This window comes from Mobula birostris, unplaced genomic scaffold, assembly GCF_030028105.1.
Source record: "Mobula birostris isolate sMobBir1 unplaced genomic scaffold, sMobBir1.hap1 scaffold_1561, whole genome shotgun sequence".
In the NCBI taxonomy this organism is placed as follows: domain Eukaryota; kingdom Metazoa; phylum Chordata; class Chondrichthyes; order Myliobatiformes; family Myliobatidae; genus Mobula; species Mobula birostris.
The window spans coordinates 8007-80095 of NW_027274602.1; the positions used below are offsets into that span (position 1 = coordinate 8007).

General features: G+C 40.0%; 1 protein-coding gene across 1 annotated transcript; it reads left to right on the forward strand.

Moving 5' to 3' along the window:
- The first annotated feature begins 32275 nt into the window (after positions 1-32275).
- On the forward strand, positions 32276-49952 carry LOC140192502 (myosin-4). Its single transcript, XM_072250087.1, has 39 exons — positions 32276-32479; positions 32653-32796; positions 33925-34081; positions 34172-34199; positions 34291-34399; positions 34493-34585; positions 34745-34808; positions 34911-35009; positions 35353-35456; positions 35740-35878; positions 36249-36367; positions 37323-37472; positions 37570-37740; positions 37839-38139; positions 38240-38313; positions 38463-38550; positions 38694-38811; positions 38921-39044; positions 39343-39479; positions 39579-39834; positions 39925-40167; positions 40262-40438; positions 40530-40675; positions 41002-41092; positions 41199-41588; positions 41695-41821; positions 41901-42019; positions 42116-42312; positions 42411-42594; positions 43249-43414; positions 43633-43757; positions 45472-45780; positions 46023-46226; positions 46721-46846; positions 46959-47129; positions 47225-47329; positions 47973-48068; positions 49665-49799; positions 49938-49952. The coding sequence occupies exons 1-39, from the start codon at positions 32276-32278 to the stop codon at positions 49950-49952; spliced, it is 5805 nt and encodes a 1934-aa protein (XP_072106188.1).
- The last annotated feature ends 22137 nt before the right edge of the window (positions 49953-72089 follow it).

Sequence of the window (72089 nt, forward strand, 5' to 3'; positions counted from 1 at the left end):
CTAACTATTCAGTTCCCTATTACTACTGCCCTCCCCTTCCTTTCCCTACCCTTCTGAGCTCCAGGGCCGGACTCTGTGCCAGGTAAGCTGTCTCCCACCCCCCAACAGTACTCACAGGAGTACTTATTGTCAAGGGGCAAAGCCCCTGGGGTACTCTCCAATACCTGGCCCTTCCCCTTCCCCTTCCTAACCGTGACCCACTTGTCATCCTCCCGTGGCCTCGGTGTGACCACCAGCCTGTAACTCCTCTCTATCAACTCCTCACTCTCCCTGACCAGACGAAGGTCATCGAGCTGCAGCTCCAGTTCCCTAACACGGTCCTTTAGGAGCTGCAGCTCGGCGCATCTGGCACAGATGTGGATGTCTGGGAGGCTGGGAGACTCCAGGACCTCCCACATGCGACACCGAGAACAAGCTGCCCTCACACTCATACTTCCTCCCTTTCCTCAAATAGCAGGAAAAATTGAAAACCAAACTTTCGTCGCCTCGCCTGTTTCCGCCTAAGCCCGTTGAGCCAAAGCCCTTAGGCCTTCACTCTGCTCCCAGCTCACTCTGCAGCCCACAAAATGATGCTGCCCGCTGTATAAGGCTGTGTTCCTTTAAAACTTCCATGCTACACTACCTGACGTCACACGCCTGCGCAGTCCTGCCTCTCTTAACTCCGATGAAAAAACAAAAAATTCAAAATAGCTTCCGTTGCACTCCAGCTCCGATTCTCAGATTTCCTTCTCCGAAAGAGTAGACTATTTTCTAAATGGAGAGAAAATTCAAAAATCTGAGGCACAAGGATTTGGGGGTTCATGTGCAGGATTTTCTGAAGGTTAATTTCTAGTTTGAGTCTGTGGTGAGGAAGTCAAATGTGATGTTAGCATTCAATTCAAGAGGACTAGAATATAAACACAAGGATGTAATGCTGAGGATTTATAAAGCACTGGTGAGGCCTTACTTGGCACATTATGAGCAGCTTTGGGCTCCATATCTTAGAAAAGATGTGTTGACACTGGAGTGGTTACAAAATAGATTCACGAAAATCATTCCAGGTTTGAATGGCTTTTTATATGAAGAACATTTGATGACTCTGAGTCTGAATTCACTAGAATTCAGAAGAATGAGGGGGTTTAATTGAAATGTATCAAACAGTGAAAAGTCTTGATAAGGGAGATGTGGAGAGGACATTTCCTATTGTAGGAGACCTGAGGACCAGAGGACACAGTCTCAGAACAGAGGGTATCCTTTTAGAACAGAGATGACGAGAAATTTCTTCAGCCAGAGAGGGTGGATCTGTGGAATTTGTTGTCACAGGCAGCTGTACAAGCGAAGTCTTTATAAATATTTAAGGCAGAGGTAGATAGACACTTGATTGGTCAAGGCATGAAGGGATAATGGGAGAAGGCAGGAAATTGGGGCAGAGAAATAATGGATCAACCATGATGAAATGGCAGAGCAGAAACAATGGACCAACCAGCCTCACTCCCTTCCTATATCTTATGGTCTTAACAATGTTATTCCCATGCCACTCCTAGAATCATAGAAAAACTACAGCACAATACAGGCCATTTGGCCCACACTGCTGTGCTGAACATGTACTTACTTCAGAAATTACCTCGGGTTACCCATAGTGCTCCATTTTTCAAAGCTTCATGACCCTATCCAGAAGTTTCTTAAAAGACCCTACTGTATCCACCTCCACTACAGTCGCCGGCAGCACATTCCATGCACTCACTGCTCTGTGTAAAAAAATTAACCCCTGACATCGCCTCTCGACCTCCTTCCAAGCACCTTAAGGCTGTGCCCTCTCGTGTCAGCCCCAGGAAAAAGCCTCTGACTATCCACAAGATCAATGCCTCTCATCATCTTATACACCTCTGTCAGGTTATCTCTCATCCTCCGTTGTTCAAGGAGAAAAGGCCAAGTTCACTCAACCTATTCTCATAAGGCATGCTCCCCAATCCAGGCAACATCCTCGTAAATCTCCTCTGCACCCTTTCTATAGTTCTACACTGTAGTGAAGCGACCAGAAATGAGCATAGTACTCCAAGTAGGGTCTGACCAGTGTCCTATATAGCTGTAGCATCACTTCTTGGCTCCTGAACTGCATCCCTCGGTTGATGCCTTCTTAACCACACAGTCAACCTGCGCAGCAGCTCTGAGTGTCATATGGACACGGACCCCAAGATCCCTCTGAGCCTCCACACTACCAAGAGTCTTACCATTAATACTATATTCTGCCATCATATTTTATCTACCAAAATGAACCACTTCACACTTATCTGGGTTGAACTCCCTCTGCCACTTGTCAGCCCAGTTTTGCATCCTATCGATGTCCTGCTGTAACCTCTGACAGTCCTCCACAACATCCCCAACCTTCCTACAAGGAAGAAGTTCACATACCACGCAAGCACGGTTTGCAATAAAGTTGATTTGAATATTCCGCATGCTGGTATCCTGGTGTGCTCTGCACGATCCCGTTTTAGAATGTCAAAGGCATGGAATATTGAGCTCCCAGTCATACTCTCCAATCACATTTTTTAATAGCTAACAATCACAATCATTCATATCTATTTGTGCCGCAATCTCATCAGCATGTTAAGAATGCCACAGGCATTCATTAAAGTCTTTTTAGTTTAATGTACGTAGCTACAAGAATTTAAAAAAAACATCCATGGAACGATCTGTGAGGAGATCAATAACTCTTGACCTAAATCTGTGCTCTGCACACAAAAAAATAGATAACCGAAATACAAAGTAGTATTGCTGATTACACAGCTTCGCTACAGGAACAAAGGTTGGATTAGGGCAGGGATACGACTGACATTAAACAGTCTATATATTTGCACAGAAAGCAAAATCAATTAATTATCTTTAATGCATAATGTGATTTGAAATACAGCAGCTTCATTTCAAAGTCCAAGTCAATAGTCAAAGTTGAGTTTACTGTCACATGCACAAGTGCAATGAAGAACTTCCAGCAACAACGCAGGTATGTAGCGTTGGTTGGAAAATGCATAGTCCAGCACTTTGACAGTAGAAATAAATGAGCAGATTATTTTCTAAATGGGAAGAAAATCCAAAAATCTGAGATGCAAAGGGACTTGCTAAATTTAACTAGTAGGGTGAGTTGGTGGTAAGGAAGGGAAATTCAATGTTAGCATTCATTTCAAGAGGTCTAGAATACAAAAGCAGGAATGTGATGCTGAGGCTTTGTAAGGCACTGGTGAGGCTTCACCTTGAGCAATGTTAACAGTTTTAGGCTCCAATCTAACATATACTGGCATTGGAGAGGGTTCAGAGGAGGTTCACAAGGATGATTTCGGGAATGAAAGGGTATTCATTTGAGGGACATTTGATTGCTCTGGGTCTGGAATGCTGGAATTTAGAAGGATGAGGGGGGATCTCATTGAAACCTTTCAAATGTCGAAAGGCCTAGAAAGAGTAGATGTGAAAAGGATGTTTCCTGTGGTGGGAGAGCCTAGGACAAGAGGGCACAGCCTCAGAATAGAGAGCCAACCATTTAAAACAGAGATGTGGAGAAATTTCTTTAGCCAGAGGGTGGTGAATTTGTGGAATTTGTTACCACTTGCTGCTGTGGAAGGCAGGTCATTGGGTGCATTTAAGGCAGAGCTTGATAGATTCTTGATTGAACATGGCATCAAAGTTTATAGGGAGAAGGCCGGGAATGGGGTTGAGGAGGGGAAAAAAGGATCAGCCATGATTGAATGGCGGAGCAGACTCGATGGGCCAAATGACCAAATTCTGCTTCTATGCCTTGTGGTCTTATGGTTTTATACAATCAGCAGTCACAAGAAAAACAAAAAGGGCAATTAGTTACATAAAATTCTGTGCATGAAATGAATCCCAGTCACTTGTAGTCATGAGATTATGAAGTGTGGTTTAAGGTAATTATATAACCATCTACATCTGACCCAGCTGGTACAAGAAATGTACAAGAAATTACATTGGTCCTATTGCACTGATTATGGCACAGTAGAAAACCTGCTAATAAAAATTAATCTGATGGGCAATTATATATTTCATTGACAGTCTTTCATTTCATTGCACTTGCCTTTCCAATAAGGCAGAAATACTTTACGTGTGGTATTTATATTTAAATATTACATTACATAGTTACTGGATATCACGAGCTTAAAGTGGATATCACGAGCTTAAAGTGGAGTTATATTTCAGCCTGCAAAGTAAATAAGGGCTGCCAATCTTGACTCTGATCCTAATATTTGCATCATCTGCATTTTTGAGGCATATATAACATTACCATACAAGACATATTTATAGATTTTGCAATGCATGCATTTACTTCATAAACATGTGTTAGTACTTTTATGAAACTATGGGACAAATTAAAATACTTGAGGCAAAATGATTGTCTGGTAGTATTCTTGCCTCCGAATCAGATAGTTGGGAGTTAATAAAAATATATTTTTAATTGAAAGATCTATCATGCCTTACTTTCTTTCACTAAGCAACATCCCATGAGCAAGAAGATCTCTGTAAGAAAATGTGACAACCTTTACAGCTGATATGATTTTTTACTGCGTAAAATAATGTAATTAAAAATTAGAGCTGTAGTTAGTCATCAGTATAAACAGAGTTCAGCATTAGTCAGTTTAATTACTTGATATTTACTCAGGGAACTATCTTTCTCTAGGAATGAATGGTGCATTAAATTAACTTGTTAATTTCCTATTTCAACCTCTTCACAGCAGCAATAGCTCTATACATCTACGCTTTAATATTCCATTGAGTGTCTGAGATTAATCAGGAGAAAAAACAAGTTTTTGATAATTAATCAAGTCAATTGATACAATATACCATGCATAAATATTCACATAATCACCAGTCATAGAATTGTGGGGAGAAAAATCAAGGAAAAAGCTCATTCAGCCCACTCACTTCACACAAACCATTAAGTATCCATTGTCATATATTTCAATTTTCCTCCATTCCCATCAATTTACCCCGTATTCTGCCATCAACATCCAAGTCCTCAGCTCAGTAAAAGTGGCTATGCAAGTGGATAGTATGGTAAAGAAGGCACATGGCATGCTTGCTTTCATTTGTCAGGACATTGAGTACACAAGTTAGGAAGTCATGTTGCAGCTATATAAATCTTTGGATAGGCTGTATTTGGAGTATTGTATTAATTTCTGTTTACCCCATTACAGAAAGGATGTGGAGGCTTTGGAAAGTGTGCGGAAGTCCAACTTCTCTTAATAACTTAGAATCACAATCAGAATCAGGTTTATTATCTCTGATATATGTCATGGAATTCGCTATTATGAGGCAGCAATACAGTTTTAGACACAAAGTTATTCTTACTTACAAGTAAAAGTAAATAGATAGATAGAGTGAAAGTGGAATAGTGAGGAGAAATTTGATGGCGGAAGGAAATTGCTGGGAAGTTGATTGGTGAAAGAGATACAGGGCTGGTGAAGGGGGATTCCGGTAGTGAGGATAGAAGGTCATGGAAGAAAGAAAATGGGGAGGGAGCACCAGAGGGAGGAGATGGGCAGGCAAGGAGATACGATGAGAGAGGAAAAAGGAGATGGGGACTGCTGAACGAGAGGGCGGGGGGGGCATTACCGTAAGTTTGAGAAATCGATGTTCATGCCATCAGGTTGAAGGATACCTACACAGAATATAAGGTGTTGTTCCTCCAGTCTGAGTGTGGCCTCATCACAACAGTACAGGAAGCCATTGATTGACATATTAGAAAGGGATTGGGAAGTGGAATTAAATTGGTTGGTCACTGGGAGATCCTGCTCTTCTGGCGGATGGAGCATAGGTGCTTGGTGAAACGGACTCCCAATCTACACTGGGTCTCACAGATATACAGGAGACCACATCGGGAGGCACATAGCTCATGTTATATCATGTCTTCAAGATTCATGGTTCCCCCCATGACATCATCTCTGATCATGTCCCCAGTTTGTCTCTAGGTTTTGGAAGGCCTTTTGTGAGCTCATTAAGGCCTCTGCCAGTCTTTCTGTTGGGTTCCATCCATAGACCAATGGACAAACAGAGGGTCACCCAGGACCTAGAGAGAACACTCAGATGTCGAGCCTCGATGAACCATACGACCTGGAGTGACAACCTGATCTGGATTGAGCTTGTGCACTACACACTTCAACATTCATCTATCAGGATATCCCCTTTCGAATGCCAATTTGGGTACCGTTCTCCATTGTACCTGGAATAAGCAGCAGAAGTGGGGGTTCCATCAGTAGACCAACTGGTCCAGAGGTGTCACCAGAAATGGATTAAGATGAGAGAGACATCGTTGGACAATTCACTTTAACAACAAGACTAAGCCAATGACTGGAGGAGAGAGGAACCAACATTTTTTCCCAGTCAGCAGGTCTGGCACTCAACTAGAGATGTTCCCAAGTAGTTGAATCCATAAAATTGGCCCCTTGTTGACATAGAATTACAGAAAACCTACAGCACAAAACAGGCCCTTCGGCCCACAATGCTGTGACGAACATGTACTTTCTATAGAAATTACCTAGGGTTACCCATAGCCCTCTATTTTTCAAATTTTTCTAAGTTCCATGTTACATTGGTCCTGCAATGCATCAACCCAGTTACCTATCCTTTCCAGCTCCTGAGCACTCTGCTGATAACCTCACATTCCATGTCCCACCTAAGCCCTTGAGTGCCAGCCCCTTGTCTCCAGTTCCTAAACCTCCTCAGTCTCCCAGAACTGGTGAGGGACAACCCACCTACACAATTCAGTGACTTTTGGACACCTGCATTGTTCAAAGTAAAAGACAGTACCTTGTGGATTGGAAGGGATATGGTCTGGAAGAAAGCGGTACCTTGTGGATTGGAAGGGATATGGTCCAGGGGAAAGCAGGATTCCTTCACAGGACATCTTGGACCCTACCTTGATAGGGGACTTTCATCAGCACCATCCTGATCGCCCTGGGCCATCAGGAGCCAGCCGTAGGAGAGATGGTTCTATCATGGTCACAAATGAACAGCAGCAGGCATCCAAGTTTCAGCTCTCCCATTTCCCAGAGCATGGTTAGCTGCAGCTGTCGTTTCAAGACTCAGACTGCCAATTACTGCCTGCCACATTCCTTCATGGAAACTCTATACGTAATGGCCTTGTGCTGAATGCTCAGTGCTCAATGATAAGAATTCCATTTGTAGTACTAAGCTATCTCCAACGGGATCCCACCATCAAGCACATCTTTCCCTCCCCCACTTACTGCTCTCTGCAAGAGTCGCTCCCTACGTGACTCCCTTGTCCATTCGTCTCTCTCCACTGATCTTCCTTCTGGCACTTTTTCTTGCAAGCAGAACAACTCCTACGCCTGCCCTAGACCTCCTCCTTCACTACCATTCAAGGCCGCAAACAGTCCTTCCAGGTGAGGTGACACTTCACCTGTGAGTCTGTTAGGATCATGCACTGTGTCTGGTGTTCCCGGTGTGGCCTCCTGTGTGCCTGTCAGACCGGATATCGCTTCCCCGAGCACTTACAATCCATCCACCAGAAAAAGTGGGATCTCCCAGTGGCCACCCATTTTAATTCCACTTCCCATTCCCATTCTGAAACATCTGTCCATAGCCTCCTTCACTGTCGTGATTAGGCCCAATTCAGGTTGGAGAAATGACACTGTAATCCATCTGGGTAGCCTCCAAACTCATGGCATGAACAAAGATTTCTCGAACTTCTGGTAATGCCCACCACCTCTTTCACCATTCCCCATCTCCTTATCCCTCTCTCACCTTATCTTCATGTCCACCCATTGCCTCCCTTGTGCTCTTCCCCCCACTTTTCTTTCTTCCTATGGCCTTCAATCCTCTTTTATCAGACTCCCCCTTCTCCAGCTGTGTATCTCTTTCACCAATCAACTTCCTAGCTCTTTACTTCATCCCTCCTCCTTCAGGTCTCACCTATCACCTTGTGTTTCTCTCTCCCCTCCCCTCTACATTGAATGTACTCTTTTCCATAGATGCTGTCTGGCCTGCTGAGTTCCTCTAGCATTTTGCGTGTGTGGCTTGCATTTCAAGCATCTGCAGGTTTTCTCTTGCTTGTGATTCTAGTATTACTGTTTGTGCTTTTGCCTTTGGACTTAATTTGCATTGTCTTGTTATATCAAGTCTAAGTCTGAGTCTATTCTGTACCTGACTCTGGACTTGGGTGCACCACCATCCATAGCTCTCTTGTTACAGCACATACTTATAGAACAGAGATGAGGAGGCATTTCTTTAACCAGAGTCAAGCATGGTGAATTTGTTGAGTTCAATGCCACGGACGGGTGTGGAGGCCAAGACATTGGGTAGTTTTAAAGTAGAGGTTGACATGTTCTTGATTAGTAATGATGTCAGAGGTTATGGGGAGAAGGCAGGAGAATGGAGTTGAGAGGGATAATAAATCAGCCATGATTGAATGGTGGAGTAGACTCGACAGACTGAATGGCCAAACTCTATACATTTGTCTTGTGGTCTATGTGGACTTAAGCAGTTATAGGGAGGTGTTGGGAGACAAGGGTTTTATATCTTGGAATGTAGATTAACAGTAACAATATAGAAGTGTAAAACATTATGAGCAACAGAGGCAGGGTGAATATGCATAAATCTTTTCCCAGTGAATGGGAACAAAAATATTAGAGGGCATCCTGCAGGTTTATGGTAAGGGGGAAAGATTTAAAAGGGAACTGAGGAAAAACATGTTCACACGGAGAATGCTGCATATGTGGAACAGGCTGCTGCAGAAAGTAGTTAAGATCAATACTTAAAAGAGATTTAGATAGGAAAGATTTACAGAGATATGGGACCAAACACGGGCAAAAGAGACTAACTTAAGTGGAAACTTTGTTCGGCTTGGACAAATTGGGCTGAATGGTCTGTTTCTCTATGAACCTATGACAATGTTGTTCACATAGTTAGTAAGTTTGTCACTGATAGCAAAATTGCTGATGTAATCAACGGAAAGAAGGTTATCTGAGATCACAGCAGGATCTAGTGGGCCAAGGAATGGCAAATATAATTTAACTCGGGCATGTGAGAGACATTGCATTTTGGTAAGATAGACAGTGGCAGAACTTACATAGTAAATAACAAGCCTCTGGATAGTGTTTGAGGGCATTTGGCACAATTGCCTTCATCAGTCATTGAGCACAGGCATTGGGATATCATGTTACTACTGTATAAGTTAGCAGTGAGGCCACACTTGCAGGTTTGTGTAGAGCTGTCCAGCAATATGACAGACATCATTAAGCTGGTAAGGGTGCAGAAATGATTTGTGAGGATGAGACTTGGACTGGAGGGCTTGAGATGGAATGAAAAGGTGGCTGGGCTTGGACAAATTTTCCCTGGAGAATAGGAGGGTTAGGGCTGACATAAAGTTATATAAAATCATGTAATGCATAGGTTAAGTAAATGCTCACAGTCTTTATTCCAGGGAAGTGGAGTCTAAACCAGAGGAGATGCAAGACAGACTGCAGATGTTGGAAATGACAAAATGGTGAAGGAACTCAACAGTTAAGACAGCATTGAAAGAAAGAAATGAACTGTCAACTTTTCAGGCTGAGACTCTTCATCAGGGAAAAGGACTGAAAGAGGCTGAGGCGGAACCTTACTGAGAAACATAGACTGAAGTGATAGTAGGAAACCTTTCTGCATAAGAAAGGAGTGAAATTCCAGAGGGCAGAGGTTTAGAGTGAGGGGTAAGAGCTTAAGAGGGAAAAGAGAATTTAGAAGAATTTTTCACCCAAAGGTGGTTGGAATCTGGAATGTACCGTTTGAGAGGATGGTGGAAACACACACCTTCACCACATTTAAGAAGCAGCTAGATAAGCACTGGAATTTACAGTGCATATTATGCTACAGATCAAGTGCTGGTGAATGGAATTACTAAATGTATTCTTGATGATTGGCATGGACAAGATGGGCTGAAGGACTTTTTTCTATGACTGTATGCCTGAGGTATTTTTAAATGTTGCTGTTGATCTCCCGACATTTACTTAGGTATGTGTTGTCCATAAAATACTGGACAAACCCTAACCAGCTAATTACTGTACCATCTGTTCACACTCAGCCATCACTTCACTGAAGAAGGTTGTCAGCAGTGCTGTCAAGAGGTGTTTACTCACCATTGGGCAAACAGAAAATTTCAACCTCCATACCAGAACCAACGACAGCCCTGCTTTAAACCTCAAACATCAGCATGTACAAGTCCACTTGCATGCACATGTTCAGAGAACAATCTCCCAGTATTCATTTACTTGTTCCTTGAAGAATATGAAAGAATGGGTCTGACACTTAACATCTGTTATCATTTCAGAGGATCTCCCCTGGGCCTAGCACGTCTGTGCAATTACAAAGAAAGCATGGCAGCACCTCTACTTCTCTAGGAGTTGGTGAACATTCAGCATGACAACTAAAACTTTGACAAGCTTTCAGCACTTCTACATGGAGCACTATTGCAAGAAAGCAGTACCCATCTTCAAGGACCCCTTCCATCCAGGCCATGCTCTCTTCTCACTGCTGCAGTCAGGAAGAAGATACAGGAGCCTCAGGACTCACAATACCAGGTTCTGATCAGGCTCTTGAAACAGAGAGGATAATTTCATTCAACTCCACTCACCCCATCAGAGCTGTTACCACAATCTATAGATTCAGTTTCAAGGACTTTTCATTTCATGTTTTCGATATTTATTGCTTATATATTATATTTTTAATTTTTTCTCAGGTTCAGCTGGTAAAACCTGAGGTGCAGGCATACACAAACACAATCACTTCTCAATTGCTAGGAACATTCGGACTATTCAAGTGGTGTTTAACATTGTGGCCTTCTTGAGATTTACATAAATATTGCTGTGTGGGCATAATTGTTTAATGCTATTGTATAGTGACTTTGGGGTGATAGCAGCTGTGGATATTACTATCAGAACAATGTATATCCTGTTCATGTTCCATAATCTTTCAATCTCTTCTTTTAATTTAGCATATTTCTGGTGTTTTTCAGTTATTGATTTCTGTATGTCATGTATGTTCGAAATGGCAATATCTTCTAAGTAAGTTGTTCTTGCTTGTTTATCCTATAATATTATATCTGGACAGTTATTATGGATTGACCTATCTACAGTATGATAATGAATCGTTTGTAATGTAATTTGTAGGACTCCAACTCTAAAACTGAATCAGGCTTCTATTTATAGTAAGATATGGTGTCTTTTACAGGTTTGTATTTTCAAGCAAGATTTTGGTGAATGATGTTTTCCACGGGATTGTACCTATGCTAAGTAATAAGATTGAGTTAAGTTACTGCAGGATCCTGTAGTGTGTTGGATCATTTTTTATTTCCCTTTGCATTTTCTGTATTTATCGTCTTAAATTCGTTGGCCTTTAATTATGTATATTTGATTTTTTTTTTGTGTTACCCACCTGGTTCTGTATTGCCACGAGGAATACAGTGGACTTCATCACTGAGCCAGGTGTTCAGTGCTTACTTGTTGATATCTAGTCTGCTCAGATCATGGGGATGTCTTCCATAGATGAAAGTAATTCTTCTATAGTGATAATTTCTTCATTTTTCTGAGCTTAGCAGTGTGAACTTCTTTATTTATATTATTTTTATTTTCTTTATTTATTTTCTCTTTCGTATTTGCAGTTTGTTGCCCTTTGCACATTGGTTGTTTGTCCATCCTGTTGGGTGTGGTCTTTCATTGACCCTATTGTGTTTCTTGGTATTTACTGTGCATGTCCACAAATACACAAATCTCAGGGTTGTAGATGGTGACATATATGTACTTTTATAATCATTTTACATTGAACTTTTGAATATTCTACACTCAGGTTCTTCACCAGCTTGCCCTTGCTGTATATAGCGCAGTGCCCTCTAAATAACTTCACTAGAATTTGAGCATGGAAAATGGGGACCATTTCTCAAATCTTGGAAGCCACTGCTTAAATTAAGGAATAGGTGATGAAATTCACCACTGCCGGGACAATCTTTGGCTGTTTAAAGAGCCTTTATCTCAAACTTAGCAGAAATCTCGAGGTCCACGCTGCAACAGTGATCCTTGCCTTTCTGCATGCTTCTGATACATGGACTATATACAACAGTCATCTAAAAGCACAGAAGCAGGTTGACTCTGTGGTTAAGAAAGCATACGGTGCATTTGTCTTCATCAACTGTGGGATTGAGTTGAGGAGCCGTGAGGTAATGCTACAGCTATATAGGACTTTGGTCAGACCCCACTTGGAATACTGTGCTCAGTACTGGTCACCTCACTACAGGAAGGATGTGGAAACTATAGAAAGGGTGCAGAGGAGATTTACAAGGATGTTGCCTGGATTGGGATCATGCCTTATGAGAATAGCTTGACTGAACTCGGCCTTTTCTCCTTGGAGCGGCGGAGGCTGAGAGGTGGCCTGATAGAGATGTGCAAGATGATGAGAGGCATTGATTGTGTGGATAGTCAGAGGCTTTTTCCCAGGGTGTAATGGCTAGCACGGGAGGGAACAGTTTTAAGGTGCTTGGAAGTAGGTACAGATATATCGGGGTAAGTTTTTTTACGCAGAGAGTGGTGAGTGCATGGAATGGGCTGCCATGAGACTGGAGAGTGGTGGAGGCGGATACGATAGGCTCTTTAAGAGACTCCTGGACAGGTACATGGAGCTTAGAAAAATAGAGGGGCTATGGGTAACCCTGTGTAATTTCTAAAGAAAGTACATGTTCGGCACAGCACTGTGGGCCAAAGGGCCCATACTGTGCTGTAGGTTTTCTAAGTTTCTATGAGAAATATCAACACCATCTCATTGTGAGATGAATAAATTCTTACTTAGGATAAGTAACATGTCAGCATCCTCTTATACTTCAACATCTCCTCCAACATATACAGAACAGCTGTTCACATTTCTGACATCAGACTCTTGAAACAGTTAGTTTCCTCCAGGATTTATCACAGTTTGGCAGGTGGCACAGGAATCAATTCAAGGATTGTTTTTAAAGCCTCTTTGGAAAAAATGTATCTCTTGAAAGGAAAAAGAGAGAATTGAAAGACATTAATCTGGAGTAAATAGGAGCTCACAGGCTGTGGAAAGAGTGTACCACCACCCAAAATACCCATTCAACCACCCTGTCAAGCAGCTTCTACTTCTGTGGCAGTGTCTGCAGTTCCAATGTCAGTTCTATCAGCTACTTCATAACTCATAGAACTAGATCAAACAAGTCACTCTAGACAGTAAGGCAGAGTAAAATTCAGACCTTAATACAGCCATAGTCCAATCACAGTTAATGGTGCCGAACAGTGAGAGCATCTGCCCTTAACAACATTTCAGTACAGGTTTCCCCTGCCACCTGAAGGTAGAGCGTTCCTATGAAACGGTTCGTAAGCCGGAATGTTGTAAACGGAAGAAGCAATTACCATTTATTTATATGGGAAAATTTTGTGAGCGTTCGCAGACCCAAAAATAACCTACCAAATCATGCCAAATAACACATAAAACCTAAAATAACAGTAACATATAGTAAAAGCAGGAATGGTATGATAAAGACACAGCTTATATAAAGTAGAAATACTTTTCCACAATCATTGCCTGAACTGCTCTCCATAGTGAAAATCTCACGCAAGCACCGTCGGCAAAAACATGGCGCAAGTGCTGTCGGCAAAAACACGGTGCAAGCACTCTCCACTAACCTTTAAGCTATGAAGCTGCCAAATCACACTGAATAACACGTAAAAATACATAGCCGATATAAAGTAGAAATAATGCATGTACAGTGTAGTATCACTTACCGGAATTGGGAAAGTGCAGAGCACACTGATGATGGCAGTTCATCTTCTCCTATGACTGCCCGCCTCGATCTCGAAGGTCAAGGTTCGTCGTCTGCTGTGGCTGACGTGGAAGGCTTGCTTGACTGCTGAGCCTCGTGCATTTTTAGATCATACAGTTCTTTGTAAGCACTCAAACCATGCTGCAAATATCCCCTAAACCGACGTACCCTTACAAAATTAAAGTCGTACTTTATCATTACTCATTCGATTTCGATTGTTATCCTTTCCTCTTCCAATTGCATCAGCTCTTCCTCTATCAGTTCTTGGTCATGGGATGCCAAAACATCAACATCATCTTCATCAGCTTCCACAAGCCAAACTCACATTGTCCTTACTTCGTTCACCACGATCAAAATGCTTAATTATGTCTAGTTTTACGCTAAGTGTAACACCCTTACAGCTCTTTCAGGCTTTTCCAATATCATAGAACTCATCTTGCAAACAGCTGCTCACAGACACGTATTTAAGCAATGCGGGCGAGAATGCAGTTCCGAATCCAGGGGAGAGTGGCTGCTCGGGGCGCGCGCTGATTTTTATCGCGCGCTGCCTTTCTTCGTAACAGTGAAAACACCTTCTGTTAGCGAAAACAGGGAACTAATGTAGGTCTTTCGTAACAGTGAGGTTTCGTAAAGCGAACATTCGTAAAGCGGGGGACACCTACTTACCTAAGCCCACCCTTAAGAATTCTTGGTAAACCTGAAATTATTGAAAATCAAGAACAAAATTCCTTTCTGGCTGCAGTCATACCTTAAATAATTATGATTTGCTGTTGGAGGCCAGTCATTACGACTCGAGGATACTGCTGACAGATCCTTACAAAATGAAACAATCCTTGCCAGCACCCAGCGAGACCTGGAAAACATAGATATGAACTGTTGAGTGAGAAGTAGCAATTGTCTAAGTTCCAGACAGAGGTAATTTCTAACAACCTTCCCTTGACATTCAGTAGCATTATCATTGATAAGACTCCAGTATGATACCCTGAGTCAGCACTGATAAAATTCATAAATATTATGGCAGTAAGAACAGATCAGAGACTGCAGGGAGAGACTCATCACTCACTCTCCAGTTCCAAACCATCTGCAAGACACAGTTAGCTATGTACCAATATGCAAACTTATCATCAGTTCACTGCACTTCATTAGTAGCAAATGCTTCCCCCACACCCCATGCATTCACTCCCTCAATCTTCTATGCAACTTGGCTACAGTGTTCCATCAATAATTGGCTGAAGCTTGCGGTCTGTTTCAATTCAATTTTATCAACTCTTCATTGTAGTTTTTTTCAATGAGCTCACTATGATGTGCGGTTCTGTCATCCAGTAACAATAAGAAGTGCTACAGAAAACAAAGTAAATAAAATTTATTCCTTTTACTGATCTATTTGAAAAATCATTGGTCAGCAGTGCAAGTTCAAATATCAGATATGTGAGTATTTAATTCAATCTCAAATCATTTACTAAGCCAAAATAGAAAGAAAATGAATGACACTTAAGAGACAGAAATATTAATTGTGTATGTTTTTAAATTTCCAGTGAGATACACAGTCTGAATGAATTGGTCTCTACACATGCAAAAAAAAACTTCCAGTGCCAGAAATGCTGCTGGACAGTGATTAGGACATATTATGCCATAGAAATATTTCTGGCAGCTTTAACTGAAGCTAAGTTCAGCAGCTTCATGCTGCTCCATGTAACTCAATGCCAAATCTCTGAGATACCATTGTAAATCAAGCAAGTCAATTCTGCATTTACGTGAGTGTGAACAACCACTGGATAATGTCCAATTTACACACTAATGTCTTAGATGTTTCATCCACAATTATCTAATTTAGATAATTAGAATAAAATATTCAGAAGAATTAGTTCAAAACTCACCGTGGCAGTGAGGGATTTTAAATTCAGGTTATTTCCACTAAGATGGCAGCGTGCTTGGACATAGCAGCTTCTATGGAGCCAACCTAAGACGTAATTGTCTTTCTTAAACAGTTTTTTTAATATCACAAGATACTGCTGGGCATTAAGAATGTAAAGTACTGCTGGTCTAACCCATCAGTGAGTTGCTCATTGGCAGAGAAGCTGAAGGAGCTAGACGAGGCAGATCGTGCTGTTGCCTGCATCAAAGGAGTTGGTGCGCAAAGACTTTCTGCTGCCTAACAACGCGTGATTGTCTTAAGTCATTTCTCTTGCGATTGCAAGACCCTGTTGAAATGCTGCAAGTCTGATTCCCTGATTTATTGGCAGGCAGTAGGGGCAGACAGCAGGGAGCTGAGTGGTGTCGGTTGTGATGAGGACTAGGCCTCAAGACGCAGTGTCGCTACTTACAGACATCCAGGAGAGAGGCACTGCAGTTGGTGCACTCCACTGGAGCGTTAGGGGTGGTGTGGTGCAGTGTCCAAGCTGGAGTCAGTGCTGCCCCCAGTGTTCACTCAGCAGAAGACAAGCTGTGTTATATTCTGCTGCAGACTGTTGCAACATTTGTGGACTCAGGGTCTTGGACTTTTTTTGTGTGACTGTATTTTACTGATATCTTACATTTGCTTGCAATCTTATTTGTGCTAAATGTGCCTTGTGCTGTGTATGACCATTGGTACTGTTTTGCATCTTGGTCCTGGAGTAACACTGTTTCGTTTGGCTGTATTCATGGGTATTCATGTGTGGTTGAATGAAAATTAAACTTGTAACTTGAAATTAAATAACCTCAAAGTTTAAGTTATAAATTCTTTCAGCTTCACTATTGGCATTTAGGGAGAGAAATCTGCTTTGCTTTGACATATCTATGGATTAGGTTCTGATCTAAGCCAGGATAATAAGGACTCTAAAAAGAGATTTAAATGATGTTGGGAATCACTGGAGGTAGGATGTGGTGTACAAATCAGTGTTGTTATGTATTAAAATAAAACAAGCCAAAAATAGCGATTATGGTTGACGGCAAATAGATCATGACTTGTAGGGAAGTGAATTATCAGTCATTGGCATTAATTAGAATTGCTTTAAACACAAATCCAAAAAACGGTCAGAACAAAACACACACACACAGTGATACAAAAGAGTCTAAACTTGTTTCCTCTAAAATCCATTTGCAGTTGTGGATACAAGAAGTTCAAAATTAGGACTAAATATTTCAGGGTAACACATTTAAAAGGCAGATGTAAAAAGTTAATGATGTTTGGGTGTAGTATGGGGATGGTTAGGTAGTGGAGGGGACAGTGCTGGTGTCATCTGGAAGCTCTAGCTGTCTTGAAGCAGATTCACGACCAAGAATGTGGATAAGTCCTTTCCACTTACAGATGGTGCTTGACCAGCTGAGATCCTCCAGCAGTTTGTTTCTTGCCAGTATTAATTTGAAGGACAGGGTAATGTAATCAATCGCCCTGGAAATTGATTCACACTTGAAAATCAATGTGCCCTGAACATAAAGGCTATCAGTCAACACCTTGCAGTCAATTAAGTAGTGTTGTCCAAACTGCTTGGTTTGTTCGAAACTCCAGAATTATCAGCACTTGCGAAGAGACTTTCGTTTTCTCTCAAGAAACCATCAGGACTGCTTTGGCAAGAACAACCAGGAAATCCAGGAGCTAATATTTTGAATCTGAAGCACCATTATGTCTCAAGATGGTAACCTTACATGGATCCAAGATCTCACTTCCCTCAGGTGGCAGGAGTAGAACATAGTAGAAGACCCTAGAGATTCTAGAATCATAAGTATCCACAAAAAAGATGACAATACTGATTACGGTAGTTACAAAGGAATTTCCCTGCTGCTTGACCCCAGCAAAAAATATCACAGAATTTTTCTGGAAATTCATCCTACCAATAGCTAACTACCTTATTCTAGAGGGAAAACCTAGATTCCAACCATATACCAGTACAAAAAATACCACACAACAAATTCAACAGCCACAATTCATTATCTTTTAGACTCCACAAAAGCCTTTGGCTCCATCCACTGCAAGGATTTATGGAAAACCTTCTCAAATTTTAATGTCCAGAAGAATATGACAATCTATTGCCTTCATGAAAACCACAATCCTCACAAATAAATCTACCAGAAACCCAGGAATTTTATTAATGTACCAAACCTCAGACTTCCTCATCCCTGTACTTTAAAGGATAGGCAGAAACCTGCAAGATCTCCCCCTTACAGCCAAGTCATCCCACTCTCAGCCATTAGATGATACATCCAGTGAGTACATACTTGGATACCAATCACCAAACTATTGTAAACAACTTCATGATGCCTTCACACTCAACATGAAGAAGGCAAAAGCTCACCTGCTTTATTGCATGAGTTCTATAAAATCATGAACAAACATTGGACATTTGGAAAAAACATAATAGATATCACTAAGATATTAAATATTTTGAAGGAATCCTCACAGTTGAAAACACACAAAATTTCAAAAATTCTGATGGGAATGAGGTAGCAGGAAATAAAGGACTGGGTTTGAGGAACTTAATCAATACTAGGAATGAAAAAAAAGGTAAGGAAATAAATAAGGAGTTCTTCACTTGAGTTGAAGAAAAGAATTGAAGTTTTAGCAGAGAGGTCATTCTGGGAATAGCCATTGTGTGAGTGGACCAATATAAGAATCTCAGGTCTAAAGGTTTGGCGCGAATTGCTTCAGCAAGGAGGCACACGTGCATAACAGGTACGGATTTTTCTTTTAGCAGTTAACTATAAGGATACCAAATTACAACTAATTAAACAAAATAGAGATGCAGTATCAGGTTATGTGGTGTGATATGGAAGCTGCTGGACCCAATTATTGTTCATGACTGCATCTGCAGCGGGTGTTGGATGCTCAAGGAGCTCAGGCTCAAAGTTGAAGATCTGGAATATGTGATTCAAACACGGCAAAGCAAGGAGAGAGTTAACTGAACATTCAAGTTCAAGAGGCAGTCACACTCATTAAATTAACTACTTCAAATTTGGTCTGCAGCCAAGAACAAGGGGCTGTGACTGTAGGTGAGGCAGGCAGAGGGATCCAAGAGGTAGTGCTGGAGGAAGCTCAGCCTTTACCTTGCCCAACAGGTCAGAGATTGATGCTCCCTATGAGACCATAAGACATAGCAACAGAATTAGGCTATTCAACCGATCAAGTCTACTCCAACATAGCTGATTTGTTAACCCTCTTACCCACTCTCCTGTTTCTCCCTGTAACCTTTGGTGCCCTTACTGATCAAGAACCTATAAAACTAACTTGAAAAGAAGTGGTCCCAACTCCAACCCCTATAAATGGCAACCAAACAGAAAAGGTCCCCTTTATTTCCATTCTTTACTGCCTACCAGTCTGGAACTGTTCTATCCATGCTAGTATCTTTCCTGTAATAGAATGGGCTCTTATCTTGCTTAGCAGCTTCATGCATGGCACCTTGCCCAAGGTCTTCTGAAAATCCAAGTAAACAACATCCACTGACTCTCCTTTGTCCTTCCTGCCTGTTACTTCCTTAAAGAATTCCAGCAATCCTCAATTGTGAGGATGAGAGTGTTGACTAAAGGAAGGATGAGCAACCAAACTGTGGCACTGTGGTTCAAAGAGCAATTTAAGAAGGGGAGGGAAAAGAGATAAAGTAGTAACTGGGGTTTGTATAGTCAGGGGAATAGACACAATTCTCTGTTGCAAAGATCGAGAGTCCTGCAGGCTGTATTGTCAGCCTGCAGCCTGGGTATGGGTGATCTCACTGAACTACAGAGGAGTTTTGAGTAGCAAGGGAAAGTTCCAGTTGTCCTGGTCAATGTGGGTAATGACGACATAGCAGGAAAAGGCTTCTGCTGAGGGAATCTGAGCATCTAGGGATTAAAATAAAATACGGAATCAAGAAGGAAATAATCTCTGGATAGTTACCTAAGTCACATGCAAATTGTCATGGGGTCAATAAGTTTCGAAAGCTGAATTCATGGCTCAGAAACTGGTGTGGGGAAAATGGGTTTGAACTCATGAGGCATTGGCAGTACTATTGGGGAAGGAGGAAGCTGTTCTGATGGAATGGGCTCCAACTAAATCATGCTGTGACCAGGGTCCAGCAAATCACATAAATAAGACTATGGATGGAGTCTAAGCTAAATAGCAGGGGATAAGTTCAACAGCTTGGAAAAGCAAAGATAAAGTAAAAGGGAAGGAAAGTGCATGAGAGATTTCAAAAGTCTCCAGAATAAAAAGTAAGACAAAAATTTTAGAAACAGTTAAGAATTTAACTTCAGGCAACATTGGGGTCAAAATTGAAAAGAAGTATGGTGAATACTGAATTGAAGGTGTTATATTTGAATATAAGTAGCATACAGAATAAGCTAGATGACTTTGTATCACAGTTAGAAATTGGCAGCTAACGAAGTTGTGCGCATTACAGTCATCAGTATAAGAATATTACAGCAGGGGGCTTAACATCCAAAGACACACAAGGTATCGAAAGTACCAGCTGATTTTCAGAGATGGGGAAGCGTTGCTGGCAAAAAAAGTAATAAAATCTTTAGAAAGAAGTGACATAGGATCAGAAGATGCAGAATCCTTATGGGTAAAGTTAAGAAACTGCAAGCTTAAAAAGATGCTGATGGGAGTTATATATAGGCCTCCAAACAGTAGTCAGCATGTGGGGTACAAATTACAACAGGAGATAGAAAACAGTGTAAAAAGGACAATGTGATGATCGTCATGGGGGAATTTCAATATGCAGCTACATTTTGAAAATCAAGTTGGTGGTGGATCCCAAGAGAGGGAATTTGTACAATGTCTATGAGATGGCTTTTTAGAGCAGTGTGTGGTTGAGCCCACGAGGGAAAAGGCAATGCTGAGCTGGGTGTTGTGCATTGAAGCAGATTTCATTCCGGAACTTAAGGTAAAGGATCCTTTAGGAGGCAGTGATTATAAAATGATAGAATTCACCCTGCTGTTTGAAAGGAAGAAGATGAGATCAAACACATCAGTTTTACAAAGGTGTTGCAGTAATTACAGAGGCATGAGAGGTACTGACCAAAGTTGATTGGAAGAGGACGCTAGTAAAACAACAATGGCTGGCATTTCAGGGAGTAATTAATAAAATGTAGGATTGCATCATCCCAAAGAAGAAGCATTCTAAAGAGAGAATAAGGTAACCATTGCTGACAAAGAAGTCAATGGTAACATAAACAAAAAGGGAAGGCATATAACAAAATTTAGTGGGAAGCTTGAGAATTGGGCACTTTAAAAAAAGCAACAGAAGGCACCAAAAAAACCAAGAAGAAACAATGAAATGTGAAGGTAAACTAGCCAATAATATAAAAGAGAAATTCATATACACTACATCTACTGCTCTACCTTCATCAATGTGTTTAGTCTACTACTACTACTACGATATCGACTCAGGCCTAGGGGGCCAGCGTCGGGCACGACGAGGGACTCTCCACTTCTCCCTCTCCCTCATCAGTGTGTTCAGTTCATCTACACTAGCCGCGCTGCTGTCTTCAAGGAGTGAGTTGACCGTAGTCTTGGGAGTGCATCCAGGGTTCATTCTCCCAAGCCAGGGCTCCCATATGATGACTAGGCTGGCAGGTAGCTCAGGGTGGCGTAGACAGTGCCCCGCTAGTTGCAGTCTTCTTGCCTCGATTTTAGTGGTGAGCATCAGTAAGTCGTTATAGAACTCGACATTCGTTATGTGCTGTTGCCAACTCACGTCAAGAGCCATCCGGAGCATTCGTGTATAGCAACCATCTAGAGACCTTCGCATAGTCTTGGTGAGTGTCCACGTTGCACATCCGTACGTGAGAATGGACTCTATGGCTGTTATGAAAATCCTCTTTTTAAGCCCTCTGGTCAGGTTCGACTTCCAGATTTCCTTCATGTCGTTCATAGCCGTCCACGCCAGCACCTTCCATATCTTTATGTCCTTCTCCAAACTCATTATTCTTGACCCGAGGTACTTGTAGTCAAAGACTTTCTTAATGGTATCATTCTTTACTGTCTTGAGAACACCTTCATTGCAGTTAAACACCATGTACTTTGTCTTTTTAGCGTTTAGGTGAAGTCCAACTTTATTGCACTCAATTTCCACTTTTGCCAGTAGCTGCTGTGCTTCCTCCATCTGGTCAGAGATCAGGACTATGTCATCTGCAAAATCGAGATCTGTGAGTGTAACTGGCCTGACTCTTTTGGTTTGTTCTGGTTTTATGGTAAAACCAAGCTTGTCATGATCTTTGGTGTGTTTAGTCACATCCTCAAAAAATTCAATCAGGCTCGTAAGGCCCGACCTGCCTTTGACAAAGCCATGCTGACTATTCCTAATCATATTATGCCTCTCCAAATGTTCATAAATCCTGCCTCTCAGGATCTTCTCCATCAACTTACCAACCACTGATGTAAGGCTCAATGGTCTATAATTTCCTGGGCTATCTCTACTCCCTTTCTTGAATAAGGGAACAACATCCGCAACCCTCCAATCCTCCAGAACCTCTCTCGCCCCACTGATGATCCAAAGATCATTGCCAGAGGCTCAGCAATCTCTTCCCTCGCCTCCCACAGTAACCTGGGGTACATTTCGTCCAGTCCCTTTGCTAGAAGGAAGAAAGGCAAAGACTATTTTGAAAATGGGCAGTGGATTCAGAAACCAGAGGTGTAAAGGGATTTGCGAACCCTAGTGCTGGATCCCCTCGAAATTAAGTTGCAGGTTGAGTCAATAGTGAGGAAGGCAAATTCAATGTTAGCATTCATTTTGGGAAGATTATAGGTTAAAAGCAAGGATGTAATGCTGAGGCTTTATAGTGGATTGGTCAGACCACATTTGGTGTACTCTGAGCAGTTTTGGGTCTCATTTCAAAGAATGGATGTGCTGGCACTAGAGAGGACCCAGAGGATGCTTATGAGAATGATCCAAGAATGAAAGCATTAACATATGCAGACTGTTTGGTTCTCCTTGGCCTGAACTCACTGGAGTTTGGAAGGATGAGGTGGGGATCTCACTGAATGTTGAACGGCTTAGACAGAGTGGATATGGAGAGGATGTTTCCATTATTGGGGGAGTTTAGAACTAGAGTGCACAGCCTTTGAATAGAAGGATGTCTCTTGAGAATGAGATGAGAAGGAATTTCTTCAGCCAGAGGACACCGAATCTATGGAATTCATTGGCAACTATGGAAGACAAGTCATGATCAGCCATGATGGAATGGTGGAGCAGACTCAATGGGCTGAAAGGCTTAAATCTGCTCTCATATCTTGTGGTCTTATAAAGAGCCCAGCAGGTTTGGATCTACATTCCAAAATTGGTAGATGTTGGTGCAGAATGCTTGGAGACTGTTATGGTACTCTTCAAAAACTCCAGATTCTGAAATATTCTCCTTAGATTTGTAAGTTCTTAAATTAAATTTAAAGAAGAAGAGGGAAAATTAAGGTCTAAGTACCATTTAAAGCAACACCAAATGTCAAGGAAATGCTAGAACCGGTTATTAAGAATGTGGAATAGGTTTCATGGAGTTGATGCAATGAATTAGCAGACATAAAGGATTGGTTAAAGACCAGAAACTAGAACAGAAATAAACCAGAACTTTTCTGTTTACGTTGTTGTTACCTTTGGGTAGGGGTCAGTGGTGGACCTTATCTACAGAAATGGCTATCATGAAAGGTCAGAGAATTATTTAGCTATGTTTGTTGAAGATATTAAAGTTGATGGAAAAGAAACCTGGAGCAGACTCAATGCAGAGTTTACAGAAGGATTTAGGAAGATGAGTGAGAAAGAAGATAACACATGGAATCTAATGTGGAAGATGAGGAATAATTCATTTTGAATGAAGAGTAACAAAACAGATTTTTTAAATCAATGAAAATCAGGAAGCATTACTATTGCATGAGATCTGGAAAGCAAAACACAAACCACAGAAAAAAATATGGGTACATACAGCAGTCATGAGGGGAAATGGTATGTTGGCTTTTGCTGCCAGGATTTAGTGTACCAGAGGACAGAACATTTGGTAGTCTTTCTAGTCTTATTTTAAGGGACGATTTTAAGGCTTATATTAGAGGACAAATTATTTCTTTTACCGCAAGTGTTAAGAAAAAAGCTAATAAGGAGAGAATTGAATTAGCCAATCAGTTGAAACAATTAGACCAAAAATATGCTTTGGCTCCAGATCCTGCTTTATATAAAAGATGTGTTGAAATTAAAACTAAATACAATCTGCTTTTAACTTATCCAATTGAAACTCAACTTCTAAAAGATAAAAGTCAGTTTTATGTTCATGGAGATAAAATGGGTAAACTATTGGCTAATCAATTAAAGACCTTTATAGTTAAACGCAAAATTAAAGAAATTTGTAAAGCTAATGCTAATAAAACATCTGATCATTTAGAAATAAACGATACTTTTAGAGAATTCTATTCTAAACTGACCCTCCAAAAGATAATACTGTAATGAATAATTTCTTTGATTGATTAAACATTCCTACACTTTCTGATGATAATCAAAAATTGCTGGATCAACCCACTTCTTATGAGGAAGTTGCCGAGGTTGTTCACACTTTGCACTCGGGGAAGGCTCCGGGTCCTGATGGATTTTCTGGAGAGTTTTATAAGGCTTTTACCTCTTTGCTTATACCTCACTTATATTCAGTCCTTTCGGACTCTTTTAAATTAGGTAGGTTGCCACAATCTTTTTATGAAGCCTCTATTTTGCTTATTCTTAAAAAGAATAAGGATCCAACTGAATGTTCTTCTTGTAGTTACTTAATGTTGATACTAAAATTTTATGTAAACTTTTGGCACGCAGGATTGAAAATATTTTGCCATCTATTATTTCTGATGATTGGATTGGATTTATCAAAAATCAATACTCCCACTTTAATATTCATCGTTTATTGAATGTCATTTACTCTCCTTCTAAAGAGATATTGGAATATGTGATATCCTTAAGTGCTGAGAAAGCCTTTGATCGAGTTGAATGGAATTATTTATTTCAAACTTCAGAAAAAATTAACTTTGGGCCCGATTTTATTCAATGGATTAAATTATTTATCTCCCTCCACTCAGGTTCTTACTAACTCTCAGAATTCTAAACCATTTAAACTTCAATGTGGAACCAGATAAGGTTGTCCTTTGAGTCCTTTGCTTTTTGATTTGGTCCTAGAACCTTTAGCTATTGCTTTCCAGGAATCTAATGATATCACTGGTATTTAAAGGAGGGGTATTATTCACAAAGTGTCGCTTTATGCTGATGACCTTTTGCTCTACATTTCTAATTTGGAGTCTCCTTTACCTTCTGTACTTTCTTTACTCTCCTGCTTTAGTCAGTTTTCAGGATATAAACCTAACTTTCACAAGAGTGAACTTTTTCCTTTGAATAATTTGGTATTATTTAATACTAACCTTCCTTTTAAAATTGTAAGAAATCAATTTACTTATTTGGGCATAACAATTACTAGGAATTATAAATTCCTTTTTAAAGAATTTTTTTTACACTCCTGAATTATGTTAAGAAGGCACTATCAAATTTGTCACCCCTCTCTTTATTGTTGATTGGCCAAATCAATTCTATTAAAATGAATATTTTGCCTAAATTTTTATATTTATTTCAGGCCGTACCTGTTTTTATTCCTAAATCCTTTTTTGATTCTCTGGATTCTATTATATCTTTTTATATATGGAAAAATAAAATTTCTCGATTAAATAAAGTTCACGTCAAGTTGGATTTATTTTTCTTCTTTGTACATGTGCAGCTTCCCCACTTGAAAGAGATTTAATGCATCTACACAAAGGTTTTTCAGCTGGATTCCACTCAATGACCAAACAACTTTTCCTTTTTCCTCCTTTCATTTTTTGCAAGTGTGACAGTTTGATAGTTCCATCAACCATTATCCATTAGCCACTGTCACTAGTCACCAGTCACTGGTCATTAGACACTAGTTATTAGTCATTAGTGAAAAAACTGGCTGCCTCTCCGGACCTTGTAGACAGATTCGACCTGCACAATTTCCGCTCCCTAGTAGACCATTATGTTTTCAAACCGGACGACCCCTTCCGAAGGTTCGTAAGCTCTTCTTAAACCTCGCGCCATTTCCCAGAAGCACTGCGCGCGATGATCCCCATGATGTGAAGCTCGCGCTAACCCAAAACACAGTAACAGCAGTGCTCTTTTCCATGAAACAGTCTCTCAAGTTACTTAAAGTTCAGCATCTTACCACAGGTTCCAACGCTGCTCCCGGACTGCTGCTGTGATGCTGCGGGGTCCCCCCAAATGTTCTGGGCAGAAGCAGAACTCAGGCAGTGGGTTCCATCTGGTCTATCAGTGGATTCTTGCTATTACATTTAAATTTTATTTTCTTTTGCCTCTAGGTCCCAATACTTTCTAGAAACTCTAGTTTAATTTGACAGTTCATCTTCAAAAAGCTAAAAAGAATGGAGGCTTAGACTTACGCAATTTTAGGTTTTATTACTGGGCAGTCAATATATGGAATCTTATGTTTTGGTTATATTATATTAATCAGGAGGACTGTCCCATCTGGGTTTCTTTAGAAGCTAATTCTGTTAATAAATTTTCTATCATTTCTCTTCTCAGATCCTCAATTCCTTCATCTTTAAGTAATTTAACTTATAATTTTGTAGTTAAAAACACCTTGAGGATTTGGGTACAATTTAGAAAATATTTTGGTTTATTGAGTTTTTCACTTTCAAGTCCCATTTTTTTCTAACTATTTTTTAAACCTTCTATGACTGATGTAGTTTTTAAAAGTGTGGAATAGATTGGGTATTAAATGTTTTCAGGATTTGTTTGTTGGAGATAGTCTATCTTCACTTGAACAATTGTCAGCCTACCCAAAACTCACTTTTCTTGATATTTACAAATTGGAGAATTTTTGTGGTCTCAAGTGCATATGTTTTCTAAAAGTCCAGATAAGAATTTACTTGACACAATTTTTAATTTGAAACCCTTCCATAATGGATCTATATCTAATATTTATGGTGTGTTGCTGAGAATGAGAAATATTCCTTCAGACAAAATTAAAAATCTCTGGGAGCAAGATTAACAGATTCCAATTTCTGAGGATACTTGGAATGAAAATTATAAATTGGTCAATACCTCATCGTTATGTGCCCGTCATTCCCTTCTACAATTTAAAGTTGTTCATAGGGCCCACATGACTAAAGATAAGCTCTCTCATTTTTATTTGGATATATCTCCCCATTGTGATAGGTGGAACGATGGAGAAGCTTCACTAATTCATATGTTCCAGACTTGTCCAAGTCTTGAAAAATATTGGAAGGAAGTATTCCAAACTTTTTCGGTGCTTTTTAAAGTAAATTTTAAACCTAATCCTTCCACTGCCTTATTTGGTATTGTTGGAGGAAATGATATTATTTTGGAGTGACATGATTTGTATATCTTGGCCTTTATTTCTCTTATAGCCATTGTTGCTTAAGTGGAAGGATGCCCCCCTGCCTACTCATACTCATTGGTTAAATGATGTTATGTCATGCTTAAATTTAGAGAAGATTCGCTGTTCAATTTCTGAACCCAGACAGGATTTTTTAACATTGTGGGGACCTTTTTTGAATTATTTACAAAATCTTTGATTTGCTATTAAGCACAGATGTTGGCTAACAGTATGTTTCATTATATGATAAGGATTTTTTTCCCTTTTTTTTTAACCAAACAGCTGTTTTTTTTCCTGGTAGTGGGTTTAGATTTTTTTTGTATAATAAAATTATCTCTTTTCAATATTATGTTTACACTTAATGCATATGGATATGGGGTACTGAGACTATATGTGTGATTCCAATATATTGTAATCAATATATATTATATACCCTACTGTACTCTGTATTCTGTTATGTAAGAAATCAATAAAAACATTGAAAAAGAAAGAACATTTGCTGTAATTTTGAACACACCTGGAATAATGCCATATGCACCTAGAAGACAGAGATAAGCATTAAAGAGACTGAGTAAGATAGACTCATTTTATTGAAGTTCACAAGAATGGTCACTGAAATATAATATACTCAGAGGATTTGCCATGCTAAATAATGAGAGAATGATTTTTCCTGTGTGTAAGGTCTGTAGTTGAAGAGTACGTTTTCAAGGTAAGGGCTTGGCCAATTATGACTGAGGTGTTAGGAATTTTCTTTACTCAGATATTTGTGACTCCTTTCTTAGACTCTACCTCAATGGGCAATACATGCTTTGTCACTGAGTATTTAAAAGGGAGATATTGGTAGATTTTGGTGAGAAAGGAATATGGAAATTTGACAAGAAATTTGCTCCAGGGTAGGGGATTAGCCATGATATAACTTAACCTCAGAACAGACAAAAGAAAATCGATGGCCTCTTCATATTGCACTGTTAAGTGTTCTTTCATCAAACTACTTTGTCTGCAAACAACAGAAATGCAACAAGATGATAAAGTACCTATCATCATTCTAGCCACTAGATATATTGATTTTAAAAGCAGATACTGATCAATCAATTCTCTAAAGACCTTTTCTCAAACATCTATCTAAATTGGGAGGGTAACCCATAGCCGGCAAAATGCTGTTAATAAGTCACAGCAGTTTGTGTGTAGCTCCAATAGGAATCATCAAATATTCCAATTTAGGACTACTACCACAGAGATCTACAGTCACAGACATGGATACTTTAGTAAGCAGCATCATTTTAAGATGCTTAAAAATATTGATACTCAAAATCAACGAAACTTGGACAGCAAATTTCCTTTAAGAAAACGGAAGCAGGGACACCATAGTGGTCTATAGCTACAAATGAAACACAGGCCTTAGACTCCCACTCCCAACAATCCTGTTGGTGAATGTACCCGCCTCTGAAAAATAAAATTGAAGACCCCAGAGCAAGATTGTTGTATAAAAGGGATATCAGGGACTGCTGTATATTTTGCTTCATGGAAACATGGCTCTCCCCTGCCATTTTGAATGCAGTGCTGCAGCCCGTTTGCTTCACCACTCCCTTCAAAGACAAGACATCTCAATCTTTTGAAGGCAGAGGAAGTGGAGTATGATTTATGATTACGGTTTATATCTAAGTCCTGCTCACCCAGCATGGAACATCTAGCGGTCAAATGTCATCCATTTTATCTGCTGAGGGAGTTTTTCTGGGAGCTATGGTCCACCCCTGGTCAACAATAGTCAGGCACTGGAGGAGCAGAGCAATGTTATCAACAGCAATGAATCTGAACACACTGATGCCTTACCTATCATTGTGGGTAATTTCATCCAGGACAGCTTGAAGAAGTCTCTGAACAACTACCACCAACATATCACCTGTGGAATTAGAAGAGCCAATAGATTAGACCATTGTTACAATACCATCAGGAATGCTTACCATGCCATCTCACACCCACTATTTCAAAAGACAGGACTGCTTTAACTTGGTGGACCCTACAAAATTCAGGGATTCATCTTCAAGTCCGAATGACAGCACCACATTTACCATCAACTTCATTAAGACCTGTGTGAATGATTGTGTGTCTTTGAGAACATACCATACACAAACCAAAAACTGCAGATGAACCAAGAAATTTGCAGTTTGCTGAGGGCTAGATCTGTAGCATTCAAGACCAGTGGTCCAGAATGATACAGGAAGTATACCACTTCTTTTTTTCCAGTCGCATAGAGTGGCCCCTCCATAACAGACAGTAGTGCAACCAGTTTATTGACCACAGGAGGAGGAAACCAGAGATCCTCATTGGTGGATCAGAAGTGGAGAGAGTCAGCAACCTTAAATTCCACAGTGTTATCATTTGAAAGTATCTGTCCTGTAAGTGTCATTACTAAAGAAAGCATGGCAGCACCTCTACTTTCTTAGAAGTGTGTGAAGATTTGGCATATCATCTAAAACACTGACAAACTTCCATAGATATGTGATGGAAAGTATCCTGACTGGTCGCATTATGGCCTGGTGTGGAAATGCTATTTTAAGGGTAGGAAAACAATTCCAACTGAGGTTAGGGAATTGGATGTATGTCAACTTTGGCAAGTTTTGCAGGACATCACTTTCTACAAAGCAAAACCGAATATTCATGAATGGCTGTGATGCTTCACTCCCAGATGAGCCCAATGCCTTTTTTATGCATGCTTTGAAAGGGAGAATAAAACTACACCCGTGCAAATCCCTGCAGCATCTGGCAACACCGTGATCTCTGTCTTGCAGGCCAATGTCAGAACATCTTTCAAGAGGGTTAACCCTTGCAAGGTGTCAAGCTCTGATAGTGTACCTAGTAGGGCTATGAAAACCTGGGTCAACTAACTGGTGGAAGTGTTTCCAAGGACAACTTCAATCTCACTGCTACATTCAGACATTCCCACCTGCTTCAAAAGGATGACAGTTGTACCAGTGCCCAGAAAGAGCAAGGTGATCTGCCTTAACGATTTTTGTCTAGTTGCACTCACATCTACAGTGATGAAGTGCTTTAAGAGGTTTGTTACGGCTAAAAACAACTCTGGCCTAAGCAAGGAACTGGACCTGCTGCAATTTGCTGATCACCACAATAGGTTTAAAGCAGGTGCAATCTCACAGGACATATACACCTGAAAGACAAATACAAGGAAACTGCATTTACATGCGCAGTGAACATAGCCAAAACTTTAGACCCAACAATATCTCAATAGTAAAGCTAAAGACATGATCATAATGAATGGCAACACGATGTCAGTAGCTACAGCTTTGAGATCCATTCAAACATCAAGCACAAGGGATCCAATCTGTATTTGCCAAATACTGCTCAATTAGATTCCTATCAACCATCAGCAAAATGCTGGGAAGTACCATGGTCTGTTCTTTCCTGTTCATAGATACTCAATCTGGATTTCACTGGGTCCACTTTGTACTATACAATATTAATAAATATCTGCTGGGAAATTTAGAATTTGCATCAAAATTAAAGCTTCAGTTAAATATTAGACATGATTTTCCCATAGTTTAAAAAATCTTTACAATAGACCTGCTCAATGGATTTCTGAATTTTAGACAGTTTGTCCCTATCAAGAAAGCACTACCAATTAAGCAGAGACTTATTATAGAGGTTCACTGAGAGAAGAATTTAAACACTGGACTTATCATGTGTCACTTGTGTATGTTCATCTTATATGGACACACAGGAATGATGAATAAATGAATGGTAAAGAATTCCAAATCAAATTACTGACTGTGCTTCTCTAATTATATCCTGATATTAGAATACCAGCTGATGAAATGATCAGGTGTTTGTATACTAAATATGGGAACTGAACCTGCTGTGCTGACAAAAAACGGTATATATAAGTTGTGCAGAGAACAGAGAGAACTGCTGGTGTCCAACCATCTGGGTAAGTTTCTCACTAACTTCATCTTAATTACAATATTTTTTCATCTCTCCGATGAAGTAATTGGCAGGCAGATCTCATCAAGCTGTGTAGAACATGGTATATTCTTCACAACAGAATAATCCAGGAGATTATCAATGAGTACCCAACGATGTAAATGTAATCAGCATACTTAAATCAGAGAGAAAGAAAGACGTGAATTTACCCATTGTGTTTTGTTTCTTCTTTTGGTAGAATTGGCGTAGAGGATCTTACGGGGGACTGACAAAGGTAATACGTTAAAATCAAGCAAGTGTGAACTCCTTTTGTTAAACATAAAGCCAATAAGCAAAGTTCAATTATACGTAGTTATGTTTTGTTGAATTTGTTGTTTCACTTTCAAGCACAGAACGTCCAAGTTCGTGGTATGCTAAACACTTCAATCATTCGACATTTGTTCACCTAAGTCGCAACCCAAGCAGCTGTTTCCATCCAGAAGTACTGTATAGTAGATGAATTTAATGAAATGTAAATATTCACATACTTTATGCAACTATGGCACAGTTACTACCCACAATGCCCAAACCTTACGTTTTAATATTAATGTAATTGAAAAAATACTTTCACTGGATTATTTACTTACCATTCTGAACATGCCAAACAAATTAATAGTTAATGAAAAAGATGTGCAAACACGAAACTTCCGAATGATTCCCTCATTTTATTATCCTTAAAGTAACTGTATCCATTATAGTATACGAGTTAGAAAAGATTTCTAATGAATAACAGTTCAAGCTGAATGCACAGCCAAAAATTAGATATGGAGGCTTTTTAATAGTCAAGGTAGAAACTGTATTTTAATATGGTCTCAATCAGATCACAAAACGCGATTATTTCAGAGATCTAAATGCATTGAAGGGTGAAGGATACTCATTTAATACAACTCATTTAAATAAGATGTTCATATAATTGTTATAAATGCATTGTACTTTATCAATCACTACGATAGGGGACAAAAATAATCAAAAGAAAATTCAGAAACTCAGAAATAAAGGAGAAAAATTAATGCTTCTCTCTAAATCATAGTTCAGTGTTATGCCGCATTTAAAAAAAACAGAATTTATTGTTTTCTACAAGCAATACATGCAGTATGCTGATATTATGCGAGATTAAGTAATTTAATTGTTCCTTGTATATTCCAGCGATAGATCGAAGCCATGGGGGACTCAGAAATGGCAGTGTTTGGGTCGGCGGCGCCGTTTTTACGGAAGTCGGATAAAGAAAGACTCGAGGCGCAGAACCGACCGTTCGATGCTAAAACCGCCTGCTACATCCCCGATAGCAAAGAATTGTATGTGAAGGCCATGGTCAAGAGTAAGGAGGGTGGCAAAACCACCGTGGAGACAGAAAAAGACAAGAGGGTCAGTTAATGTTAAATTATACCGAAAACTCTTGTTGGCTTAAGATGGCTCAACTTTTCTTAAATACAACATGGTTGTCCGTGCCTTAAGACATAAGTGGAATTAGGCAGTTTTGCCCATCGAGTCTGTGCCGTTGCCATATTTATTTACATGTACCTGTTGATTCCTTTCAGTCCGTAACCGTTAAAGACGACGATGTCCTGCCAATGAACCCTCCAAAATTCGATAAAATCGAAGACATGGCTATGCTGACTCATCTGAATGAGGCATCCGTGTTGTTTAACCTCAAAGAGCGTTATGCAGCCTGGATGATCTACGTAAGTACAATATTGTTAGATGATCATAATAACCCAGAGAAGGCGGTCATTCTGTGACACGGCCGTCAAATTAGTTCTATTCTCCATACTTTTTCCCAACTCCCTGCGATATTGTTCTTTACGTTAATGAATCTTTTTTAAAAGTACAATTGAATGTGATTTCAACTTTCGAATAATGCATTCTCGATGCAAATAAATCTCGGTGCAAGAAGTAATTTAATTACTCGACTCTCGCCACCTCCAATAATTCTGGGATCTTTAGTAATCTAGCGTCCTGACAACTATTTAATCTCTACATATTCTAACATGGCTCGGTCTCTTCAATTTGTGGTCACATACATATTCATTGAGGTAAATTTACTTGCGCCCTCCGTTAATAGGAATTTCACAACAAACCACAATAGGTGATGCAAACAAAAAAACGCTGGAGGAACTAGACGAGTCAAGTATCATTTGTGGGGAAAAGTCGACATTTCTGCATTAGGGCTTCGACTCGAAACATCGACTGTTCCTTTGCCTCCACAAGTACCGATTGACCCATAGATCTCCAACAGTCTTTTTTTTTCGTTCAATTCCAAAAACTGCAGCTTGTTGGATCTCGTTATTTATAGCGTTTCAGCAAATACGATATTGTTCTTGCTTTACTTACAAAGCCAAGTACAGTACTGCATATATTTTGATTTTAGATAAATGCCTTTTTATCACATTTTCTACAAAATAGATGGGAAAGATTGAGTAGATCAAGTATATGTTGGCTCCTAGAATAATCCCATTCCTAGTTATTTTACAGTTACATATTCTCCTCTCGAATACACATCAACTTTCCGCGATTCTCTGGACACCCAACTACACCAAGGACCATTTACCTGGAAAATTGCCAACACATACTTGGGCTGTAGAATGAAACTGTAGTATTTGGTGAACTCCATTAAGTCATGTGGAGAATTTTCCAACTCCAGAAACAGCATTCAGGACTATTATTGAACCCTGAGACTGGGACACAATAATGCCACCAGTTATGCCTGCTTCTCTGAGACAACGAAAAGCATTGTTCTTGCAAATTCTTTAAATTTAAGGAAAAATGAAAAAAGGTGAATCATTAATTATAAATATCTTCTCTGCCTTTAGACCTATTCTGGGTTGTTCTGTGTCACCGTGAACCCCTACAAGTGGTTGCCTGTGTACAATGCTGAGGTCGTGGCTGGCTACAGGGGCAAGAAACGTCAAGAAGCTCCTCCCCACATCTTCTCCATCTCTGATAATGCTTATCAGTTCATGTTGACTGGTAAATTATCACTTTTGCAGTACTGTTTTTTTTTGCTGAAATAAGAACCCTGACACAAATTCATCCATCTTTCGTTTCTTTGTCTTACAGATCGGGAAAACCAGTCGATCTTGATCACGTAAGTTTTGTAGATTCTGGTTGCCTTTTAAAATCACTTTATTATTTGTGGCACAGCTGTTGAGTTCTTCATGCTATGCTCTCGTCTTCAGCGGAGAATCCGGTGCCGGCAAGACTGTAAACACGAAACGTGTCATCCAGTACTTTGCATTGGTCGCAGCTGCTGGTGAACCCGGCAAGAAGAAGGAGCCATCTGGCAAGGTACAGTTAGAACTAATTTCATTGACATCGGAAACTTTTCGTTGCTTAGCTCAATAAATGACTAACTTCTGATAACCAAAACTATTTTTACAGGGGACCCTGGAGGATCAAATCATCCAGGCCAACCCGCTGTTGGAAGCCTTCGGTAATGCCAAGACTGTGAGAAACGACAATTCGTCTCGCTTTGTAAGTGTCTTCAAACTTTCCGACTGTTACAGCCGTTACACCCCACAGTGTGAGATCTATTAACTGTCCGGTTTAACAATAGAAAGGTTTCAATAACATTATATTCTGCACGTTCTCTGACTTTGTTTCACCGCTGACTTGAATATCTTTCACATCAAGGGTAAATTCATCAGAATTCACTTCGGTACCACGGGGAAACTGGCTTCTGCTGACATTGAAACTTGTAAGTGCAGTGGAAACGGAAATGGAAATATTAGTTGTAAATCAAATTGCTATCATGTTGGTCTGTTCTATACTAAATCTACATTTACTCATAACTATCCAGATCTACTGGAAAAGTCCAGAGTTACATTCCAGCTGAAAGCTGAAAGGAGTTACCACATTTTCTACCAGATGATGACCAATCACAAACCAGAAATTGTTGGTAAGGTTCAATGTTTTGGAACATTGACATCTTCAGTTTTCCTTTTTCTGTTAACATGGGAAAAATATTGCTAACAGATTTCAATATACTACTGTTTGCAATATTACGTTTCATCTCTGACTTTAAGTGATATTGTAGTGTATCCTGTTATTTCCTCCTTTCATTGTAATTCATATTTATTTGATACCACCTCATTTACAAAACTTACAAATATTCTCCAGTTGTTTAAACACAACTCAACAAGTTGCTTGAATGGAAGAGACAAAATCGAATGACGTTGTCAGATTACATGCTTTCATTTGGTTAATCACAATTTCACCAAGAAAGTATCTGTTTTTGGCAGAGTCTTGTCTCATTACCACCAACCCCTATGACTATCCATTCATCAGCCAGGGTGAGATCACTGTTGCCAGTATTGATGATAAAGAAGAATTAGTGGCAACTGATGTGAGTATTTACAACATAGCTTCATTTACTGTATATCTTCTTAACTAGTATATCTTTAGTTGTTCACATTTTTCCAGATACATTTTTTTTGTATTCCATTTTACCAAGCAATAAAGGATTTGAATTGAAGTTTATCCAGAAGATCCAAAAAAAGAGAAAATTGGCAATCATCGAAGTTTATCAGCATTCTCAATTAAAAAATTAAAAACTTTTAATATTTTGAGCTACAACACATTACATGAGTGGTTTCTATTAAATACTAAATCTGTTGTTTGGTGTACAGACTGCCATTGATGTCCTGGGCTTCACCAATGATGAGAAGTGGGGCATCTACAAACTCACTGGAGCAGTAATGCACTTTGGAAACATGAGATTCAAGCAAAAGCAGCGTGAAGAGCAGGCAGAACCCGATGGCACAGAAGGTAACACTTTCAAGAAACTCACAGAATTTTATTATTTACTAAATTTAACATATTCCATATCAAACTTCAATCTGGTTAATACTGAAGTTCTTTCAAAGTCTAAAGCATAAAGGAAATGAACTTGTGTTGAAGTGATTTGCAGCTTTATTTTTGGGAAATATTCTGGAAAGAATTCTTTGTGTGTTGGTGCTTGATTGTACAGTATGTTTTTGTTCAGGTAATGCACATCTTAAACCAGAGAATTCGTTTTAAATACTAATTGCATACTCAGTATTTTTGCTTAGAGAATTTAGTGATCAGCCACAGTAGCAACATTGATTCATATCTTTAGTATTTCTAACACACTTGATTACTTCTTACTTTGTGTTAGATGCTGACAAAGTTGCCTACTTGACTGGTCTGAACTCAGCAGATTTACTAAAGGCATTGTGCTTTCCACGAGTAAAGGTTGGCAATGAATTTGTGACCAAAGGTCAGACTGTTCAGCAGGTACAGTTATAAAAACTTCAAGTAAAATGTTTGTGTATTTACAATGGATTCTGGTTAATAGGGACACATGGGGACCAGTACATTTTGGCCCAAGTAAACAGCTCCCCAATTAGCTGAAGCTTTAAGGAAATAGTTTTAAAAAGTATAAAAAAGACAAACTACCTTTTAACTGAGTGACAAGTTGTGTATTTAAATGAAAAGCAGGTGATTACAACACTAACAATATGACAGTACTATAAAACCGTGTATGTATTAGTATTAGTTCCATACAGGTATTGACTGAGTAACTCATCCAATGTATGTTGCTCTGTTCTTTTGATTGACTATAAATGAACAAAATCAGCGTAAACATCTAATGCGGGTAATGAACTGCCTTCATAAAAGGTTTTGACGATTGAATCCACCAAGTCATCATTTGCATTGTACCATTCAAGATAATTGTGGATAGCTAAAATTCTTGGTCATTCCTAACTTGTTAAAGGAGCAAAATAGTTTCATTTTCACTGCTGGCTGTTTCAGGCATCAAGCCTGAATGCTTGAAACCGCAGTGAGCACAACAATTCTGAGTTACCTTACTGCTTATTTCTCAACAATTACCAGTGACAAATATCACTCATTTTTGAACACAACCACATGCAACTGAAGCTACTTAAACACTGTTTACTCTAAGCATGGTTTAGTGTCCAACAACCACAAAACTGCACTCGTTAGATGCCGTTAGAAATTAATTTGGCAATAGCCTCTTGTCCCAGTTAAGGAGCATAGTGTCCCATATAAATAAAGGGAATTCTGGCTACTTTCTCAATTATTTTTTGTACTTTAAGAGTTATAACAAATATACAACTACCCCAATTAAATGATAGCCCAAATAACCAGAATCCACTGTAATTAGAAAATCCACTGTAATTGATATGTAGAAGATTTTTCAAGTATTGATCAAATTATATTCTTTCAGGTGTATAATTCAGTTGGTGCTCTTTCCAAATCCATTTTTGAGAAAATGTTCTTATGGATGGTCGTCCGTATTAATCAACAACTGGACACAAAGCAGGCCAGGCAGTATTTCATTGGTGTGCTGGATATTGCTGGTTTTGAAATTTTTGATGTAAGTATCAGAAACATAAACATTGATTTGAATAAGTTTTTAGTTGAGTGACAATTAAATTTTACTAAGTATCCCACATATCTTTCTATGTGTGCAGTTCAACAGCCTGGAGCAATTATGTATCAACTTCACTAATGAGAAACTGCAACAGTTCTTCAACCACCACATGTTCGTTCTGGAACAAGAGGAGTACAAGAAGGAAGGAATTGAATGGGAATTCATTGACTTTGGTATGGATCTGGCTGCTTGCATTGAACTTATTGAGAAGGTGGGTAATGATGTGTAAGACATTCATGGAAAGTCAATATTTATTGTGTGTTATGCTGATGTAAACACTCACCAAAACAAACACTGGGATTCCCACAGCCTATGGGCATCTTCTCAATCCTTGAAGAGGAGTGCATTGTCCCCAAGGCCACAGACAATACCTTCAAGAATAAACTGTATGATCAGCATCTTGGTAAGTCAAACAACTTCCAGAAGCCCAAACCTGCCAAAGGAAAGGCTGAAGCCCACTTCTCACTGGTCCATTATGCTGGCACTGTTGACTACAATGTTAATGGCTGGCTGGATAAGAACAAGGATCCACTGAATGAAACTGTAACTGGACTGTTCCAGAAATCGTCAATGAAACTCTTGGCTCACCTCTATGCTGCACCTCCCGAAGGTAAAGTTCTTACACAGTCATTGGAAACTATTATTTTGCCAGCAGTTCTTCTTTCCATTTCCTGGTGTTTAGAACAAACAACTATGTTGTTTCTTTACAGCTGAAGGTGGTGGTGGCAAGAAAGGAGGCAAAAAGAAGGGTGGTTCCTTCCAGACAGTATCTGCTCTGTTCAGGGTAAGAATTTCTCTTTCACATTCATTTCTCACAATCTAGTGAACAAGGTTTCAATAATATTGTCGTAATTTTAAAAGCACTGATAAAGATTTTTCAGGCTAATTAACAATTTTGTAATTGCATCTGTTGGATCATTGTTCACCTCAAAGGAAAACTTGGGCAAACTGATGACGAACCTGAGAACCACACATCCACATTTTGTGCGTTGTATCATCCCGAATGAGACAAAGACACCAGGCAAGTCATATTTCCATCACCAAACTCCATTGTTATTATTATTACAATGAGTAACAATTTTCTGTTGTTAACTCAATGTAGCATGACATAGAATTTTGTTCTACTTTAATAATTAGACTTAATATTGATATTGTAAATCCCAGGTGCCATGGATAATTACCTTGTTATACATCAGCTGAGGTGCAATGGTGTGCTGGAAGGTATCAGAATTTGCAGAAAGGGGTTCCCAAGCAGAATCATTTATGGTGACTTCAAGCAAAGGTAAGATATACCAAGGTCAACATTTCACTTTTCCATGTAAATCAATTCTTCAGTATAATTAATTGAAATGAAAATCAGCTGTAACATGTGTAAAATTCAAATGCAACAGGTACCGAGTTCTAAATGCAAGTGCCATCCCAGAAGGCCAGTTCATTGATAGCAAGAAGGCGTCTGAGAAGTTATTGGGATCTATTGATGTAGATCATACCCAGTACAAGTTTGGACACACCAAGGTAAAAATGTGGAAACTGCAAGTTTGTTCATGTGAAATACCAAGGTGATGAATTGTAAATATAGTTTTGAATGTAATCTAGGATACCTTTGAATTGATATACCACTTTAATGTTACTCTGGTCTGGATAAGTGGAGCAACTTCCAAACTACTCCACTGGGGTCAGTTCAGGAAAAAATATACATCCTAGACTAATTTTCTGATATACTTATGAGCATGAAAACAGATTAAATTTGTCTTTGAAAAATGTGTTGTTTTTTGAGAATTGAAAATTAAAATGGTTACTTACTTTGCTTCAGGTGTTCTTCAAGGCTGGTCTCTTGGGTTTACTTGAAGAGATGAGAGATGACAAGTTAGCACAGCTTGTTACCCGTACTCAGGCTATGTGTCGTGGCTTCTTGATGAGAGTTGAATTTAAGAGAATGATGGAAAGAAGGTAAATGTTGCTTTTCAGAGTAGGGTTAATTTGAAATAAACACATTTTAAATCATTAAGGTAAAAATATAATCTCTGTTCACTTTACTCTGTCCTTTAGAGAAGCACTGTATACTCTGCAGTACAACATCCGTGCATTCACAAATGTCAAACACTGGCCATGGATGCAACTGTACTTCAAAATCAAACCTCTTCTGAAGAGTGCTGAAACTGAAAAGGAAATGGCAAATATGAAAGATGAGTTTGAGAAAACTAAGGAAGCACTTGCCAAATCTGAAGCTCGGAGGAAGGAATTAGAAGAGAAAATGGTGGCCCTCGTACAGGAAAAGAATGATCTCCAACTTCAAGTCCAAGCGGTATCTATGTTGACCATCTTTGTATTGTTATGCATGTGTACACATTACAAAACGCATCCTAGTATAATTCATTGCATCATTTTATGACAGGAAAGTGAAACTCTGGCAGATGCAGAAGAAAGATGTGAGGGACTGATTAAAAATAAAATTCAGCTGGAGGCTAAATTGAAGGAAGCTAATGAAAGACTGGAAGATGAAGAGGAGATAAATGCTGAGCTTACAGCTAAGAAAAGGAAACTGGAGGATGAGTGTTCAGAACTGAAGAAAGATATTGATGACTTGGAGCTGACATTGGCCAAAGTTGAAAAAGAGAAACACGCCACTGAGAACAAGGTGATTATGATGGCCATAAACACTTAGAAGTTTTAGATATGTGATGATTGTATGTATTTAAATTACTCTAATCATATTTGTTTGCTGAACATAGGTTAAAAATCTCACTGAAGAAATGGCCACTCTTGATGAAAGCATCGTTAAGTTAACAAAGGAAAAGAAAGCCCTCCAGGAGGCCCATCAGCAAACCCTGGATGACCTCCAGGCTGAGGAAGACAAAGTCAACACTCTGACCAAAACAAAGACTAAATTGGAACAGCAAGTTGATGATGTAGGTATTCAAAATAACAATTATTCACATAACTTTTAGAAATCCTTCCCTTGAATTGAATCTTGATAAAATAGTATTTTGCTTTTAAAAGCTTGAAGGCTCTTTGGAGCAGGAGAAGAAACTCCGCATGGATCTTGAGCGTTCTAAGAGAAAGCTTGAAGGTGACTTGAAGCTGTCACAAGAAGTAGTAATGGATTTGGAGAATGACAAGCAACAACTGGATGAGAAACTAAAGAAGTCAGTATTACATTGATGAGGAAAATAGATCTGTTTTTACAAAACCACCTGTCTTGCTAATTTCATGCATAACATTCTAGACATTGCCATTACATTTGTGGAGAACTTAAATTAAGTTGTATGCGTTGAACTACTGTGACTAGACTGTACTGCAATTATATAAATGGATATCTACTTCAAAGAAACTTTAATTTTACCACTTTTGTATCTGTCAGGAATCTGCTCACTAATACAAAACTATTTCTTGCCAGTGGGAATAGGATACTTTTTGTGTAAGTTACTTAAATATTTTATATTAATTAATTCATCATTCTTTTTTATTAAAGGAAAGAGTTTGAAATCAGCCAGCTTCAAAGCAAAGTTGAAGATGAGCAGGCAATGGCTTCCCAGCTGCAGAAAAAGATTAAAGAGTTACAGGTGATGCATATGTCTAGTGAATTTATCAATCCCACTTAATAAAGGTCATGAGTTTGAACTCATATTACTGGTTCCGTCATCATAATCAATGCATATTTATCTTAAGGCCCGTATTGAGGAGCTTGAGGAAGAGATTGAAGCTGAACGTGCTGCTCGTGCCAAGACTGAGAAACTCAGAGCTGATCTTTCTCGGGAACTTGAAGAGATCAGTGAGCGACTGGAAGAAGCTGGTGGGGCAACTGCAGCTCAGATTGAAATGAACAAGAAACGAGAGGCAGAATTTCAGAAAATGCGCCGTGACCTGGAAGAATCTACCCTCCAGCATGAAGCCACAGCTGCTGCTCTTCGCAAGAAGCAGGCTGACAGTGTTGCAGAGCTTGGGGAACAAATCGACAATCTGCAACGTGTGAAACAGAAACTCGAGAAGGAAAAGAGTGAGCTGAAGATGGAAATTGATGACCTTGCCAGCAACATGGAGTCAGTGTCCAAAACTAAGGTACAGTGACAGAGGACACTAAATACTACACCTGCAGAGTTAATTTGCAATTGTAACTATTGTCTTGTTGGTTTCATTTTCTAAAAATTTGGTATTTTGGTTTCAGGCAAACCTTGAGAAAGTGTCCAGAACCCTGGAGGACCAGGTCAGTGAAATGAAGACCAAACATGATGAACATCAACGTTTGATCAATGACTTATCAACTCAAAAAGCACGTCTTGCAACAGAAAACGGTAGTCATAATTTCTGTATTTGTTCTTCATCACGTACAATGTTTTCTGAATTTTCACTCACAATCTCTCTCATCTTCAGGGGAACTGAACCGGCAGGTGGAGGAGAAAGAGGCCTTAGTATCTCAGCTGACAAGAGGGAAACAAGGATACACCCAGCAGATTGAGGAACTCAAGAGGCAGCTGGAGGAAGAAACTAAGGTACAAAATTGGAACATGAACAAATAACTAGTTACCTGCTAATAATCCCAAAGATGATGAGAATCATTTCAACATTGTACACGGTAATGATTTCAGGCTAAGGGTGCTCTGGCACATGCTCTGCAATCTGCCCGCCATGACTGTGATCTCCTCCGTGAACAATATGAAGAGGAAATGGAGGCAAAGGCTGAGCTCCAACGTGGGATGTCCAAGGCCAACAGTGAAGTGGCTCAGTGGAGAACGAAATATGAAACTGATGCAATTCAGCGCACAGAGGAACTGGAAGAAGCCAAGTATGTAATGAAAGTAACCTGGGTTCTCCCACCACATTCTGTCAATGATTTTTTGTATTCTCGCACCACTATTATTATGCTACCTTCCCACCATTCAGGAAGAAACTTGCTCAACGCCTGCAGGATGCAGAAGAGCACATTGAGGCTGTGAACTCCAAATGCGCTTCATTGGAAAAGACTAAGCAGAGATTGCAGGGTGAAGTTGAGGATCTAATGGTGGATGTTGAGAGGGCAAATTCAGCAGCAGCAGCTCTCGACAAGAAACAAAAGAATTTTGACAAGGTGAGAGGAGATTATTTCATCGCTTCTCTTTCCTTCTGTGTCATTTTAAAAGAAGTTACCATACTGATCAGTTTTAGTTAGAGAAAGACAAGCAGGTTCATTTTATGTGAGGATTTGACCTCGTTAATGACTTGATAAAATCCATTCAATCTAAGTTCCTCATTAGAACTGAATTGATAAAACGGAACATTTTACATGGTAATGATTTCAGGCAAAAAAAATTCTGTCAATAAAGGCAGGAGATTTGGCATCAATAAATGATTGTTTAGTAAAATTAGCAGGTCATCAGGAGCAACAGTGTTAATTGGAATCAAGTTGAAAATCAGATGATATAATAGAAAGTCAGTAGCAAGGTTTCAGTGGTCTGCTTAAATGTGAAATGTACAAGCACTACAGCGTGCAAACGACTAAGTTCTTTTAAAACTGTGCAATAACAAATGTACATCCTGAGCAGATACATTTTTCTGGAAGCAGTCCTTTCTCATCTGTTACATATGTATACGTGATATTATCCAACAGCTTGAAAATTGATTAATTCCCAGTTTTTATGTTGAACTCTGAACTTCATGCTCTCCAGCTATTAGACCTCAATGTTACTGAGATGAAAATGTAGCCTCAAATTTCATTTCTAACATTTGCAATTGTACAATTAAGGTTCTGGCTGACTGGAAACAGAAATACGAGGAAAGCCAAGCAGAACTGGAAGCAGCTCTGAAGGAATCTCGCAGTCTGAGTACTGAAATCTTCAAGATGAAAAATGCGTATGAGGAGTCTCTGGATCATCTTGAAACTCTTAAACGAGAGAACAAAAACCTGCAGCGTAAGTTTAAATCTTATTTAAGCATTTTAAAGTATTGATGTTATCAAATAGATGCCTGTTTATCTTGCAATTAAATTATAGACTCCATTCTGGCTCATTAACCTTCATTCTCTTGAGAATTCATTCCACTTTAATAATATCATATCCTTGTATTTTTTCTGTAAACTTAGTTTTATGAGTACAATATGTGTCTAATTAACAATACCTTTCAAAAAAAGAGGAGATTTCTGATCTGACTGAGCAACTGGGTGAAAGTGGCAAGGCCCTTCATGAGATGGAAAAGGCAAAGAAGTCAGCTGAGCAGGAGAAGAGTGAAATTCAGTCCGCGTTGGAGGAGGCAGAGGTAAAATTCACAATTATTATAGTAATACCTGTTAGAAATAGAAAATTGGACTTATATTAGTTGTTAAATACAGTAGAAATTGCAATAACACGTCATTGAGCAGCATTAACAAAAACTAAAGCTCTAAAGGTTTCACTAGGGAAGGAACAAATAGATGAAATGACATTAAATTGAGAGTACTTAAGAGATGTTCTTTTTAAAGCATGGATTGCATTACAGGGAAAGATAAATTGCTGGTAACATTTAACATCATATTTATTAGATTAATGGTGGTTTGAATCAAATTGATGGGTGCAATTTCAACATACTCTGGATCTTAAAAGTCTAAAATATAAACAGCAACTGGGAGAAATACATGCATAAATGACAGTTAGTGGAGTGAAAAACTAAGTAAACACAATAGTTAAAGTTCCAAGTTGACAATCATCGTTATATTGAGATTACTATATTTGTAAAACAAAATGATAAACTGATAAAACTTAAAAACTGCAATTATTCTTATCTTATACATTCACAAAAAGAATCTAACATTAAATCACAGCTCCTTTCCATAGATTTGGATAACCAAGGTTTCAAATATATCTGGCCATCGATGGAAATAATATTTTGAAAAAGTCACATGGCTTACTGTGAAACTATCAAGGTATAACACAGACTAAATGTCATCACAAACTGGCACAGATTGTATTATTAGCACATATTATCCTAAAGCAACATTCTAATAACAGTAAGTGGATGATTAAATACTGACTGAAGGAAAATAAAACACAAGATGCTGGAAATACTCAGCAGCCAGGTTGCATCCGTGGAAACAAAGCCAGAGTTAATGAACCAGGTCATAGATGCTTCATTAGAACTGGGGAAGAGAGGAAACAAATTACTTTAGGTTGCAAACTTTATAAAGAAGGGTTACATGACTAGAAGCCAATATACTGCATGCCAGTGAAAAGATATGATAATTAACAGAACCCGTGTGTGTTTGTTCGGATGAGGTTAACATTATTTGCATGACTTGAAATTGTTCAAGTGTGTCTGATAGGAATTAAATTATAAAAAAAAATCTGATTACCATATTACAAAAACATATAGATAATAGTTCCAGCAGCAGTGAAGCTGAACCAGGGCAAAGATGTAAATGATGTATTACAGTGAGGGCATTTAACCTTTATGACAACTGCAATTGTTAGAAAGGTTAAATGAGTTATCCCCAACTGCAATTCCCTGTTCCTCTTTTAAATATATGCTTAAATTTTATCTCTTTCTATACACTTCTGCTATGATATCTACTTAATGAACTTCTATTAGAAGATAGGAATAAAAGGAAGTCACACACAAAATAAAACAAACTCTTACAACTCATTGGTCTTTTGTAAATAGAAAAATGATAATAGTTTGAAGGCATCCCCAAGAATGGGGTTCAGAAAAATTGCATTAGCTAAGTTTCTAATAAGACTCGATGGCAGCAAAACATCTCTCACTTGGATACTTTCTCAATTCAGCATTCTACAAATTGCTCTGGATCTAATAACTTTTGAAAATGTAGGATGACAAAATCTATGGAGTTATTAAATAGACCACTGTGCATTAAATACTTTTATAATGTAGTATTCCAGAAAGATACTTGAATTTAATGCACTAGTATCAAAGCAAGTCAAAGCAAACTTTATGATAACAATGTGTGGACATACTCAAGTTCACTTGACCCCTCTTGTAGGCCTCTCTGGAACATGAGGAGAGCAAGATCCTTCGTATTCAGCTGGAACTGAACCAAGTGAAATCTGAAGTTGACAGGAAGATTGCAGAGAAAGATGAGGAGATTGATCAGGTGAAGAGGAACCATCAGAGAGTTGTGGACACGATGCAAAGTGCTTTGGAGGCTGAAGTCAGGAGCAGAAATGATGCTCTTAGAATCAAGAAGAAAATGGAGGGCGATCTAAATGAAATGGAGATTCAGCTGGGACACGCCAATCGTCAGGCCTCAGAAGCTCAGAAACATCTCAGAAACGTGCAAGGTCAATTAAAGGTATATATGATGGGATATTAATGTCCAGGTTAAAGTTATTTATATATTGTATGTTGTACAATTAAGTAAATCTACGCAATCTTATAACAGAACTTAAAATAAATTGCAAAAATAGCATTAGATTTTTCAAGCTAAGGTACTTATTAATGAAAAAATGGCTTAAGATGATTCAAGTACAAGATGAATATTACATACTGTATAATGTAGTATCTGGTAAGAAAGCAACCCTTTCTTCCAAACAGGACACCCAGTTACAGCTGGATGATGCTTGCAGAAGCCAGGAAGACTTGAAGGAGCAACTGGCCATGGTGGAACGCAGAAGTGGCTTGCAACAGGCTGAGATTGAAGAAATAAGAGCGGCTCTAGAACAAACAGACAGATCTCGCAAAATTGCTGAACAAGAGCTTGTTGATGTCACTGAGAGAGTTCAGCTGCTGCATACTCAGGTCTGTCCTCACATAAATGTTATTTGGTATAAGCATCCAGGTCTTGTATGATATAGGGAGTCTATGGAAGATGAGGCTACGACAGAGCACTGCCTAGGATTAATTTAAAGGAGGAATCTCATGAATGCTTTGTTCAATTGCTTGCTTGCCAAAATGCTTCATAGGAAGGAATTACCAGTGATAGGAAGCTACAGTTTATAACCTGCTGAGTTCTAATCTCAGGAATTCAGAACAGCAATGAATATTGATTTGAGGGCCTATTTAAACATTTTAACTGAGTGCCCCATCTCTCCACAGCATTTAATTAGGCAGGCAGTATCCATTGTCATGAGATTAACAAAAGTTTGTGTTTGATTAATATCCTTCTTGCTGAGTTTTGCTTTTCATTACCTTGTCCCTCAATGTTCTTCCAGCCCTGCGACTTCTTACTGTGAATTGAAATCGCGACTATCTTTAGTCCTGCAAAACTGATGAGGAGTTGTCTTTTCCTGCAGAACACTAGCCTCATCAATACAAAGAAGAAGCTGGACTCTGACCTGAACCATCTTCAGTCTGAAATGGAAGAAACTATCCAGGAGTCAAGAAATGCTGAAGAGAAAGCCAAGAAGGCTATCACTGATGTAAATCGGAAGTTTTTTAAATATAAATACAGATTCTTATTTAACTATCTTATTGGTATGACTTAGATTTTGAGCTTGAATAATGATTTGTTCTATTGCCTCAAATTGCAAGGCTGCGATGATGGCTGAAGAGCTGAAGAAGGAACAGGACACCAGTGCTCACCTGGAGAGAATGAAGAAGAACCTTGAGCAGACAGTGAAGGATCTGCAGCATCGCCTGGATGAGGCTGAGCAGCTGGCTATGAAAGGAGGAAAGAAGCAGCTCCAGAAACTGGAGGCCAGGGTAAACAATGAGATTATCTAATGACAAGCTACACACTGACCCCTCTGTATATGAAATGAATATTAACAATTAATCCGATTTTGTGCTGGGTTTAGGTACGTGAGCTGGAAAATGAGCTGGAATCTGAGCAGAAACGAGGTGCTGATGCCATTAAAGGTGTACGCAAGTACGAGAGAAGAGTCAAGGAACTGACCTATCAGGTATTGTACATTTCATAATCTTATGGAGTGCAACTTAAGGCCTGTAGGCTGCACTCATCTCATATAATGATCTGTACGGAGTTTCTGATCCTATACTCAGCAAACTGACTGTCCTGACAAGCTTGCAAGGTTTGTTGTGTCCTTCAAGACTGATCCACGCTCCCTGAAGTCCTGATTATGTCATGAACATAGTAATTTTGATTGAGCAAAGCATGTGTTTTCATTTGCATGGTTCAGGTAGCAGAAGCCTTTAATACCAGCTATCTGGTGGGAACAGCATAAGACTTGCATCAAGGGCGTTTTAGGATCCTACGGACTATTGATTTTTGATATGAATCATTCTAATTAAAAAGAAAATATTTCTTATCACCAATCAGAGGGAGGCTTGTGGTTTTAAGAAGAGCATAGAGACCTCAAAGAAACTGGCAAGCTAGCAATGTGCATTAAAGGCAATGAGTGGAGCGAGAAGGCCCAGAGGTGATAAACTGAGTGAAGCAGTGAGGAGACAAGTAATGTAATATGACAGAGGCATTACATTACATGAGTTGACCAGCAAAACCAATGGGATTTATCCTGGTATGTGACATAAGAATGCAAGAACACTAAAAGATGATTACAAATATTGCTTCTTTTACATTCACAGTCAGAGGAAGATAGGAAGAATGTCCTGAGACTACAGGACTTGGTTGACAAGCTGCAGATGAAGGTTAAGGCCTACAAGAGACAATGTGAGGAGTCTGTAAGTAATGATAAATTACAATTGCACTTTTTCAAAAAAATATTGTATTTAACTCACAAACATGAGGAAATCTGCAGACGCTGGAATTTCAAGCAACACACATAAAAGTTGCTGGTGTACGCAGCAGGCCAGGCAGCATCTCTAGGAAGAGGTACAGTCGACGTTTTGGGCCGAGACCCTTAAGATTCTTCTGTAATATAAAGAGTAATTGTTAGCATTTATAACATAACCTGCTTTACCTGGAAGTTAAGAACTTCCTAAATTAATGAGCACGGAGCACTGAAATTATTTAGTTTATAAGGCTATCTCTATTCACTGCTCAGTTAATTCAATCCGATTCAGTGTACCTGATTTAAAAGTTCCCAGTAATAATTGATGATGAAAACCAAAACTGAAGAATCTTTTATTTTTCTACTTAACTGAACAAGTACAGAGCATTTTTGGAAATAAGACAAATAGAAATTACGCAGAGGTTTATAATGTGTATTCATCATCCACACAATGTTAGAGTACAAACTATAAGATTGCATTTTTTAGTTCTTTTAATTACCAAGTTGAGCTGGAAGTGTCATTAAAAATCAAATCTGCTTTGTTTTATTTATACTCTTTTTTGCATTGCAATCCATGCAACTAATCAGTGTAGATCCTAAAATCCCTTATGAATGTTTCAATGAGATTATCTCCCATTGCTCTAATCTCCAAAGAATATAGAAAAAATTATTCTGAAAATCTCTATGAATACACTTAAACTCACTAATATTTGTCATAACACAAAGCTCATTGTCATTACTTATGAACAGGTCAATTTTAAAGATTCACTTCATTTAGAGAATAAGAGCACTGAATGTCACTATTTTGTTTCAATAGGATGAAATCAGATTTTCCATTTTTCTACCTAATTTCCGTGAATGTCTAAAAGTCAGCAGGACAGGACTTGGTTATACTCTTTGACCTATAACTAAGTCATCATAATCCCCTGGGGCTTGCTATTCTGTGTATGTCCTACTCTGTGGTCCTAAAATACATCACTTCACATTTGGCTTTACCCATTTTCCCAGTTGATATAGATCCTATTGTAACTTTAGACAATCCTTTTCACTATCTATAACACATTGCTTGACACTAAACTTCATAATCGTGCCACATACACTCTCATTCAAATTATTTACGACAAACAAGTGAACCAGCACATTTCCATTGGCACACTATGGCTAGAGGGCTTGGATCTTGAAAAATAACACTTCTTCAAAAAAATTACTCCCTCCCTTCAAAAAAAAGTTCAATACAAAGCACAAAATGTATCAGCAGAAACTTTCCTCAAAACTAGACTTGATTAAACTCATACATGCAAATCTTGAAGTATATTTGTCCAATATCCACTCTTCTTTCTTGAAAAGCAAAACTGTTGCACCTTACAATCAAATCAACCTGAAAAACTTTAAATTCCTTTACTACCCTAATAATTAGTCCTCAAACACATAATGGCCTTCAGCAACAGTATTCTGAAGAATTACTTTATTCCTTTTGTCGTGAGAAATTATATTCTTCAATGTTCTAGAATGCAATCTGATGATTTCTCACATTGTATTCCTGTAGGAGGAACAGGCCAACATTCACCTGTCCAAGTTCAGGAAGGTGCAGCATGAACTGGAGGAGGCCGAGGAACGTGCTGACATTGCAGAATCTCAAGTCAATAAACTTAGATCTAAAACCCGGGACATTACTATGAAGGTATGGTAAAAATTACTCTGAGGTACTATAATACTTACTCAAATTACTTTTATAATTTCTGTCAGTAAATAATGTATAAGTAAATTTCAAAGGCACACAAGTTATTGCACTAATTAAACAATTTTCATTTCCTTCTAGAGTGCTGAAGAGTAGATGACAACCTGAAACGGTCCAAAGAAGAAATCCACAAAATGTGTATTTCTCTGTAACATAGTTTTATAAATGTAGTAATATCAACAGAAATAAATGTGCAACACTAAAATGTATCTTTGTCAACTCATGCTTGTTAGATGATTCAATCATCATGGTAGGATATAAGCAACATATGGAAAAAACTCGAGGCATTATGAGACAAAGACAAATATTGATGGGAATATAATATTAAGAAATAATTGGAATAGAAAACTTACAGAACAATACAGGCCCTGTGGCCCACAAAGCTGTGCCGAACATGGAATGACACATATGAAATATGTTTCAATCAAGAATCAGGCATAGCAGAAAACCAATCTGCTAATCAAATTGTGCCAAAACATAAAAGGAGTTTCAAGCCTTATTAATACATTCTGCCTGAAATGAAGTACCTGTGCTATCTCCATTGGCATTTTGCACACATAGTGCTAATTTATGAGTGACCAATATCACTGGCAACATCCAGAAATGTAATTCTGGGGAAGAGTTAATGTGGTACAAGTAGAACCGCCGTGGAATCAGAAGTGGCCCCTTTATTCTTTCTTAAGGTGTCTTGCAAAATATTGGGTACAGTAAAAAAAAATTAGCTTTCTCACCATGTTGGACTGCATTATTCCAGTATGATGACCAGAATAGATCATTCTCTACTTACTGCTCCTTAAAATTTCAGCAAGCAGATCTAAATAATCCTTTTTTTCTCTATTTATGTATGCAAGGATACACTGCTCTAAGTTGCTGAACTAAGGCTTGAGAAATAGGAAATATCAATATATTTAAGAAATATCTAGAAGAGCAATTGAATTGCCATAGTTTAGCAATGTGCCAAATGCTGGTAAATAGTATTATTGTGGATGGGTAGTTAGTGTTCAATGTGGCCATAGTGGACTGGAGGCTCCTTTTTGAATACTATAACAATGAACACTATATAAAGTCAATTGTGGACAAGTGTGCCCCCACGAAACATTCAGGGTCCTCCCCAACCACAAGCCCTAGATGAACGAAAAGATCTTCAATTTTCTGAGAACCAAATCAGTAGAGTTCAAGTCATGTAAAATACAAAACCATACAAGAGGTCCAGGTACAACATCCAGAAAGTCATATCACATGCAAAGTAGCATCTCCAGACCAAACTTGAATCATAGAAGGATGCTCAACAGCTGTAGAAGGGCTTGAATATAATCACTTCCTACAAAGTAAAACCAAGTGACATGGGAACAGCAAGGTTTTGTTCCCAGAGGAGCTTAATGCATTTTATGCTTGCTTTGACTGTCAAAACATGGAGGAACCTTCACGAATTCCCACAGCCTAACGACCCTGTGATTTCAATGTTTGAGGCTGGTGTGAGAGTATCCATTAGAAGAGTGAACCCTCGGAAAGCATCTAGACCAGATGGAGTACCTGGCTCAGTACTAAAGACTCGTATGAGTGTTCACTGATACTGTATATTTAATCTCTCATTTCAGCAGTCTGTGGTACCCACCTGCTTCAAGTAGGCTTCAATTATACCCATGCACAAGAAGAATGTGTAACCTGCCTCAATGATTGTCATCCAGTAGCACTTACATCCATAGGACCATAAGACAAAGGAGCAGAAGTTGGCCATTTGGCCCATCGAGTCTGCTCCGCCATTTTATCATGAGCTGATCCATTCTCCCATTTACTCCCACTCCCCTGCCTTCTCACCATAACCTTTGATGCCCTGGCTACTCAGATACCTATCAATCTCTGCCATAAATACACCAAATGACTTGGCCTCCACTGCCACCCGTGGCAACAAATTCCACAGATTCACCACCCTCTGGCTAAAGAAATTTCTTCGCATCTCTGTTCTGCATGGGCGCCCTTCAATCCTGAAGTCATGTACTAGACTCCCCCACCATGGGAAACAATTTTGCCACATCCACTCTGTCCATGCCTTTCAACATTCGAAATGTTTCTATGAGGTCCCCCTTCATTCTTCTAAACTCCAAGGAATACAGTCCAAGAGTGGACAAATGTTCCTCATATGTTAACCCTCTCATTCCTGGAATCATTCTAGTGAATCTTCTCTGAACGCTCTCCAACATCTGCATATCCTTTCTTAAATAAGGAGCCCAAAACTCCCAACACTACTCCAAGTGAGGTCTTACCAGTGCCTTACAGAGCCTCAACATCACATCCCTGCTCCTATATTCTATTCCTCTAGAGATGAATGCCAACATTGCATTTGCTTTCTTCACCACCAACTCAACCTGGAGGTTAACCTTCAGGGTATCCTGCACGAGGACTCCCAAGGCCTGTTGCATCTCAGAACTTTGAATTCTCTCCCCATTTAAATAATAGTCTGCCCGTTTATTTCTTCTTCCAAAGTGCATAACCATACACTTTCCACTCTGTTGAAGTGCTTTCAGAGGTTGGTGATGAAACATATGTCTGAGAAGTGACTTTGAATTCGCCTACCAACACAATAGCTCAATAGCAAGTGTCATTTCATTGGCTCTTCACTCAACCCTGGAACATCTGGATAGTGAAAATGCATACATCAGAATGCTCTTCATTACTGCCATTACAAAGAAGGCACTGCACAGAGACTCTTTTATCAACAAGTAGTTGCTGCCAAATCACTTTTCTAAATCACATATTAACACAATAAAATTGGACTTACCTCAAACGAAACTGGAAAATCATTCATGGTGGCACTGTAGCTTCAAATAACAAGGAGGACATTTTTACCCGGTAAAAGCAAAGGTAACCTAGTGATCATAAATGATTCTGAACATTGTACAATTGCTCTGTTAGTTTATGGTTTATCTTTTTGTGTTTTTCTTTCTTTAAATAACTGACTGTTGATGCAGCTAACCTTTAGATTGAGATTGTGGACTGGTGGCGTAATTTACATAGATAGATCAGTGAAAAACGAACATCACAGTAAAATGATGTATTTACTTGTGCATTGCAATAGACATGATGTGATTGGTTTTCAGTATGCAATGAAATTGCCATTGACAATAGATTCCAAGAATAGGTGCTTGACCATTGTAGGTGTAACTTCCAATCCATTAGCCACTACTCAAATGTTTTAGCAACAGATATTACCCAAATCTGTTAATATCTGTTAAGATATTACCCAGATGATGGCAGATGGAGTTTAATGCTGAAAAATGTGAGGTGCTACATTTTGGTAGGACTAATCAAAATAGGACATATATAGTAAATGGTAGGGCACTGAAGAATGCAGTAGAATAGAGGGATTTGGGAATAATGGTGCATAGTTCCCTGAAGGTGAAATCTCATGTGGATAGGGTGGTGAAGAAAGCTTTTGGTATGCTGGGCTTTATAAATCAGAGCATTGAGTATGGGAGTTGGGATGAAATGTTGAAGTTGTGTAAGGCATTGGTGAAGCCGAATTTGGAGTATTGTGTACAGTTCTGGTCACCGAATTATAGGAAAGATGTCAATAAAATTGAGAGAGTACAGAGGAGATTTACTAAAATGTTGCCTGGGTTTCATCTCCTAAGTTACAGAGAAAGGTTGAACAAGTTAGGTCTTTATCTTTGGAGCGTAGAAGGTTGAGGGGGGACTTGATAGAGGTATTTAAAATTATGAGGGGGATAGATAGAGTTGACATGGATAGGCTTTTTCCATTGAGAGTGGGGGAGATTCAAACAAGAGGACATGAGGAGATTTAAAGGGCAAAAGTTTAGGAGTAACATGAGGGGGAACTTCTTTACTCAGAGAGTGGTAGCTGTGTGGAACGAGCTTCCAGCAGAAGTGGTTGAGGCAGGTTCGATGTTGTCGTTTAAAGTTAAATTGGATAGATATATGGACAGGAAAGGAACGGAGGGTTATGGGCTGAGTGCAGGTCGGTGGGACTAGGTGAGAGTAAGAGTTCGGCACGGACTAGAAGGGCTGAGATGGCCTGTTTCCATGCTGTAATTGTTATATGATTATATGGTTATAAATGGGAGTCTATCTATGGACATATTTCCAGGTTGTAAAAAACTCCCTGTATAGCTGACAAAAATATATTTATATATCCACCAAAGCAACAATTCATATTGTTGAATGGATATTTAATTCATTGATGAAAATATCTAACAATAGGTGAGATATTTTCCTGGCTTAGTGAATAAACTTTTCAGTCTGCTAGGGTCACAAAAAATTGTGCCCTAAGGAATCTCATCAGGCAACAACTCATGACTTTGAATGGAAATGCTTGGATAATTGACAAAGCAATGAAAACTGAAACTACTCAAAAATAAATTTTATCCAAGTTTAAGGAAAGAAGAACTGTTTGCACTGGGTTGATATCTAATCAAGATACCATTTATATCATTGATATCTATTACAGCATGATATTGATATCCTTCCTATTGATATCTATCATATCATTCAATATTTTGTTCTAAAGTATTAGAATCCTCGTAAACTTTAATGTTTGTTGAATTGCTTCAAAATCTACAATTTCTAAGAGATTCTGGTTCTGGAAACATATACTGTATCAAAAATTCTGTGTTCATTCAGTTTGATTCATACCTGTAATGTGCTGGAGGAGCTCATCAGGTCAGGCAGCATCTATGGATGGGAATAATCAGTTGAGGTTTTGGGGCGAGCCCCTTCATCATCAGTCATTTTGAAGGGCCTCGGCTTGAAACATGTCTGTTTATTCCCATGTCTGTATATTGCTCTAGGTTTCCAGCATCTGCAGTATCTCGTGTCTAATTCATATAGTACCTACACTGCATTCAGCTCTTTCCCATATTTTCCTATTTCCCATGTAATTTCTTATAACATACTGAGAGACTATATAGTTCATTGAGTCCATGCCAACTCTCAGCGTAATCCCATCAATCCTATTCCTCCATTTATTTCTCCATAAAATTCTCTATTCTCTCTCAGCCCCATAACACCTGATAATTCTTCTTCTAGCTACATATTCAAAAGGCAAATTTACAGTAGAGAATGAACCTATTAACCAGCACAGCTTTGCAATATGGAGAGAAACTGGAGCACCTGGTTGAAACCCATGCAGTCAAAGGAAAGGTATGAAACTTCCATGCAGCATCCTGGATTAGGATTGAACTGGAGTTGCTGAAGCTGTGCTGTAACAGGAATGTTGCCTTGAAGTTTATTAAGTTAACTTTAAGTGCCTCTACAATGACTGTACTCCTGTCTGGCACTTCATATTTTAATATTACATATAATATTATTATAACTTCACCCTTTCTACTTCTGCTCTGGGCTTCATGTCTGAGGGCTCCACAATGTTTACTTGGCTTTGCGCTAAACTAATGGTGTGGCCTGCTCCGGCTGTTCTGGGTTTCATATCTACAGACTCATTTCTGTTCTGAATCCCATTTGCTTACTTTAATTGCTTGCATGATTTGTTAAGAAAAACCTTTTTCCAAGTACCAAGTTTTGTTTATTGTCATTTAGAAATGCATGCATTAAAATATCATACAACGTTCCTCCAGAATGATATCACAAGAAAACACAGGACAAACCAGGACTAAAACTGACAAAACCACATAATTATAACATGTAGTTACAACAGTGCAAAGCAATACCATAATTTGATAAAGAGCAGACCACGGGCACGGTAAAAAAAGAAGTCTTAAAGTCCCGATAGACTCATCATCCCACGCAGATGGCAGAAGGGAGGAACTCTTCCCGCCATGAACCTCCAAGCGCCGAAAGCTCGGTGATGCAGCACCATTGGAAGCACCTGACCGCAGCAGACTCTGAGTCCAAAAACTTCGAGCCTCCAACCAGCCTCTCTGACAAAGTCTCTCCGAGCACCATTCTCTGCCGAGCGCATCAACCGCGCCCTGGCCGCCGAGCAACAAGCAAAGCCGAGAACTCAGGGCCTTCTCCTCCGGAGATTCTGGATCACACAGTAGCAGCAGCATCGAAGCAGGCATTTCAGAAGTTTCTCCAGATGTTCCTCTGTGCTCTCACGTCTGTCTCCATCAAATCTGGGATTGTGCACGGCACCCTACATGACAAATAACAGACATCACCACCGGAGTGGCCGCTGCGAGCTGCGTTGCACCATCTTTCATCAGAACATAATACGGGTGTCCCCCGCTTTTCGAACGTTCGCTTTATGAAACCTCACTGTTACGAAAGACCTACATTAGTACCGTTTTCGCTTTCAGAAGGTGTTTTCACTGTTACAAAAAAAATTCAGCGCGCAAAAAAAATCAGCTCGCGATAAAAAGAAGTGTGCGCCCCGGATTCGGAACGGCATTCTCGCCAGCATTGCTTTAACACGAGCCTGTGAGCAGTCGTTTGCAAAATGAGTTCTATGGTGTCGGAAAAGCCTGAAAGAGCTCGTAAGGGTATTACACTTAGTGTAAAACTACGAAACAAGGACAAAATGAGTTTGGCTTGTGGAAGCTGACGAAGATGATGTTGAAGAGGTTTTGGCATCCCATGACCAAGAACTGATAGATGAAGAGCCGATGCAATTGGAAGAGGAAAGGATAACAATCGAAACCAAATGAGTAATGATAAAGTATGACTTTAATTTTGAAAGGGTACGTAGGTTTAGGGGATATTTGCAAGATTCTTTGAGTCCTTACAAAGAATTGTATGATAGAAAAATGCGCGAGGCTCAGCAGTCAAGCAAGTCTTCCACATCAGCAACAGCAGACGACGAACCTCGACCTTCGATGTCGAGGCGGGCAGTCATAGGAGAAGATGAGCTGCCTGCCCTAATCGACGATGAGATGACACCCCCGTGTCCCACCACCCCAACACCCGGGCCCCGGACAGATACTGTACCGATTCGCGGAGAATGCAGCAGTAGCTGGGAGGCACACAGCACATCTTTAAGAAAAAAGCCGAAATAAACATGCTAATTAATTAGGTGCCACCCCACATGTAATTGTCGGCCCAGATCAGAGGCGATGCAATCGGCAATCGGCACTGATCTGGGCCGACAGTTACGTGTCGGGCAGCACATAATTAATTAGCATGTTTATTTCGGCTTTTTTCTTGAAGATGTGCTGGGTGCGTCCCGGCTACCACTGGACCCCTGCGTGCTTCACAGCAATGTATCGGTCGGTGGCCCGGAGGGTGAGGGCCACTGCACCACCCTGCCTACGACGACTCAGCCTAACACACCATCATCAGTGTGCTCTGCGCTGTCCAGATTCCAGTAAGAGATACTACACTGTACATACATTATTTCTACTTTATATCGGCTGTGTATTTTTACGTGTTATTTAGTGTGCTTTGGCAGCTTCATAGTTTAAAGATTACTGGAGAGCGCTTGCGCCGTGTTTTTGCCAATAGCGCTTGCGTGAGATTTTCTGCCGACGGCGCTTGCGTGAGATTTTCGCTACGGAGAACAGTGCCGGCAATGATTGTGGAAAAGTACTTCTACTTTATATAGGCTGTGTATTTATCATATCATTCCTGCTTTTACTATATGTTACTGTTATTTTAGGTTTTATGTGTTATTTGGCATGATTTGGTAGGTTATTTTTGGTCGGCGAACGCTCACAAAATTTTCCCATATAAATAAATGGTAATTGCTTCTTCGCTTTATGATATTTCGGCTTACGAACCATTTCATAGGAACGCTCTACCTTCGGTTGGTGGGGGAAACCTGCAGTCTTCTGTTTTACGGGATCTTGTGGGTTTCTTTGCTTTGTGGCTGCCTATAAAGAGATGAGTCTCAAGGTTCTATAATGTATAATGTATACATTGATAAATAATTGTACTTTGAACTTTGAATCTTTATCCTTGCTAATTGCTCATCAACAGATCAGGGAAACACACTTTTAACATTTACCCCTTGAAACAATCAAAATTTAAAGGGTTTCATTTGTTTCTTAATCTTCTCTTACCTACTGTTATCACTCCTCATGAATATATCCTTACATCAGTTTCCATCTTTCTAAACATAAAATTGTTGTTTCTGAGCATAATGCTATCTCATACTGTACACAACTGCAGCTTAATGATTGTTAAGGATCCTTTTATCATATAATTTTAATTACAAAGCCAAGATATACATCTTCACTTCTTATCCATTACCTTCTTAGCAGTTTCATTACCAATCTTGTCAGTCTCTCTTATCTTCCACTCTTCTCCATTCCTTATCTCTGTCCTCCTCATTTTATCTGCAGCTTAGAACTTTGTTTATTTCTATATTTTCTCAGTTCTGATGAAAGCTCATCAACCTGAAACATTAATCCTATTTCTCTGGGCATAGAGTTGCTGAGCATTTGTAGTATTTTCGATTTTATTTTTCATCATATTCTGACTTCCTACAAATCTAGTTTCAAAAAGCCATGCATAAAGGAAATCAATTTTGCCAATATTCAAACATTATTGCATAGGTTATGGTCCATTTACTGTTAACAAGCATCAAGAAAATAAATCAATTGGATCTGCATTGGCAATTTATTTGAAACATCTCTAGTCATTCATATAATCTGTCCATGTTGTTTTGCAGTGCTCTAGATTCTTTTACGTCAGTTGTAAGAAGCTTCTTTCATCTTTACTACTCCCATTACATCTATAGCCAAATTTTTAAGGTGATTAGAGAATTTCCAGTATGAGGTTCAAATACAAACCACTTGATATCATATTGATTTATTAGACCAGACTTGTAAGTGGCTATTTAAATACAACAGCTTTCAGAAGGTACCATAAACAGACATACAAGAGGTGTGCATGTTCATAAGCTTGAGAACACGTACCACCAGGCTTAGGGACAGCCTTTATCCTCTGTTATTAGATCATGAACAGACCTCTCATATGCTAAAAAATGAATTCTTCATCTCCCAGTTTACCTTATCGTGGTCCTTGCACTATTTTTTCTACCTTAATTGTACTTTGTAACTGCAACACAATTTCTCCATTTTGTGTTTCTTTTTACTACCTAATTGTAATTATATGGCATGATCTGATAGTATACAAATGAAAGCTTTTCACTGTATCCTAGTTCAAGTGATCATTACCAATCAGCAAGATTGATGGAGGTATGTGGGTAACCCAGTGTTTTATTGCTGTGCACTCCTCGTCCCCACACTCCCACCTCCAATCAAGTGCCCTTTGCACTTATCTAACCTAATGCCAAAATCCTCAATTATGAGCTAGAAGGAAACTTGATGAGCTGAATGGCCTCCTTCTGCAGCATAACAATTCCATAGCTGCCTTCAGTGAGGTAGCATTGAGGAATTAAGACTGGCACAATCTGGGTGTAACTTAATTTCACAGCAGGGTAAACTTAATTACTGCTGAACTACCCCACTGGCATAAAAAGTTTAATTTTATGTGCAGGACATGCCCTCTTCACATTGTTTCTGTTGGGAAGGAAATCTAGAAGCCTGGAAGCACCCTCCCAGTGATTCACGACCAGCTTCATCCCCTCTGCCATCTGATTTCTAAATGGACATTGAACCCATGAACACTACATCTCTACTTTTTATTTCTGTTGTTTTGCACTACTTATGTTAACTGATTAATATATATATATTTATATATACTTAATGTAACTCAGTTTTTTCTCTATACTTATCATGCATTTCATTGTACTGCTGCCATAAAGTTAACAAATTTCATAACATATGCCGGTGATATTAAATCTGATCCTGTTTCTGATTCTGAGAATCCCAAGTCTTCAGACTTTCAAATCAAAATACTAAAGTTTTCTTTTAATTCCACAAATATCTCTAGCTCAAGCTCACTAATTTCCACTTACTTAGTTAGTGCTCTGTTTTAAGTTGAATTAAATGAGTTTAGTCTTTCTAACATTTGTTCATTTCTAAATCTGTTCATTTGTGGAGATCAGCAGTAATTTGTTCTGCACTAACATGTTATGGAGGGCCACATGCTGAAAGAAATGAATTAATTCTGGCATTTTGGACATGCTACATGATATACTACTTAACATGTTTAATAGGCATTCGAATCTGACTGCTTTTGGAGAGGCACTTTAAACATATTAAATAAACTAATTAATTACTTTAATGAAGTTACTCATTGTTTGGGGTTCATTTAAGAATGAAGTGGAAATAAGCAGTGAATTGATATTGTGGCCAGTAGCATTCAGAAAATTTGACCCAATTAACTTAATTAAATACAATGCACAACTGTGCCACAATACAGCATTCAACAAACCCTTCATATCATCTGCTAAAGGAGAACATGTTTAACATAGGCCTCTGGACGATGGCGGTGCATGTGAACGCAGTGGCCTCTTGGGGGCAAACCAAAGGTGTTATTTTTCTTTGTAAAATTTGTTTTTTTTTGTGATCCAAAGACAATTCTACTCCAAGAAAATTGGGCACTGCAGGGCTACTCCATCAGTGAGCTGGTGTCAGTGGCGGAGACAGCTGAGGTATCAAAAGGGATCGGCCAGGATGTTGCAGAGGGAGCCAGCCGAGGTGTCAACTGGGCCAGTTAGGATACCAGGAAAGGAGCCAGTTGGGATATCAGGGAGGAGCTTACCTGGCTACAGACCATGTTGCTACTTGAAAGCATCAAAGTTGGTGCAGTATAACCATGGGAGATTGTCTCAGCCATTTCACTTGCAATCGCAATAATCTGTTGGACAGTAATAATGCAAGTTGTTGCAGGCCTGTTACCCTTGTCTGGTGGCAGAACAGACAATATGGGAGCTGTGTAGCCTCGGTTGTAGCAAAGCCTCAAGCCTTGGGCTTGCCTGCTGCTGCAACCAGGTGCGAGGACATGGATGCCTTACAGCAGAGCATCTGTGCTCGGCTTGGGCCAGGCTTCTCCCATCAGTGCTGCCCTCCCATGTTCAAGCAGTGGAATGGCATGCTGGATTGGGTGCGTCTGCGCACTGCCAGGAGACTGTACCATGGATTGCTGGACATTGTTGCTCAGGGTCTTGGATTATATATACAATATGTTTTTTCCAAGTGAATATGCCTCTTTGCTCGCTATTTTGAATTATGTTACTTGTTATTTTTAAGGTTTTTGTACCTTGGCCCCAGAGGAATGCTGTTTTGTTCAGCTGTATCTATGTATGGTTGAATGATAATTAAACTTGATTTGATTTAAACCCTCTCCATGTCTTTGCTGAGAAATATTAAGTGAAACAATCTAAAATCTAATGATTCCTTATTTAACTGTTTAAAAGTATCTATTTAATTTAATAATTTTTGAGTAGGGGAGGGTGGTGGGAGCCCTGGCAATGACCACATTTCAATCTTTGCATTAGAGTAAATCGCTGAGTGCCCTGTACATTATAGAGTGCCGAGATCCGATGTCTTAACATATGATTATATGTACTGTTTGTGGACTAAGATTTACATAATCGCATACCACTTGGCAATGAGCTAAAGATATTTCATTTACACGCATTTGAGTTTTACGTCTCACATTACAGAATCAGCATGTGATCAAATTTAAATTTAAGATGAAGGACTGAAATTTATTTTCTCTTCACAAAATATTGCTTCAGCCTCATAAGCATCCCTTACTTTGATCGACTCTACTGAATAAAAACCCGTACAGCAACTATAATATAAGAATGTAGCTAATTTACATATATGTCTTTATTTAAAAAGAAGACACTTTTGAGATCATTTCTAATTAATGCTGCATTTTAATATTAAATTAAATGACTGGGATGTTTACATGAACAATTTGCAATAAAATTAATAACATTAAGATAATACTGTGCATACCTTAGTAAATGATGATCGTACACCAAAACTCTCTGATGTTTTGTTGGGTGACTTATACAGACAAGCCTTGCTTGTTCAGCAGTCGAGTTCTGACTTGCCAGTTGGAAGGTCTGGTTGTTAGAGCAATTTCCATTTTCACATGTCAGGATAAAATTAGAAAAGCAAAATCAGTCATTTTGTGTGGAACTCTTCAGCCGTTAATTCCTACTTCATCTCCACATTCTGGAACTAACCACGAAAAGGAATCGTGTGCTAATTTTAATGTGGACGATCTCTGTCGTATTAAGTACATAATTTAGACTTACTTCATTAAAGCGAAAGGCCAAGTTCACTCAACCTATTCTCATAAGACATGTTCCCAATCCAGGCAACATCCTTGTAAATCTCCTCTGCACCCTTTCTATAGTTTCCACATCCTTCTTGTAGTGAGGTAACCAGAACTGAGCACAGTACTCCAAGTGGGGTCTGACCAGAGTTCAAGATAGCTGTAACATTACCTCACGGTTCTTGAAGTCAATCCCATGGTTGATGAAGGCCAATACTCTGTATGCCTTCTTAACCACAGAGTCAAACTGCGCAGCATTGTAGAATGCTTCAATGTCGAGAAACCAAATGGGTTGGTCAGAAATACTTCAAGTCAACAGCAGTTAAATAGTGATTTCTCCAAAATCAGCCTTTAAATATTTTTAACGAGGAAAAACCAAACGATGCAAATCCAGCAAAGGAAGATTCAAGGAGACAGCTATGAGGTTGAAATGTTCATTGCCAACATCACAGCCTGGGCAATATGTGCTAGGCATTCACCATACTAGCACTGGCAAGTTTCAGGAAGGTCTGAAAAATCTCCATGCAATGCTGTACTGTTCTGTACTCTACGTTCTAAGAGTCCAATGCCATGAGTGGGATTTGGAAATTGAAGAGGTGATGCTCTATTTAAGCAAGCCACATAGAAAAAGTCTTGACATACTGAAGTGACTGTTTGAAGCTAAAACCATCTGCTCTGTCTGCATAAACAAAGGGCTCTACTTGAAAGAAACAATCAGAAGGAGGGTGGCAACACCAGATGAGAGAGTCAGTTGGACAGTAGAAGTAACTAAATTATTCTGGAAATCGTGTTCCCTATGCCATTGCCATACTTCTTGAAATTGGCCTGTTCATTATTTTCAGACTAAAGCCCTGAGAGAATGACACCTTGTAAATAAATCCTCCTAATTTTGAAAAGAATTATAGCTTTGAACAAAGGTAACATTTTAATTTGCCATACATCTCTTTTGCATTTTCAAACATTCATAAATTCAAACCATTTTAATCAAATATCTTGGAAAAAATTTTTATTGTAATGTGTTTCTTTGAAATGAGTTCTAAATTTTAAAGTAGTTACCCAGCCCTCTTTTACATATACCACCCTGGATACTTTCTTTCATTTTGATCAGTCAAGATCAGAAATTCCTATGATATTGAGATGCCCTCCCTAAACAGTAGAAGGAGCAGATCACCTAACAACTACCCATACAACCCTGACAGCCAACAACTCTTGTCATCTGCAGAAAGGACAATGTCCTCTTCAGCCACTTCAGAACCCAGAGAACTAGAGTAGCAGTGAGCCATTCTTGATAAAGAGAGACTGCCTAAGATGAAGGCCTATGTACTTAAACCACAACGTTGCAGGTTCTCAGGCCAATTTACTTTACACAGGCTCATCAGGGCATGTTACTCATGGCTAGAAGGCAGATCAGCTGTTTTCACACTTTGAAGGCTTGAAAACCACCTTGGTACTCCTGCAGTGTGATCTCAAGTGATATACTTACATTAAAAGTGCACTCTTATATGAAACTTCAGTTTATTCAAAGAATTTTAGTCATCAACAGTCATTAAGATATTTGGCATAAAATACTGGCAACAAGGAAAAATGTATTGATTCATCAGTTATAAGGAAGACTATTAAATAGTTCATACTTTAAGTAATAATGATCGGATAACAGAAAAAAATCAATTGCAAAATACAACCAACTAATATTAAATCTTAAATGCCATTTAACAGTGTAAGAAACATAATAAGTGCTGAAAGTCAAGAATAATTATATAGTCATAAGTAGATTATAATATCCTTAACACAAAGTAAGGTTTCAAATCCAAGAGCTTTCTTTGTTTTATCTGGTTCGTCTGAAGTTTGATCAATGAGTTTAATGTATTCATGATTTTCACTAAAACACGAACAAAATGTTCCTTTTCTCATGTTCATGTTGAAATGATATTATCCTGAATAAGGCATTCAGAATATGTGATCATTCATAAATAAGAATGACATAATCACTACTAAAAGTAAATACTATTTATTATAAATTACTGTATTACTACTGTGTTTAGATGGAAACATAACGTAAAGATTTTTACTCCTCATGTATATGAAGGATGTAAGCAATAAAGTCAATTCAATTCAATGCACACAGAGTGCTGGAAGAACTCAGCAGGCCAGGCAGCATCTATGGAAAAAGTACAGTTGATGTTTTGGGCCAAGACACTTCAGGTCCTGCTGTAAGGTCTCAGACCGAAATGTCAACTGTACTTTTTTCCCCCACAGATGCTGCCTGGCCTGCTGAGATCCTCCAGCATTTTGTGTGTGTTGCTTGGATTTCCAGTATCTGCAAATTTTCTCTTGTTTGTGACTAAAAGTAAATGTTATTTTTCAATCTTAATTGAAAAACAATATTTCACTGACTCACAAATATGCTCAATTAACCTTTGCTTTGTATTAGATGGCAACAGGGTAGTCTCCCTCAATGGACTCTATTCAGAGATTTACTGCTATCCACGAGTAAAGGCTGGCAATGAATGTCTGTCCAAAGGTCATACTACTCAGTAGCTAGGGTTGTTAAGAGTTAGTCTAAAATAGATGCGTCAATATATTTAGAACTGTATGTGAGTACTTTCAAGTGTAGATCCTGTTGTATTCTGGTGTCCTTACCAGGTAAAATTTTGAGAAACTTTTTAGGGTGATCATCTATGTTAATTAAAGAAGAACCAAAGAGCACTTATTTGCTGTGTTGGATATTGTTGAATCTGAATGTCTTGAATGCTTTTTTACTGGTTCACTATGCAGGCAATGTGTACAGTATTACTGATTGACTACATATGAAAAACTATCCCCTGAATGAAACCACTACTCAACTGCTCCAAATATCAACAGTAACATTCCGGCTCATCTCAATGTTGCAAGTGCTTAAAGTTAAGCGGTGCTACACTCAGTCGTTCATATTGTTTTACCTGCAATGCAAAACTTCCCTTTCTGAATCTGTTTAAACCAGTAAACAAACAGCTGGAGTTGGGAGACAGAGTAGGAGGACAATAGATGGGGGCAGAACAATAATGGCCAGTAGAACCAGGTTGGAAGCAGATAGGAGTAGGAAGGGGGTGGCAGCCAGTAGATGAAATGTGTGAGTAGTAGGTGTATGAAACTCAGAAAGGGAGGGGTTGGGCCTACATCAATCATCCACCTGCCTCTGTCTCTCAACTCCATCCACAACCCCCCCCCCCCATTCCAGACTCAATCCTTTATCCCTCTTTGGTTCAGCAACCACAAGTGTATCACTGCCCATCTGCTCTTTCTGATGGCTATGTTCCCTCTCCACCCCAATTCCTGATACAGGGTTTCATCCCAAAGTGTCAAGAATTCACTTCTCCCTCCAGATACTGCTTGACCTGTTGAGTTTCTCCAGCAGTTTGTTTGTTATTCCAAATTTCAACATTTGCAGTATTATTTGTCTCTATAATATGTAATCATTCCATTTTACTTCCTTATGGTGTTCTTCAAGACTCACTGCCTGCATACACTTGAAAAGATAAGGGGGTGAAAGTTGGCACAACTCACTGCCTGGACCAAACTACTTACCAGGGGTACCTAACGAGGGTTGAATTGAAGAGAATGGTGGGCAGGAAGTAAATACCATCAATCAACAACAAAATTGTTATCAGGAAAATATGTCAAACACTATTTTTTATTCTTCTCAAATAGTATAAACAAAAACTAATCCAAGTCAGTTTGAGGAATCATTATGACTTGAAGGAAATTTTGAAAATATGTTACGTTTCCTTAAAAATCTTTCAGGTTCTCTGAAGCAGAAGATACATCATCGGGATCTCAGGTGTGCCAGGAGAAAGCCTGAAGGAATCTTCAGGAAAATAATATTGATCAGTCCATATTTATTTTTAACATATATTTAAATATTACATTATGTTGTTAGTTTCTGTTTGCAATTGCTCCTGTTTTGCAGGTGAACTAAAGCACCAGGGAGAGAAGAAAGAGGCCTTGGTATCACAGCTGACAAGGGGGAATCAAAGGTATACCCAACAGCTTAAGGGACTCAGGGGGTGGCTCGAGGAAGAAACAAAGGGCTAAAATGTTTCAATCTATCAACTATGTTAATGCTAGAATAAACTCTTTACAGGAATATAAAATGACTACGAACTTATATTGTAGCCATGAGAAACTCTGGAATATGGCCAAGGCAGCATCTCCACTCAGGGTAGCAGCAAACAGCCGGACCTACCCAGCGGAGGCGAGGACACAAAGAGACGGTTCCAAGCAACAAAGGACAGTTCCTTATCGAGACACAGCAAGGCCCCGATCTTGCCCTGGCGGTTGAACCTGACGACGTTACAGACGAGGACACAAGTGAAGGTAGCAGGCAAGGCTTCAGAAGGAAGGGGAAGGGAAGGAACCGGAATGCGTACTTATGGACCGGACCATGACAGTATCCCCACCAATGGGAGCCTCCTGGTGACCCAAAAGTCTTCCCCAGACTATGGACTACATGGCTGGGTGGGGGAGGGGGGCATTCAACAGGAGGGAACACAGGATGGTGAGAGTAAAACGACAGTGTCTGTGTTGCTGGGTCATGCTTGACTGGACTGTTCTGTCATAAGGGGGCAATGGGAGTGGACCCAAATGCAAGACACAGACTCTGAAGTTCTAGCAACAGGACTAGGATTGGCAAGAAAGCAAGGGAAGTGGGGAAGAAAGGACACTGGACATTGACACAAACAAGACTAGGATGCAGGGCCTGGGCTAGGACATAGACAAGAAACACAGAACCCGGACAAGGAATAAGAACAAGGAACAACAGGAATTCTACAGATGCTGGAAATTCAAGCAACACACATCAAAGTTGCTGGTGAACGCAGCAGGCCAGACAGCATCTGTAGGAAGAGGTGCAGTCGGCGTTTCAGGCCGAGACCCTTCGTCAGGACTAACTGAAGGAAGAGTGAGTAAGGGATTTGAAAGTTGGAGGGGGAGGAGGAGATCCAAAATGATAGGAGAAGACAGGAGGGGAAGGGATAGAGCCAAGAGCTGGACAGGTGATAGGCAAAAGGGGATACGAGAGGATCATGGGACAGGAGGTCCGGGAAGAAAGACGGGGGGGGGGCCCAGAGGATGGGCAAGAGGTATATTCAGAGGGACAGAGGGAGAAAAAGGAGAGTGAGAGAAAGAATGTGTGCATAAAAATGAGTAACAGATGGGGTACGAGGGGGAGGTGGGGCCTTAGCAGAAGTTAGATAAGTCGATGTTCATGCCATCAGGTTGGAGGCTACCCAGACAGAATATAAGGTGTTGTTCCTCCAACCTGAGTGTGGCTTCATCTTTACAGTAGAGGAGGCCGTGGATGGACATGTCAGAATGGGAATGGGATGTGGAATTAAAATGTGTGGCCACTGGGAGATCCTGCTTTCTCTGGTGGACAGAGCGTAGATGTTCAGCAAAGCGGTCTCCCAGTCTGCGTCGGGTCTCGCCAATATATAAAAGGCCACATCGGGAGCACCGGACGCAGTATATCACCTCAGTCGACTCACAGGTGAAGTGTTGCCTCACCTGGAAGGACTGTTTGGGGCCCTGAATGGTGGTAAGGGAGGAAGTGTAAGGGCTTGTGTAGCACTTGTTCCGCTTACACGGATAAGTGCCAGGAGGGAGATCAGTGGAGAGGGATGGGGGGGACGAATGGACAAGGGAGTTGTGTAGGAAGCGATCCCTGCGGAATGCAGAGAGAGGGGGGGGAGGGAAAGATGTGCTTAGTGGTGGGATCCCGTCGGAGGTGGCGGAAGTTACGGAGAATAATATGTTGGACCTGGAGGCTGGTGGGGTGGTAGGTGAGGACCAGGGGAACCCTATTCTTAGTGGGGTGGCGAGAGGATGGAGTGAGAGCAGATGTACGTGAAATGGGGGAGATGCGTTTAAGAGTAGAGTTGATAGTGGAGGAAGGGAAGCCCCTTTCTTTAAAAAAGGAAGACATCTCCCTCGTCCCAGAATGAAAAGCCTCAGCCTGAGAGCAGATGCGGCGGAGATCGGCGGGTTTAATAATAAGGTTAGGATTAGTGCGGAGGGAGTGGAGAGCAGAGCTTTCGGAAGGAGTGAGGTTGGAATGGGGACAAGTTGCGGTTAAACCCGCCGATAAGGAGGGTGCTGTTGTAGTCTGGCGTACTGACCTCTACCTTGCCGAGGCACAGCGACAACTCGCGGATACCTCCTCTTATTTACCCCTCAATCGTGACCCCACTAAGGAGCACCAGGCCATTGTCTCCCACACCATCACCGACTTTATCCGCTCAGGGGATCTCCCATCCACTGCTACCAACCTTATAGTTCCCACACCCCACACTTCCCATTTCTACCTCCTACCCAAGATCCACAAACCTGCCTGTCCTGGCCAACCTATTGTCCCAGCTTGCTCCTGCCCCACCGAACTCATTTCTGCATACCTCGACACTGTTTTATCACCCCTTGTTCAATCCCTTCCGACCTATGTTCGTGACACTTCTCACGCTCTTAAACTTTTCGATGATTTTAAGTTCCCTGGCCCCCACCGCTTTATTTTCACCATGGATGTCCAGTCCTTATATACTTCCATCCCCCATCAGGAAGGTCTTAAAGCTCTACGCTTCTTTTTGGATTCCAGACCTAATCAGTTCCCCTCTACCACCACTCTGCTCCGTCTAGCGGAATTAGTCCTTACTCTTAATAATTTCTCCTTTGGCTCCTCCCACTTCCTCCAAACTAAAGGTGTAGCTATGGGCACCCGTATGGGTCCTAGCTATGCCTGCCTTTTTGTTGGGTTTGTGGAACAATCTATGTTCCGTGCCTATTCTGGTATCTGTCCCCCACTTTTCCTTCGCTACATCGATGACTGCATTGGCGCTGCTTCCTGCACGCATGCAGAACTCGTTGACTTTATTAACTTTGCCTCCAACTTTCACCCTGCCCTCAAGTTTACCTGGTCCATTTCTGACACCTCCCTCCCCTTTCTAGATCTTTCTGTCTCTGTCTCTGGAGACAGCTTATCCTCTGATGTCTACTATAGGCCTACTGACTCTCACAGCTATCTGGACTATTCCTCTTCTCACCCTGTCTCTTGCAAAAATGATATCCCCTTCTCGCAATTCCTCCGTCTCCGCCGCATCTGCTCTCAGGATGAGGCTTTTCATTCTAGGACGAGGGAGATGTCTTCCTTTTTTAAAGAAAGGAGCTTCCCTTCGTCCACTATCAACTCTGCTCTTAAACGCATCTCCCCCATTTCACGTACATCTGCTCTCACTCCATCCTCTCGCCACCCCACTAAGAATAGGGTTCCCCTGGTCCTCACCTACCACCCCACCAGCCTCCGGGTCCAATATATTATTCTCCGTAACTTCCGCCACCTTCAACGGGATCCCACCACTAAGCACATCTTTCCCTCCCCCCCTCTCTCTGCATTCCGCAGGGATCGCTCCCTACACAACTCCCTTGTCCATTCGTCCCCCCCATCCCTCCCCACTGATCTCCCTCCTGGCACTTATCCGTGTAAGCGGAACAAGTGCTACACATGCCCTTACACTTCCTTCCTTACCACCATTCAGGGCCCCAAACAGTCCTTCCAGGTGAGGCAACACTTCACCTGTGAGTCGACTGGGGTGATATACTGCGTCCGGTGCTCCCGATGTGGCCTTTTATATATTGGCGAGACCCGACGCAGACTGGGAGACCGCTTTGCTGAACATCTACGCTCTGTCCGCCAGAGAAAGCAGGATCTCCCAGTGGCCACACATTTTAATTCCACATCCTATTCCCATTCTGACATGTCCATCCACGGCCTCCTCTACTGTAAAGATGAAGCCACACTCAGGCTGGAGGAACAACACCTTATATTCCGTCTGGGTAGCCTCCAACCTGACGGCATGAACATCGACTTCTCTAACTTCCGCTAAGGCCCCACCTCCCCCTCGTACCCCATCTGTTACTCATTTTTATGCACACATTCTTTCTCTCACTCTCCTTTTTCTCCCTCTGTCCCTCTGAATATACCTCTTGCCCATCCTCTGGGTCCCCCCCTCCCTTGTCTTTCTTCCCGGACCTCCTGTCCCATGATCCTCTCATATCCCCTTTTGCCTATCACCTGTCCAGCTCTTGGCTCTATCCCTCCCCCTCCTGTCTTCTCCTATCATTTTGGATCTCCCCCTCCCCCTCCAACTTTCAAATCCCTTACTCACTCTTCCTTCAGTTAATCCTGACGAAGGGTCTCGGCCTGAAACGTCGACTGCACCTCTTCCTACAGATGCTGCCTGGCCTGCTGCGTTCACCAGCAACTTTGATGTGTGTTAATAAGAACAAGGAGCCTGGACTAGGGACACGGGACTCCAGAATTAGAGCCTGGACAAGGACCCAGAACCTGGGTCGTGGTTTGGACTAGGAAACTGGATCTTGACTCGGAACCAGAATCTGGGTTTGGGCTAGGACAAGATGTGGCTACAGGACTGGACGTGAGACTCCTGGACAGGACAAGGGAACTCCAGCACGGACGAGGGATCTCCAGCACAGAGCTGGGTGAGGCACATGGACAGGACGAGAACACGAAGCCATGACTTGGTCTTGGGAGACAGGAACCTCGGAGCCTTGGACTTGGTACTCAGGAACCTCGGAGCCGTGGACTTGAGCATGGGAAACACGGAGCCTTGGTCTTGAGCATGGGAAACACGGAGCCGGGACCCCTCCTTGGGAGCAGGACGTAGGGCCGGGACTCATACACAGCACATAGAGCCAGGACCCCCTCCTTTGGAACAGGACCAAGGGCCGGGGCTCTTTCTATAGATGGTACACTGAACACGAAGAGACAGTTCTCCACTCAGGGTAGCAGCAAACAGCCAGACCAACTCAGCGGAGGTGAGGACACAAAGAGACGGTTCTTAACTCAAGGTAGCGGCAAACGGCTGGACCTACCCAGTGAAGGCGAGGACACAGAGACAGTTCCCAATTCAAGGTAGCAGCAAACGGCCAGACCTACCTAGTGAAGGTGAGGACACAAAGAGACAATTCCAAACAACGACAGACTGTTCCTTATCTTGATACAGCAAGGCCCCGGTCTTGCTCCGGTGGTTGAACTTGACGGTGTTGCAGGCGAGGTTGCAGGCAAGGCTTCAGAAGGAAGGGGAAGGGAGCAGTTCAGCAAATGAAGCTGAACCCAGGAGCTATTTATGTAGCCAGCCCAAAATGAGAATCAGGTTCCTCAACTGAGGCACTCAACAGAACAAGGGAGAAAACAGGAAACCGCAGAACAAAGATCAATGGACCGGACCGTGAACCGGAATGCGGTCTTCACGGATCGGACCATGACACCTTCCCTCTGTAGGGAAGGCTGTATTTCATCTGGATGAGCTCATCCTCCTAGTACTGCCTTTTCATCAACTTTTAGCATACCTAGCTCACGTAGAGTTACATCTCAGTCATACTATTGTTATTGAGATATCAGCACCATCTCCATTCTGGGGGAAGACTTAAATGAAATAGTAATTCAGTAGCTCACCAATCACCCCATTTTCTCTTACGCTTTGTAAAAATTTCCTTTTATTTGGTATCTGGTTGGCCCTTCCTCTGCTCCTTATATTCCCTTTAATGCTTTTTGCTGTCTTTTTCAGTGCCCCCTCTTTGGAGAACATGTTAAATATGGCCATTTTCAATCATACAGTACTTATAAAGTTCTTTAATCTTCATCCGGTCCAAGCCCCGTGCCGTCTGATATAATTAATAATGATATGGTACCTTTAACAGTTAACATTTATAGGATTTCGGATTTTTGCCAAAAGAAGGGAGTTTTATTTACCATGCTGTATTAAGACAAAGACTACCGTGTCACATTTAGAAGTCTACGGAATTACTTGCTGCATATTACTTGTACGCGGGTGGCGGAAAGGGGCCATGTTACCGCCACAATCAAGAGAAAATCTGCAGATGCTGGAACTCCAAGCAACACACACAAAATGTGGGGGAAACTCACCAGGCCAGGCAGCATTTATGGAAAAGATTACAGTCGACACCATGGGCCGAGACCCTTCATCAGGATTGGCCGCCATTTATTAATATCTACTATTGTCCCGCTTTAGTAAATATTGATTTAATTATAGAGTGTTATACTCACGTATCGATTGT

What these genes read in the sequence shown, in the direction of transcription:
- LOC140192502 (XM_072250087.1), top strand. Translation starts at nt 32,276, where the DNA reads ATGGGGGACTCAGAAATGGCAGTGTTTGGGTCGGCGGCGCCGTTTTTA. An exon ending in AACCAGTCGATCTTGATCAC is followed by an intron (nt 34,200 to 34,290) that starts GTAAGTTTTGTA and finishes TCTCGTCTTCAG; the next exon opens with CGGAGAATCCGGTGCCGGCA. An exon ending in AGAAGGAGCCATCTGGCAAG is followed by an intron (nt 34,400 to 34,492) that starts GTACAGTTAGAA and finishes CTATTTTTACAG; the next exon opens with GGGACCCTGGAGGATCAAAT.